Source organism: Budorcas taxicolor, chromosome 2 (genome assembly GCF_023091745.1).
Source record: "Budorcas taxicolor isolate Tak-1 chromosome 2, Takin1.1, whole genome shotgun sequence".
NCBI lineage: Eukaryota > Metazoa > Chordata > Mammalia > Artiodactyla > Bovidae > Budorcas > Budorcas taxicolor.
This window is the reverse complement of record NC_068911.1, coordinates 48,132,267-48,204,355: the sequence shown is the minus strand read 5'-3', so window position 1 is coordinate 48,204,355 and position 72,089 is coordinate 48,132,267.

Here is a 72,089-nt window from a genome sequence, read left to right as displayed (position 1 = left end):
AGGACCATCCTCACTGCCCAGGTGAGATGTTTCTATTTTTGGCTCAGAACGACAGACCACCTGGGTGGGACCACAGCAGACCCACCTGAGCCTGCTTTCCCCAGTGGTCACTCAGCTTTCCCAGCTCATACCTGGGATAATCAGAACACTGCCCTCAGGGACAATGGAAAGCTCCCTCTGGCCTGGATGTCATGCACAGGTCAACAATTTTCCTGCCTTCTTCTGATAGGAGACATTTTCACTTGAGTTGCAATGTTGTTTCAAAATCTGCTTTCTTTGTTCTTTGCTGTCCTCTGGCTCAGCCTGGAGAGAGGCAGTGTGGTGAGATGCAATGAGTCTAGCCCATGGGAGACGGCTGACATAAATTTGAACCCCACCCCAGCAGTCTTTCTCCAGAGCAGTGAGTTTGCATGTTTTGCTCACTTGAGAGCCTCTAGCTCCTTGATCACGTGGTGGGTGCACTGTGCATACCTGCTAAATTCATGAACAGATACATATAAGATATTGGTACCAACAAACAACCCACTCCAGTATTCTTACCTGGAAAACTCCACCGACAGAGGAGCCTGGAAGGCTACAGTCCATGGGGGTCATAAAAAGTTGGACATGACTAAACAGACAGACAGACCAATAAACAAAAGTAACGAAACAAAACCCAAGATAACCCCAAACCTTGTAGCATCTTTTCCATGGGCTCTGCCTAGCCAGCTCTCCCTCACTCTGAATTGAAGTTTGAATTTTCGGGACTTAAATCCAGGCAGTCGGATACCTACGGGGCAGCCTCCTGTGTGTGTGGGGGGCTCCCCTCCTCCTCACTGAGCATAAGTCCCTCCTGCATGGCCCACAGCCAGCCTGCCCAGATTCTTTCTCCCTCTTGGTCTGCACAGCCTGCTATTTGCTCACAGGAGTCCCCTTGGGGGGTCCTTGGCCTGGGTGCACTCTCAGTGCCCAGCAGCTGGGCCTGTCCCCTGTGCCTCAGGAAAGCCTAGCTAATCACACACATGGGCCCTGCTGCTGGCATTCTGATTTGCGTTGTGAGTGTGTCCCTGGTCTCCCGGGGGTCTTGTTCTGGTGCTCTGCCCCCTGTGCTCGTCCTAAGCCGTGTCTGCTCCCCATTATGGCTTGTTATCTTCTGGAAGCTATGAGTTTGGGGCCCTTGGGAGGTGCTTGGGTCATGAGGATGGAACCTTCATGAATGGGATTAGTGCTCTTATAAAGTGTTAGTTGCTCAGTTCTGTCTGACTCTTTACGATCCCATGGACTATAGCTCATCAGGCGCCTCTGTCCATGGAATTCTCCAGGCAAGAATACTGGAGTGGGTAGCCATTCCCTTCTCCAGGGGATCTTCCTGACCCAGGGACTGAACCTGGGTCTCCCACATTGCAGGCAGATTCTTTACCATCTGAGCCACCAGGGAAGCCCACCCTTATAAGAGACCCCACAAAGTTCCCTAGCTCCCTTCTACCAAATGAGGTTCCTAGAAAACTGTGACCCAGAAGAGGGGCTTCATCTGACTGTGCTGGCATCCTGATCTTTGCCTTCTAGCTCTAGAGGTGATACTTGAGCGATACATTTCTGCTTTGTGAGCCACCCAGCCTGTGGTATTTTGTTATAGCAGCCCAGTCTATCTCCCTAACAGCCTGGCCCCTGAAGTCAGCTGCTGTGTCCTGCACTTCTTTGAATTGGACCTTATGTGAGCATGTCCTGCATTTATGTTGAATGAGCTGCGTACAGACAGTTTCAATGACTTGAAATCTAGGACAAATAACTTTTCAGACCTCTGGATAGGAACACTAGCCTTCTAATCTTACTTAGTGTGGCAATATGCAGGGTTTAATTGAGTTATGTTGGGACAGTGTTAATCCAGGCAACTTAATAAATGTCTTAATAAATGTCTGCCTGAGTATAATCTCAGGCAGAGCATTCTCTGTGAGCAATGTTGAACTTTCATGGGGAGGGAGCTAACATAGAATGAGGGTGGGGGTGGTGTCTGGGGCAGGAAAGCGGAGACTCAGCCTTGAGATCCTATTTATTGTTCTAACCGGGCTGGTGTGTATGGACATACTCAAACAGAATGCACACAGAAGAGCTTGGGTCCTTCTTGCTAAAATGAAGTATCGTGGGCATTTTTAACTTGTGTTTGATGATGAATCACTGTGAAGAATCCTAGAACCCACTGATGATGGGTGGTTTCTTCTCTGCACATGGAGGTAAAGGATGAATTTTTTTGACTCAGAACCTCAGGCTTTGCCTAGGGTGGGTAGGAGAGGGGACTCATCCATCAGAAACTGCAGCTTTTCATTGGAACATGCTTCTTAGTGGTCATTCAAGGTGGCCTTCCCTGAGCACCCTGGCATCGCTGTGCCTCCAGGGCTGGATGTCAGTCAGAAGCACCTGGCAGTGTTGTTACCATGCAGATTCTCAGGCCTACTGAACCAGAGCCTTTGGGGGAGGAGCGGGACATTTGTAGCTTCTAGAAGCTTCCCAGGTGTCTCCGAGGCCACTAGCTCAGCTGGCCTGCAGAATGACACTTCGGATCTACTGCCAGGGCAGGAGAAAACCCCAGCACAGTGACACTGGAGGCGATGTGACATCAGTGACGTTTGAAAGTGTTGCCTCACTCCCTACGCTTGTGACCTTTCTGCCGAAAGGTAAAACTTATATTGGCTGAATGCCTACTATGTGCAAAGCTTCTGCAACTCGATGAGTCAGGCACTATCATCATCCCCATTATACAAACAACACTACTGAGGCACAGGGGGCTTGAGTAACTGGCTCGAGAGGTCAGGGTTGGATGGTGGCAGGGCCAGCACTTGAACCCGGTCTGCTGACTTCACACCAGCTCCAACCCCCACTCTGGACTGCCGTCTAGACCCACGTGTCCGGCCAGCCCCAAAAGTGTCTTAGCAAGAGCTGGAGTAGCATTCCAGGCGCTGCTGCTCCTGGCTGGGTGTCGCTGGAAGGCCGCCTGTCCCTCAGGCCCTGGCCCCACTACTCCAGGAAGCACAACTGGCTCACAGAGCCGCCCCTCAGCCTGAGGCTCCCCACTTCCTTCACATCTGGTTTCCTGGTTCCCAGGGGCCTGAGCCATTGTCCAGGTGAAGAGTTGGGGCTGCCTTGACTTCCTTTTCTAATTTAGGCTCCCACCTCTGAAGGGAAACACCTTTCCTGCTTCTTCATTAAAAAAAAAAAAAATTAAAATCAAATTGTATCTGAAACTATGCTCATTTTAGTAAATTTGGAAAATTAAAAGTGTAATGATGCAGAAAATTCACCCTCAGTTTTTCCATTTGTTGTTAGCATTATCACTTTTTATCTTTCCAGTACGTTTAACGCTTATTTTCCTTTTGTTTTCTTCTAGTTTTATTGAGATATAATTAATATACAGCAACACATAAGCTTAAGGTGTACAGCATAATGATTTGTTCTTTTTCTTAAGTTCATACTGTAAATAAAGTTTTGCATTCCTGTTTTGGTTCAGTATTAAATCGAAAACATTTCCTCACATCTTTAAAACTGCTTTTTTGTTAACGTATTTTTCGTAGCTGTATTATGTCCCACCGCTGTGATAATTTATTACTTAACTACTTCCTAGTTTGGGTTACTTTACCATTTCTTGCTTTGATGTGAATGCTTGCCAGACATCTTTATGTATTGGCTTTTATCCACATCTCTGTAAGATTATGTAAAAGCAGTATCTGTGAGTTATTGCAAAGGTTCTTGATACAAACTTGCAAATTGCTTCCATGAATACTTGTGCTAACTCATCTTCCTGGCCATATGAGTTAATACTTGACCTCAAAGAGATGCTATGAGTCCTCAGTTATGAAGTGACCCTCCAAATTAAATTGGAGCAGAAAGGACATGGGAGCAGCCCATTTCTCCATGATGGGGAGCCCCCTGGGACTTTTAGCTTCATGCGAAGGGTTGACTCATTGGAAAAAACTTTGATGGGAGCAGGAGGAGAAGGGGATGACAGAGGATGAGATGGCTGGATGGCATCACCGACTCTATGGACGTGAATCTGAGTGAACTCCGGGACTTGGTGATGGACAGGGAGGCCTGGCGTGCTGCGATTCATGGGGTCGTAAACAGTCGGACACGACTGGGCTGCTGAACTGAACTGAACTGAACTGAACTGAAGGGAGCATGCGGTCTGCTGGAACAGGAAGAACAAAGCTCACCTTTAGGCAGACTAGGTAGGTCTAATTTGCCTGTTAAGCCTGTTATTTGTAATAGATTTCATTTTAGAAGGTCCATTGTCCAGTAACATCCGAGAATTTCACATAGGGATGGCTTTTAGATTTTGACAGTGTTTTTGCTGTCACTTAGAGAAGTCATTATTTCAATCTTTCATTTTAAATGTTCCAACTTTTCATACCCCCTCCCGACGCAACCAGCCCCAGCCCCAGAGCGCTTGGAGGAGGAGCCGAGGACGGAGCACCTCCGGGTGTCCACACCATGCAGGCTCTAAGATGCTTTGGTGCGCATGTGCGAAACCACAGCACAGCTCACAGCCTGGCTCACAGCCTGGGCACTGTCACGGCCCCCTCCCTCCTGTGCCCAGGAGGGATTTAGCCTTTGAGTTTCTATTGGACCTGGGGATCTCTTCAGAACTTTCTCAACACTTTTCTCCAGGAAGTCGTTGTCATTCAAAATAAATTCAAATTACTTTGCGCAGAAAACTGAAGTGCATCTCCGTCAGCATCTGGCACACTTATAGGCTGCTGTTGCCCAGCCAGTCCATCTCTGAGCCTCTTGCAGGAAGAAAATGGAAATGAGAGATGGGACGGCCTCTGGTGGGCTTTGTGTGGCCCTGGGTGATATTTTGAGGTGCAGTGGTCCATGCAGGACTTCTCAGCTCCCACTTCACCAATGGCTGCATCACCTGCTGGTGCCTCAGGCTGTGGTGCTCTTCTTCCTGACCTTGGCTGGAGCTGCTTATAAAGTATCAGCTTTCATGGACTCTATTGCCATATCTCTTCTTTCCTGCCTGTCGTGGGTTTTTTGTTTTTTTTTTTTTTGCTACAGATTCCTCTAAGGAGTCCCTTTTCAAGGGGAAACTTTAGGAAGATGATGGGAGCAGAGGGAACTTTTGAGGTTGTGGAGGCAGGTGGCTCTTGGGGGGTGAAATACCCACACCTTCTCCCTCCTCCTGCCTGCTGTTTGCCAACCTCTGTTCCATGGGGTCCTAAGCCATTAGCAGCAGCAAGTTGGGCTCTGGTTGATGAAGCTTCTTGAGACCCATTGGAGTCTCTCTGGCAAGCACCTAGGCTCCTCATATCCAAGGCCTTTTCCTTGTGTGGACTGTGAAGTCCTCAGGGAGGGGACCACGCCTGACAATGCTGCTTCTTCCCTCAGTGCTGACTCTCTGTAAACTCATAACTGACCATGTTGATTCTTGTTCACCAACAGTTACGGAGCTCCTCTGAGCAGACACTGCTCTGGTGCTAGGCATCTCTTGCTTCCATGAGCCTACATTCTTGGGGGAGGGAGAGGAATTAACAATAAGCACAATGTGTCTCATAATTCATGCACTGTGGTGGAGGTGATTAAGTGTCTGTCACAGAGACAAAGTAGAAAGGTGTCAGTGGTCTGAGGGTGCCAACTGTAACTTACCTAGGTGGCCATGGCAAGCTTCTAGCCTTTCAGCAGGGATTTGAAGAAGGTAAGAGAAGGTGAAGGTGTTGGCCATGCAGATGTCTATGGAAAAGATGTTCCAGACAGAGGGAATAGAGTGCAAAGCCCTAAGGCAGGTGTGAGTCACAGTGAGGGCATGTGGCTGGAGAGTTCCAGGGCACCTGGAGGGAAGGCCTCAGAGAGCTGGAGCCAGGCCCATGGGGCCTGTGAGGCTTTAGTTCAGTTCAGTTCAGTCGCTCAGTCATGTCCGACTCTTTGTGACCCCATGAATTGCAGCACGCCAGGCCTCCCTGTTCATCACCATCTCCCAGAGTTCATTCAGACTCACGTCCATCGAGTCCGTGATGCCATCCAGCCATCTCATCCTCGGTCGTCCCCTTCTCCTCCTGCCCCCAATCCCTCCCAGCATCAGAGTCTTTTCCCAAGAGTCAACTCTTCTCATGAGGTGGCCAAAGTACTGGAGTTTCAGCCTTAGCATCATTCCTTCCAAAGAAATCCCAGGGTTGATCTCCTTCAGAATGGACTGGTTGGATCTCCTTGCAGTCCAAGGGACTCTCAAGAGTCTTCTCCAACACCACAGTTCAAATGCATCAATTCTTCAGTGCTCAGCCTTCTTCACAGTCCAACTCTCACATCCATACATGACCACAGGAAAAACCATAGCCTTGACTAGACGGACCTTAGTCGGCAAAGTAATGTCTCTGCTTTTGAAATATGCTATCTAGGTTGGTCATAACTTTTCTTCCAAGGAGTAAGCGTCTTAATTTCATGGTGGCAGTCACCATCTGCAGTGATTCTGGAGCCCAAAAAAATAAAGTCTGACACTGTTTCCACTGTTTCCCCATCTATTTCTCATGAAGTGATGGGACCAGATGCCATGATCTTCATTTTCTGAATGTTGAGCTTTAAGCCAACTTTTTCGCTCTTCTCTTTCACTTTCATCAAGAGGCTTTTTATCTCCTCTTCACTTTCTGCCATAAGGGTGGTGTCATCTCCATATCTGAGGTTATTGATATTTCTGCCGGCAATCTTGATTCCAGCTTGTGTTTCTTCCAGTCCAGTGTTTCTCATGAGGTACTCTGCATATGAATTAAATAAGCAGGGTGACAATATACAGCCTTGATGTACTCCTTTTCCTATTTGGAACCATTCTGTTGTTCCATGTCCAGTTCTAACTGTTGCTTCCTGACCTGCATACAGATTTCTCAAGAGGCAGGTCAGGTGGTCTGGTATTCCCATCTCTTTCAGAATTTTCCACAGTTTATTGTGATCCACACAGTCAAAGGCTTTGGCATAGTCAATAAAGGAGAAATAGATGTTTTTCTGGAACTCTCTTGCTTTTTCGATGATCCAGTGGATGTTGGCAATTTGATCTCTGGTTTCTCTGCCTTTTCTAGAACCAGCTTGAACGTCAGGGAGTTCACAGTTCACGTACTGCTGAAGCCTGGCTTGGAGAATTTTGAGCATTACTTTACGAGCGTGTGAGATGAGTGCAATTGTGCGGTAGTTAGCACTCCAAATGAGTCAGGAGCCTGGCTGGGATTGTGGGGATGGACTGTGGATGTGCCATTGGAGGACTGGGCAGTGATCTGGATGGATGCTGATGGTGGATGGGACAAAAGTGTGAGCTGTGAAGGGGGTGAGAAGTAGCCAGATGCTGGGTGCATTTTGCAGGTAGGGCTGGCAGGCTTCCCAGCATGGAGGCTTTGGGAGAAAGAGTTAAAAACAATGTCAGGGTTTTCAACCCAGGCAGTTGGGAGCACAGTGTTGCCATCAGTGGGGATGGTAAAGGCTGTAGGTGGCATAGGTTTGGGGACAAAAGGTGGGCACACAGAGCTTGAGGAGGTGCCCACCAGCACCCAGGAAGCCGGAGTGATGGGTTGGAGGTAGGCTGCAGACTAAGGCCAGTGGATAAAGGCAGCCTATGAAAGCTCTCTTCTGTGGCTTCTGTTCCATCCATGCAGCGGGACAGTCATCAGGTGAGGGTGAGGGCGATGAAGGTGTTGGAGCATTTCGGGAGAAACAAGCAAGTGAGGGCACCACCTTGCTGTGCAGAAGAAGGCAGGCTGGGGCACTGTGGTGGGTAAATGGAAGAGAGAAGAAATCTAGAGTGATGAAGAGATCACTGGCACACAAAGGGCAGTCAGCAGGTGCTGGCTGAGGCCAAGGAGACGTGTGTGGAGGGCAGGAACATATATCTATAAAGGCAATGGGGTTTGGGATGGCTGCACATGAGTTCTTTGCTTTATTATGTATTTGTATGCATTTCCCCATTTGTTTTGTATCTCTTGTCCTCTTTTTGCTAATATGAAGCCCAAATGACTGCATCTCAGGAAATGGGACACAGTTCTCCAGAGACAGAACAGTGGGCTTCGCCCCTTTGCTTCTGAGCAGGGCTTGTGTGAAGGGTGGTGCATGGAGAGGCAAAGCTGCATTTGCCCCTATGGGTTGGAGGTAGCCCAGTTGTCTTGTCCATTGCAGACTCTGCGTCTCTCCTGCATTCTTCTCTGCATTACTGCACATGAGGCACCCGGAACTATACTTCCTAGGGTCCCCTTTCTCACGGTCTGGCACAGGCAGCTGAAGGGAGGTCCTGGTGTGAAGCCGGGCAGGTGGAAGAGAAAGAGATCCCATGCCTGGGTGGTGGCAGTGGGTGGAAGCTTCCAAGGTCCAGCTGCTCGGTTGTAGGGGGCACCGGGACAGTTTCTGTGACCTCCTCGACTCTCACCCTCATCGTTTCAGTAGCTGTGAAAGCCTCCTGTTCTCCATTAATAAATGGGATACCTTGAGTGGCTCTGGTGCTCTTCACCAAACCCTTCCTGATGCATTCTGGGCAGCCGCTGTTGCTGGATGCTGGGCCATGTGCCCCGATGGTGCTGGCACGGGCAACACGGTTACTGATAATGCCTGGATGAATGGACACAGGTGCCCAACCAGCCATCTCTGTAGGGAGGGTCACAAGGCCCTGCAGGAGTCTGGGCTCCCTCAGGGAATGTTACAGTGTCTTTGTGCCAGGTTAGTTGGATTTATGGATGGATTTATCTATGTTTAAGATTTCTTCATAAAATTGAAGGGTATTAAGCTGTGAACTGATGATGTTAGTAATAATGCAAGCAGAAGCCATAAGAAGTAGTAGAGGGACTTCCCTGATGGTCCAGTGATTAAGATTCTGAGATCCCAAGGCAGGGGGCATGGGTTCAATCCCTAGTCAGGAAACTAAGATCCTACATGCTGCACAGCGCAGCTGGGAAAAAAAAAGTAGCAGAATGGGCTCTTGTATTCCCAGCAGGGCATACACGATACTACTTGCCATGTGGGATCTTAGCTCCTCAACCAGGGATCAGAACTTTGCACCTGCCCAGGGGGCACAGTGTCTTAACCACTGGTCCTCCAGGGCAGTCCCCAGAAGGGACTTTTTTTCCTTCCACATTATGTAGTGAAAACATTGCTGAGCTGCTTGGATACTATTGATATATATTTGTATCATTAATAAAATTGGAAGAAATTATGCAATTTTAAAATAATTATCTATGTAATGTTTATCTTACCAATCAAGATGATATTCTCAGCGGTTATTGTCCAGTGGGATAGAGGAGAATCCCGTGGTTAACATCCTTGAATGAAAAGGCCCATCTGTGGGGGGTCTGAGGAGTGGGTCATGTGCACGTGGGGGAAGTTAGATGGGGAAAGGGAGTCTTTATCATTTCATCATACTGTCTAACTGGTAGTTTTCCTCCAAAAGCCAATTACCTTTGAATATAATTCTATATTTAGTTACTTAACTAAATTTTCTTACTGTTTAAATAGTTTTTCAATGCATTCTCTTGGTTCTTCCAGATATACAAATAATAATTTTGTTTCCTTCTTCTGAATTTTTATATTGAACCACTAGGCACAGATTGAATTGTGTGTCATCAAAGAATAGAATTTGAATGCATATGTAAGCTATTCCAGAACTTTAAAAAAGGCAACTGCAAAATCATTTTATGGAGCTACCATAAAATTCAGTCCAAAATCTGGTAAAAAGAACGCAGAAGTAAAATTCCATATTGATTGATGCAAACCCTTGAAATAAAGTTTTAGCAAGTGAGATCTCTAAACAAAAATTTAAAATAATGCAGTACAACCCATTGTAAGAATGAAAGAATATTTTACAGGAAATAATTAATTTTCAAAAAAGAATTGAGAAATAATTTTCTGTATTAAAGAGTCTTAAGAAAAATAAAACACCAACTGTGATTATCTCCATTAAAGCCTAAATGGTATTTGATAAAAATGTGCTGTCACACCTAAAATAAGAATTGTAGCAAGAGAGAGAAACTCAAACAAGAAACTAGCTTCCATGGGATGGTACACACCGAAAGCCTGACATTAACGGCAGAAATAAGGTAAAAATGATCATTTTCATTAGATTCTTTGACATTGTCCTGAAAGGCCTAGTTAATAGAGTTAGAAAATGAAAAGGAATACTATATTAAAATTGAGAAGATGGGAGCAAAATTGTCATTATTGTCAAATGATTTAGCTGTGTACCTGAAACAAACAGAAGAATCTACTGTGAACTTTTTTTAAAAGTAAGAGAATTCAGCAAAGTGTCTGATTATGGAATTGATATACAAAATATTTCCCCATAATAATTCCTTTGTTAATTTTTCTGCATTCTGCATATTATTTCCTATATTCAAATTTGGTAACTTATGTTTTCCTGGAAAGTCATTCATTTCTTCCAGGTTTCATAATTTTTGTATGGATTTAAGCAAAATTTGCTTTTATTATGATTTATAATTTGTTTTTGTGGTTATTTCTTATTCTCACTGTTGGGGCATCTTGGTTGGATTCGTGTGCTGTGAGTTCTGTCTTTGCTCCTCCCCCATCTATTTCTCCCCTGCCTTGTTCTGTCTTATCTGGTTCCAGGAGGCCAACCTGTGTGTCTGAGTCACCTGAGCAGCCTTGTCTGTAGGCTGACACCCCGCTAGGTGGGGTTGCAGGAAGAAGGCGGTGTCATGGCCTCTCTAGCCCCAGCACACTGCAGCCCTATGGGCTCTTGATGTCTGGAAGTGCCCGTTTGTAATTGTTTCATGGGCATTGAAAAGGCAGGGATTTTGCTGGGCAGGGCTTGAAACATATAGATTCATTTTGTGACATAGACCAACCCCGCTGAATCTTCTGTCACTGCATTTCTGTGATTGGTTCTGGCAGAGAGTGTGCGCTAAGTTGCTTCAGTCGTGTCTGACTCTATGACCCTAGGGACCGTAGCCTGCCAGGCTCCTCTCTCCATGTGATTCTCAAGGCAATGGAGGGGGTTGCCACGTCCTTCTCCAGGGGATCTTCCCGACCAGTAATCGAACCTGTGTCTCTCAGTCTCCTGCACTGGCAGGCAGGTTCTTCCCGCTAGTGCCGCCTGGGAAGCCCTACAGGCACAGAGAGATGAGCTCAGTCTTTCTGCTGCCGTTATCTCTCTCTCTCTGTATATTTACTATAGTTTTCCCTTTATAGTTTGGTGCCTCATTCATTGGCACATACATTTTCCTGACAGAGCTTTATTACATATTATCCTCGTTATCATTGTAAAGTGTCTTCCTCCCCATAATGCATCCCCTGAATTGTCTTGACTGACGGTGCTCTCACAGCCTCAGTCTTGCCCGCCACGGCTCTGCCCGTGCGTTTCCTCTCTGGCTTCCCAGCGTCTTTGCTTTGGTACAACTCTTTGTCTTTTATTTTTAGCAAGTAGACTTTTCAAATATAATTTTTAGGGTATGAATTTATCCAGTTATACTTATTGGCTTATCTGTCAAGTTTGATTTGGGTTCTATTGTTTTGTTTATGCTACCTTACTGAGTGTTAATGTTTTCTCTGTGTGCATGTGTGTGTAGTTTGAATATTTTCTGACAGTTTATATGTTAGTTTTATATTTATAATAATATTGAAAACTCCATTCCATGATTTATCAAAATTCAGACAGTAGTTGATAACTCATTATGAGACATGAGAAAAAGATTTAGACTTTCTCCCAAATCCCTTTCCTGCCCATACCTTCAAGTTTGATTTGTTTATATCATTCTCATGTGGCTAATTGTAGAATATTGATCTCCTGGAATCATATTTTGGTTCTCTTTAGCCCTGATGCTGTAAGTAATTTGCTTCCAGACCATCTCTAGTTTTTCTACAGGTATCTCCAAGTATGCCATGGTTGGTTGTCTGGCTGTTTTTAGGACTTTTGAGAGAACTTAATGGATGCAATATTTTGGGTACTTGCATATTTGTGGTTGTCTATTGCTCAATTTAGTGTATAATTTTAGGTCACATTTTATTTCCCATCAATGTTGAATACATTCCTTTGCGGCCTTCTGGAATTTAGTGGTGCTGGGAAAAATCTGAAGACAGTGTTATTTTCTTCTTTGTAATGAGTTACTTTATTTTTTCCTTTTTTTTGCCTAGATGTCTGTAGACTTTCTTTTCTATCCTTGATAAAGCTTAGTAGGATATGCTTTAATGTTACTTTCCTGTATCATTTTCTTCTGGAATATAGAATGCCCTTTCAATCTGTAGCTGTATAGTTTCCTTTTTAAAGAAATATTTCCTTCTCATTTACCTTTGAATATTTTTATTTCCATTTGGTAGGTTCTCTATTTTAGGGATATCAATTATCTGTAAGTTGGATACTTGCTTGTGTTTTCATGTCCACTGATTTTTAAAAATTACTTTAATCAATTTGTCTTTTCATTCTGCATTCATTTTGATTATAGTCAGTGTTTCCATTGCCAGAAGTGTGATAATCTACCCAGTATTTCCTTTGGTATTTTAAATGTATTGGTTCTGAAAGGCACTCTATATGTTTCCTTATTTCATTAATCTCTCTTTGTTTTTCTGTTATACTATTTAATCATGTAAACAATCTGCAAATCTTCTATAGTGTACAGAGCCTTCCACATTCATTATCTCATGTAATACTTATGATAATTTTTAAGAGCGGGTATTACCTGTTCCCTTCAACATTTTATCATAAAAAATTTACATATGGAAATGATGACAGAATTTTACAGTGCATCTCCATCTGTCCATGACTAAATCGCATCGACCTTGTCCGATACTTGCTTTATCACTGTTTCTCCAGCCCTCTTCCTTTCCATCCATCAGTCTTTATTTTTGATGCACAACAAAGTTGCAGACATCAAAACACATCCCCTTCCTCTCAGATACCTCAGTAGAGTCTAGTTTTGAGTTCTTGCAGTGCCTTTCATTGTGAACCTGGTCTCTTGCTGTTTCTTCCAGACTGCTGGGCAGAGCTGCACCAGGAGTGCTTCCTCCTGCCTTTGGGGAGGCCCCACCCCAGCACTCAGAACTCCTGCATCTCCTCTCCTTCCCACCTTCCCACCATCCCACCATCCTGCCCCCTGTCTTTTCCTGTGATTATTCAGTTGCTTCCTTAACTAGTAGGAGCTGTGCCATAACACCAGTTCCAGCTCATTTTGCCTGTCTCCTTTTCTTCCTTTGCTTTCTGAAATTTGTGTTATGTATCTGAAATTCATACTAAGTTAAACTAAGTTTTATTCGCTTAGTAGTTATTAGGTGTGATGCAGACACTCCTGGTTGCCACGGTGAGTGAGGCTGGGGTGGCCAGCAAGGTCACTGCTCACTTTGCCTTTCTAGCACTGTGGGACCCCACAGAGCAGATGATGGTCCTCTGTCCCACTATTCCCACAGAGCCAGGGGATGGGGAACCACCCTTGAGATCCAGGGCACAAATCCCGATGGAGCTGTTCTGCTCTGAGAGAATGTCTTTCTTGGCCCATTCAGGAGGCCACTTCAGTTCATGAAGGGGCCTGACAGTGAAAGAAAAGGAGAGGAAGTGCACTCCTTGTCCTCAGCTCAGGTGGGAGTCTCTCATCCAAGGGGAGAGTCACGGGAGACAAAAGCTGAGCAACTCTCGAGAGAGTCACGGGACAGTTCAGTTCAGTTCAGTTCAGGTGCTCAGTCGTGTCCAACTCTTTGCCACCCCATGAATCGCAGCATGCCAGGCCTCCCTGTTCATCATCATTTCCCGGAGTTCACTCAGACTCACGTCCATTGAGTCCGTGATGCTATCCAGCCATCTCATCCTGGGTCGTCCCTTTCTCCTCCTGCCCTCAATCTCTCCCAGCATCAGAGTCTTTCCAATGAGTCAACTCTTCGCATGAGGTGGCCAAAGTACTGGAGCTTCAGCTTTAGCATCATTCCTTCCAAAGAAATCCCAGGGTTGATCTCCTTCAGAATGGACTGGTTGGATCTCCTTGCAGTCCAAGGGACCCTCAAGAGTCTTCACCAACACCACAGTTCAAATGCATCAATTCTTCGGCCCTCAGCCTTCTTCACAGTCCAACTCTCACATACATACATGACCACAGGAAAAACCATAGCCTTGACTAGGCGGACCTTAGTTGGCAAAGTAATGTCTCTGCTTTTGAATATACTATCTACGTTGGTCATAACTCTTCTTCCAAGGAGTAAGCATCTTTTAATTTCATGGCTGCAATCACCATCTGCAGTGATTTTGGAGCCCCCCAAAATAAAGCCTGACACTATTTCCACTGTTTCCCCATCTATTTCTGATGAAGTGATGGGACCAGATGCCATGATCTTCTTTTTCTGAATGTTGAGCTTTAAGCCAACTTTTTCACTCTTCTCTTTCACTTTCATCAAGAGGCTTTTTAGCTCCTCTTCACTTTCTGCCATAAGGGTGGTGTCATCTGCATATCTGAGGTTATTGATATTTCTCCCGGCAATCTTGATTCCAGCTTGTGTTTCTTCGAGCCCCACGTTTCTCATGAGGTACTCTGCATATGAATTAAATAAGCAGGGTGACAATATACAGCCTTGATGTACACCTTTTCCTATTTGGAACCAGTCTGTTCCATGTCCAGTTCTAACTGTTGCTTCCTGACCTGCATACAGATTTCTCAAGAGGCAGGTTAGGTGGTCTTGGATTCCCATCTCTTTCAGAATTTTCCACAGTTTATTGTGATCCACACAGTCAAAGGCTTTGGCATAGTCAATAAAGGAGAAATAGATGTTTTTCTGGAACTCCCTTGCTTTTTTGATGATCCAGCGGATGCTGGCAATTTGATCTCTGGTTCCTCTGCCTTTTCTAAAACCAGCTTGAACATCAGGGAGTTCATGGTTCACGTATTGCTGAAGCCTGGCTTGGAGAATTTTAAGCATTACTTTACTAGCATGTGAGATGAGTGCAATTGTGCAGTAGTCGGAGCATTCTTTGGCATTGCCTTTCTTTGGGATTGGAATGAAAACTGACCTTTTCCAGTCCTGTGGCCACTGCTGAGTTTTCCAAATGTGCTGGCATATTGAATGCAGCACTTTCACAGCATCATCTTTCAGGATTTGAAACAGCTCAACTGGAATTCCATCACCTCCACTAGCTTTGTTCGTAGTGATGCTTTCTAAGGCCCACTTGACTTCACATTCCAAGATGTCTGGCTCCAGATTAGTGATCACATCATCATGATTATCTGGGTCATGAAGATCTTTTTTGTACAGTTCTTCTGTGTATTCTTGCTACCTCTTCTTAATATCTTCTGCTTCTGTTAGGTCCAGACCATTTCTGTCCTTTATCAAGCCCATCTTTGCATGAAATGTTCCCTTGGTATCTCTAATTTTCTTGAAGAGATCTCTAGTCTTTCCCATTCTGTTGTTTTCCTCTGTTTCTTTGCATTGATCGCTGAAGAAGGCTTTCTTATCTCTCCTTGCTATTCTTTGGAACTCTGCATTCAGATGCTTATATCTTAAAGGACAACATTCGTGGGAGTCAACAGGTGCAGAACAGTGCCTGCTTAATGGCCAAGTCTGGAGAGTTGTCACTTAACTCAACCAAGTTGTCACTTAACTCGACCAAGGAGCATGGCTAGAAGGGGCCTACAAGGACCAGAGTGATCAAGGTGGGAGACACAGACTCTTGCTCCCTGCTGGGAAGGCTGAACACTAGCAGAGGCCTTTGAGGGCTGCTGCTGCTGCTGCTAAGTTGCTTCTGTCATGTCCAACTCTGTGCGACCCCATAGATGACAGCCTACCAGGCTCCTCTGTCCCTGGAATTCTCCAGGCAAGAACACTGGAGTGGCTTGCCATTTCCTTCTCCAATACATGCATGCATGCTAAGTTGCTTCAGTCGTGTCCGACTTTGTGCGACCCTATGGATGGCAGCCCACCAGGCTCCTCTGTCCCTGGAATCCTTCAGGCAAGAACACTGGAGTGGGTTGCCATTTCCTTCTCCACCTTTGAGGGCTAGCTGGGCTTCAAACATATAACCCAGAAATTCTTCTGCAAGGCACCCTCCTCAGGGAACTCCTCCATGTGAAGATGAAACAGGACCATGAACCCAGCATTGTTTATAGTAGTGAAAAATCAGAATGCGTACCAGGAAGGAAACGGCTAAATAAATCATGCTATATTCACATGCATGTGTTCTAACAGCAATTGAAATAAATGAGATTGATTTATAGGAATCAACAACAAGAGAGCTTAAAGCTGCAGTATGAATATGCTGAGTGAAGAAAGCATATTTCAGAATTATAAATTCAGTATGACTTTATGTAAACAGTAAAAACAATAAAGCTTTTCTATCCTGTATTTTTGGATGCATGTCTATAAAGCAAAATAGATTTGTCAGGGTGGAAGGAACACACACACTGATTTCAGATGGAGTTTGCTTGTTGGGCCAAGTAAAGGGACTGGGGCTGATGCAAATGAAGTGATAGCTGTATGATTCTCTTATTTTAGAAATCTCTCAAGCACTTACAGAGATGTTCAGTTCAGTTCAGTTCAGTCGCTCAGTCATGTCCGACTCTTTGCGACCCCATGAATCGCAGCACGCCAGGCCTCCCTGTCCATCACAACTCCCGGAGTTCACTCAGACTCACATCCATCGAGAAGGTGATGCCATCATCTGTTAATTGTGGGTAGTGAGTGCACAGGTATAGTCATTCTCTTTGTAATTTTTCTTAGCCTGAAAGTGTTATGCTTTCTCCTCCCTCATTTCCATAAAAAGATCCTGGAGCCCCAGATGTGGAGGGGAATGCGGCCGTGCACAGAGGCTGGGGTGGCGGAGCAGGCCACTGGCTTGCTGGATGGTTGCAAGGGCCCTGGGTTGTAAGCCTGTGCACCCAAGACCAGGGTAATTCATGACTGATCCCCTGGCCTGGCCCCAGGGCAGAAGGGCAGCTCTCTGGGTGATCTTGTTTGAAATGAGCAGAGAGGTGACAGGAGTGGGAGTGCTGTCCTCCTTGCTCCTGTCTGTAGCGGCCACCCTGGGGTCTGGCTCAAGGGGCAACGCGTGTGGCTGTGGAATGGACAGGCCATGAGGCATGGGGTGCGGGGCAGGTCGCCTCCCCATCGAGAAGGGCTTGACAGGGGAAAGAGTGGGCACTAGGCCAGAGAGGGCTCTGGGAGGGGTGCTTTCTTCTCCATCTCCCCCTTGACCTCGCTGGATTTCTGTGACAGACCTTGGAAGGGAGTGGGCCCAGGATCACGAGTCCTCACCTTTCTCCCTACCTCAGAGATGCAGGAACAGAGCTCCAAAATGTTTCAAGTGCCTGCCCTGGGCTTAGACGTGGAAGGAGGTCTGGCAGAATGAACCACCTCCACCACCACAGTATGACCCTTGAACTTTGAGTACAAAATGCTCAGAACTGCAGGATACCTGGTGTCTCCTCCCTCGAGAAGCTGATTGCATCACTTAGCAGAGGGACCAAGAAGGGGTACTTTTGCATAAGTTTGGAAGTACAGTAAGTCCCCTACATGCAAATAAATTCCATTCCAAGAGCACATTCATTAAGTTCGATTTGTTTATAAGTCCAACAAAGTTAGCCTAGGTACCAAATTAACACAATTGGCTATACTGTATAGATTGATAATATTCTTCACACCAATAAAGACATAACAAACAGATACAAAAGGTAAAGAAAACATTTTTAACCCTACAGTACATTACCTTGAAAAGTACAGTAGTACACCACTACTTTTACACTTGCTTCCAAACATCCTGGACTTGAAATAAAGATATGCATACTGTACTTAACATAGATAGCATATTCAAAAGCAGAGACATTACTTTGCCAACAAAGGTCCATCTAGTCAAGGCTATGCTTTTTTTCCAGTAGTCATGTATGGATGTGAGAGTTGGACTGTGAAGAAAGCTGAGCGCCGAAGAATTGATGCTTTTGAACTGTGGTGTTGGACAAGACTCTTGAGAGTCCCTTGGACTGCAAGGAGATCCAACCAGTCCATTTTAAAGGAGATCAGCCCTAGGTGTTCTTTGGAAGGAATGATGCTAAAGCTGAAACTCCAGTACTTTGGCCACCTCACGTGAAGAGTTGATTCATTGGAAAAGACTCTGATTCTGGGAGGGATTGGGGACAGGAGGAGAAGGAGACAGAGGATGAGATGGCTGGATGGCATCACTGACTCGATGGACGTGAGTCTGAGTGAACTCCGGGAGTTGGTGATGAACAGAGAGGCCTGGCGTGCTGCGATTCATGGGGTTGCAAAGAGTCAGACACGACTGAGCGACTGACCTGAACTGATACTGTACTTTATATAAACACTGCACACTTTATATAACTGCACACGGTACTTTATATAACACTTTATATAAACACAAAAGCACAAACACTTGTAGAGGATGCCCGCACATGACGATGTACACCAGATGAATAAACTAAGTTATGTGATTGGACATGTGAGCGTATGTTCGCATCTTTGGAAGTTTGAAACTTGAAAGTTCAAGTGTAGGAGACTTACTGTAAAGGTAATAATGCCTTTACCCTAGGACCCTGGGGAGGGCGTTGGCAAGTATTTGGCCGGGCCGGCTCTGAGTGGCTGGTGAAGCCAGGAAGAGAGCCCAAGTGCACTTTGTTTGTATTTATGGGTTCTGACTTTAAAAATAAATTGTCATTTTTCTTGACTCAATTCATGAAACTGGGCCTCCTGCTGGGAGGGTTGGGAAGAAACACAAGGCTGCCACCCATGTGAAGCTCCCTCTGGGAGCTGGAGGACAGTGTAGGTTAGAAGGGGCTGGATGCAGCCTGCAGGGCGGGGTTTGACGGCAGCCTTAGGAGCAGCCTGTGTGTGAAGAAGGTCAGGGGCTTGAGGAAGTGCAGTGCACTTAGGGAACTGCAGGCTCCACGTGTGTGTGTGTGTGTGTGTGTGTGTGTGTGTGTGTGTGTGAGCACACTGGTGGCCCTTGCCTGGAAGCGTGTGTGCATGTGCTTGCTGTATGATCATGCGTGTGTGTCTAGAAGGACCTTAGTGACCCAGGCAAGGTGGCTGGGCTGGTCTCCTACAGGTGGGGTGATCACTGAGGTTGTGACAGGGTCAGACTGGCTGGGCCAGAGAGGAGAACAATGGCAGAGGGCATGAACTTGGATCAGGCCTGCACATGGCCCTTCATATGGGTCTGGGCTGTGTTGATTGAGACCCATTGCTAGACCAGCCTGGACCTGAGCAGCACAGGCCTTCCAGTTTCTGAGGAGCATGGAGTTGGTTCATTTCTGGAAGCATGACAGAACTGAAGTGTTGAGGGCTGACAAAGAGTGATGGAGGGACTCGCCTAGGACTGTGCTTTGAAAACAGGCTCACCCTTCATGAGGCACCGAAGGGCTGCAGGGCCCCAGAGTTTGGTCCAGAAGGGAAAAACAATTACCACACCAACGAACCAAGTCTCTTGTTAGATCCCTGCTCTGAGGGATACTCATTTATTTTTATTTTTATTTTTTTTAAGCTTTAGTGAGACCTCTCACTTTGAAAAGGGTCAGCTTTAGAAAGGGCCACATAGAAAGTCAGAGGCAATAGGAAAGGCAGGCCAAGAAATGGACGCATGCATGCCCAAGACCAAACACACTTCTCCAGAACGGAGTGAATTCAATGTAGGAAGAGGCTCACTCGAAGTAAATAGATTTGGAGGATAGAAATATAAATCTAGGCCCAAGTGAAGATAATTATGTTAGCTTTTATATGACACAATTTATGTTTACTTAAGAAGATAATGTTGACTTGTTTCTTTGTGGATATTTGTATCTTCATGTGTTTGGGTACCTCTGTCATCTGTAAACCCTCCAAGGCAGTGTGGTGGGGCAGTATAAATGTCAGGAAGGCTCGGACTTATTTTAGTCCTGATGTCTGACCCTGGGTGAACCTCTTTACCTCTCTTAGTCTTTGTTTTCCTTCTGGTAAGATGAGGGGTTGCACTAGATAATCTCCAATGTGTGGCCTGATTCTAACACTCAAGAGGAGGTAGACTACGTGCAGGAAGTACCTGATGTGTGTGGCACAGTATTGGGCTGTGTTGTGCCATAGACTTGACATAACAAACACAAAGATTAGATAAAATAGGAATAGAAAAGTGATACTAAAATGTTTTAATCTCAAAAGTTTGCATCTCCTAAATTTCTAGCTCTTTTTTAAAAAGAAAATTTGCTTTCAAATCCCAACATGATTCACTTTTTGATTTTCCCCTATGCCTGGCTTCAATAGTGTGCTCTGCTTTCTACAAAAGCTCAGAGGCATGAAACAGATTAGCTCTCAGAAAACTGGAAGGTCAGTCTATTTTTCAATTGATTATAAAAGTCATATATTCGAATAGGGAAAATTTTTAAAGGGCAGACAAACCCTAAAAAGAAAACAAAAATTGCCCATAACATTACTATCCAGAGGAAAATATTGTTAACATTTTATGCCCTTCCTTTTAAACTTTTCTACAGCATATAAACTCAAATACAGAAATCTTAAAATACAGAAAACTATAAATACAACAAACACCCACATATCCACCATATCGAATCAACAACTGTCAATATAGATTACATTTATAACATCTTTTTTACTTTCTAAAGAATTAAAACTTATTGTAAATTGGCTTCTCCTTGACCCCTACCACTGCAACAAGTATTGTGATTCCATAAGTATCTTTTCAGTCTGTTTTTGGAGGGCTTGTATATTATATACTAGTATCCATGAGTAATTTACAATATTGTTTCCTATGCTTCAAAAAAATGCATATAAATAATATCATACTAAAAGTTTTATTTTGCAACTCTTTTCATGATTAAACACTATGTTTTTGAGAAATATCAATGGTGATACACAGAGATCTAGTTATATATGTGTTAGATAGCATTTTATTGAATAATCCATGTTTTATTTATCCTTTCTATGAGTGGTTTGAGTTTTTATATATGTATATATGTTATTTTGTTTACATTATGCTTTTTTCAAGAAATATTTCATGATGAAAATTGCCTTGCAACATTGGCAATTCTTAAAAACATCGGTTTTGAATGTTGAATATCATTCCATTTAGTGGATGCAGTAAAGTTTATGTAACCATTAAAGCTGTGGTCTAGTATTGTTCAGTGGACACACCAAACTCTCCAATACCATGAGCCCACAAGAATAAAATTTGAGTTTGATGGAATCCATAGCATCTGTGGGATTCAGGCTGACTTGCAATACATTTCCAGCTTTGTCTCTTACAAACTGGGTGAACTAAGCAAATTCTTTAACTTCTGGGAGCCTCCAAATTCCCACCTGGACCAGAGTGGGGTTGTAATAACATACTCAGTTTCCAGGGGTGCAGGGATAAATCCAGGCATGGTGCCAGGCATATCACCGACCAACACTGCTCATCATAAGCAGAGTTGTTATTGAACAGAGAACTGTTGAGATTAGGTTTCCTGTATGGAAATGGTTTTCTCTTGTGTACCTTGGAGTTATAGGTGCTTTGTTTTGGGGATATAAGCGCAGCCTACTCCAAGCTTTCAAACTACAAGGTGCACAAGCATCTCCTTGGGGGTTCATCGAAATGCAGATTCTGATCAGTAGGTCTGGGGCTCCCAAGAGCCTGCATTTCTAAGCAGCCCCCATATTGGTTGGCACTGCTGAGCTGGTCAGCAGTGAGGTTTTGACCACGTGGGCCTCTTTCACAGGCTCACTCTCCCCTCGGCTCTGGTCTTCATCCACATGTGTGGGTGGTTGCACAGGAGAGGTGGCTGTGGTTGGCTGGAGCCAGCCAAGGGAAGCCTCGCTCCTTCCTTCCCTCCTTTTCTGGTTTCAGGGGGAGTTCTGGGGGCTCTGCTGTGCCTTAGGGCTGCTGAGGAGTGTACATGCTTCCATAGGTATTGTGATAATGAAGTCCACTTTTCTTAGTGCCTTTTCTTTTTCTTTGTTGTATTCCGAAATCCATTCATTGTTGCAATCAGGGATACATGGTGGAAAAAAAAATTTGCCTTTATTAAGTGATGTGTCGTCCTGTTGTCAGTTACTGATAGTCAATTTTAGTTAAACTGGATTGACTCAGTAAACATTATAATATTATTTAATGTTACTATTAAGTAATATTTGATATTATTTGAAATTGTTTTATAACCTAAAGATCTTTGACCACTAATTAAACATAAAAGAACAAAACTAACCTGTAGACCTTGGATTAAGGATGAAGATTGGCTAACAGGATGTTAAAACAACATCCATATAAAAATAAGACAATCAGTCAACGGGAGACCAGCATCCTTGCTGTCTGCATCTGCTGGAGGGAGTGGGGGAGGTAGTTAGCTTCCTCACTTGGTCCCTCTGGCCTTCCATCCAGAGACACACTCTGCCTAATCAGTGCATGGTTGCCAGTTGGCCCGAGGCCGAGAAAAAAGAAATGATTCCTGCTGTCTGCACTCCATTCCCTCCTGTCACTGTTCCTCTGGAGATCCAGGTGTTCAAGACCTTGGGCAGAGCTCTGGCCTTCCTCTATGACCATCTTCCAACATGTCCCCACCCTGTCAGGCCCTGTTCCCGAGCTGTTTCTTGTGGTAACCCTGCAGGTCATCCATCCCCTTTGCTCTCCTTCTTTGCTGTGTTAATTGAGAACTTCCAGGACTCTCCTACATCTTCCAGCCCTTGCCCTCTCCTGCTTCTCCCTGACCACACTCAACCTCATTCCTGCCTCCTGCCTAGAGGATGAGAGCTCCCATCTCCACTCAAGACCACATTTTTCTGTGCCTTGGCCCTCTCCTGATGCTTGTAGGTACTTAACATCTATTCTCTCCATCCCACCCCATTCCACACTCTGAGTTCTGGAAGGTCAGGGACCGATTTCTTACTTTAGGCTTATTCTTGTTCAATAATTTCTTATTCTTATCCTCATGCTCAAAATGGCCTTCAGTAAATGTTTGTTTGATAATTGAGTACTGCTGCTGCTGCTGCTAAGTCACTTCAGTCGTGTCTGACTCTGTGTGACCCCATAGACGGTAGCCCACCAGGCTCCCCTGTCCTTGGGATTCTCCAAACAAGAACACTGGAGTGGGTTGCCATTTCCTTCTCCAGTGCATGAAAGTGAAAAAGTGAAAGTGAAAGTGAAGTCCCTCAGTTGTGTCCAACTCTTTGTGACTCTTCAAATCCATATTGTTAAATCTGGCCTCTTCTTCTTGATGGCTCATATACCAGTTAACATCTGTGACAAGAGCAGCCCAGACTCAAGGTATCCAAAATTGAAGCCATTGTTTTTTTTCAATTGGCATGAGTTTACTGTCCTCATTGCTTGGTGCTCATCATAGAAAGCTGAACTTATGATTGGCCTCTCTCGACCTAACAGGTGTCCATGGGCGTCCAGAGACTCAATCCCACTGCATGTACCACTTGTTCCCTGCTAGAATTCAGTGATGGGTTCCAGACGAGTCTTGAACCCAGAACCTGGTGCATAGAGCCAAGAAATGGCTTTATGTTCCAGCCATAGGACCTCAGGGAAACACAGGGTTAGGGGTCCACCAAAACCCCATATCTCAGTTTGTGTTGCCAAATGAATAGAGAGGGACAGGGGATTCCCACTCCATCATGGTATCCAGATGTCCCCAGTACCAGTCATAATTTGGTAAGTAAAGATTCCGAGGTCACCGTTATTTATGGTGGGAGCCTCATCTATTCTAGACACCTCTGCAAATTGAAACAATAACAGAAAATAATGATCACAAAATTACTACACAAAAGCTGTCTATAAGAGGACGTAAATGGTGTAGTCTTTGAGACAGAGAATCCTCCTATTCTTCAATAACACTCAATAGTGAAGACTATACAATGCTCTAAGGCAGACAAACAAACTCACTCCTTCAAAACTTAAACTCAGTGTGAGGAGTAGCTGGGGAGGGAATCCCAGACTCAACTTCGGGACCATTATCATAAAGAACTTTAGAAATATGAAGAAGAATACTATATTTCTGGCTGAATGGGTCAGCTCAGTTCCCAAATTTAATGAAGATCAAATAAAGCCACTAATAGAACCATTAATCAAGTCCAAGAAAATAGGGTTTAGGGAATCAGCACTCTCTGTTGAGGACAGTTTAACCTCACACCCTTGCTTTCCCAGGAAAAGGCTATAAATAAATGATTGGGGTTGATCGATTCACAAGGCATCTGCTTTTCTCTTTTGCACCTTCTCTCATTGCTGTCCATGGCTCCAGGCTCCCATAAAAGGCCATTTTGTATCTGAGCTGATGAGACAGTGAATCAAGTTATCCTGCTCCACCAGGAACCACACTGTGTTCCACAGGGGTGGAATCTTCTCCCAGAATCTGAACGGCAGGCTCCCTGCATGGGAGGGATGCAGCTTTGGACAAAGCTCGTCTTCCCCAAGGTTCAAACTAGAAGTGAAGGGCCTTCAAAAGTTTGCTGCAGCTGCTGTCATTTGCAAGTTCCTCTGATTTGGCAGGGCCAGGAGGGTACTGCGTGAGGCCAGGCTCCCCTGACTCAAGCTCAGGTTCCGACCTTGGCACCAATTTCCATCTCAGGGGGCACAGAGTGGCCGGGAGCTGCAGCTGCCAAGGTCGGGGGAGCAACTGGAACTTGGGGCTTGGAAGAGTGACCACTGAGAGCCTTCTGGACTGCACTGCGGGCCACTGTGTTTCTTTCTTTGGGCAGTTAGTTCTCTGCTTTTATGGCCACTTCTCCCTTGCCCCGGGTATAAGGAAGAAAATGTTTCCCATCATTTCAGTTCTACAAGGATCAAGTCATCACCTGCTGCTGTCACTCACCCCATGACAGTGAGAACACTCTGTGCTTCGGGTGAATGGGGCTGCCCGCTGTTAGATGCATATCTCAGGAAGAATTTAGATGACTCCAGATCTTACATCTTCCTGTACATAGAAAGGCATGAAAAATCATGAACTTGAGATGTCTGTTCTTTGTGATTAGCAGTAGTCTTTTGTTGCTCAACTGCATGTTTTCCCTAGCAAAAAAAAAATTGTTCAGATATATTCTGACTCTTCCCCTACCTCTTTGGAATAGTCCCTCAGAGTTACTGAGAGGCTGTCTCTCAGGCTGTAATCCTTAGTAAAGTCTCTGAATAAAAGTTAACTCCTTGCTCTCACCTTGTGCATTTTTCTCAGTCGACATGGGGACACCCTGCCCTGCACTCTGAAACTAGGCCACCCCACGCCACTGCCTACTGCCTCTCTTTCTGCCTCAGCATCCGCCCATCACTGACCCCATAAAGCAACACTGCCCAAAGGGCTTCAGTTTGAGTAGACTTTGACTTGTCCTTGAGGACACAGTTTAATGCCACCCGCTGGGACTTCATGACCTACCTCATTTAGTTTAGGCAGTGGTTGTGGCAGCACCACACCTTCCCTTCTGCAATACTTTGCTTTTCCACCTTGCTGTGGCCTGTTGAATTGTCTCCCTTACTGAACCGGTGGCGCTATGAGGTCAGTGACCTGCTCCCAGCGGCGTCGCGGTGGCCGGAGCCCCAGCCTGCTCCCTCGGTTTCCTCTGCCTGTGTGTTACCACATGAGTGGGTTCTGTGGGGCTGGGCCAGTGCTCACCCTCCTGCTCCCTGTGGGGCCCCTGGCTGGCCAGGCCAGGCCCACCAGAGCTATGTGACTCATGTGTGGTTCAAGGAGGTCCCTTGGTCACATGAATACTGAAGACTAGGGGCTCTAGGAAATCAAGTCTCTGGGAGCCTGTGGAGGTGACTCTAAGTTCAGAAGGGAGGAGGGAGTTCGGTTACTGCCCTTGGTCTCTGGGTGGAAAAGTTCATCGTGGTAGAGGGGATGCGGAGGTGTTGGAGCTGCACCTGGATCAGCAACCCATAACCCACTGCCAAAGCCTTCTTCACCATTGCTCAAGGTGGGGCTCTGCCTCTGTTGTGTCCCACTGATGTATTTGTCTGTTTATGACGACACCACAGTGTCTTCAAAGTACTGTTGTTTACAGTGAGTCTTGAAATCAGGGAATGTTGGTTACCTGATTCGGCCTTCTTTTCACAATTATTTTGGATATCTTGAGCCTTTGTTTTTATGTATGAATTTTATAATCAGTTTGTCAATATATACAAAATTTCTATGGCGATTTTGATTGGAATTACATTGGATTAATTTTATGGGGAAACAGTGGAAACAGTGTCAGACTTTATTTTGGGGGGCTCCAAAATCACGGCAGATGGTGATTGCAGCCATGAAATTAAAAGACGCTTACCCCTTGGAAGAAAAGTTATGACCAACCTAGATAGTATATTCAAAAGCAGAGACATTATTTTGCTGACTAAGGTCCGTCTAGTCAAGGCTATGGTTTTTCCTGTGGTCATGTATGGTTGTGAGAGCTGGACTGTGAAGAAGGCTGAGCGCAGAAGAATTGATGCTTTTGAATTGTGGTGTTGGAGAAGACTCTTGAGAGTCCCTTGGACTGCAAGGAGATCCAACCAGTCCATTCTGAAGGAGATTAACCCTGGGATTTCTTTGGAAGGAATGATGCTAAGGCTGAAACTCCAGTACTTTGGCCACCTCATGAGAAGAGTTGACTCATTGGAAAAGACTCTGATGCTGGGAGGGATTGGGGGGCAGGAGGAGAAGGGGACGACAGAGGATGAGTTGGCTGGATGGCATCACGGACTCGATGGATATGAGTCTGAGTGAACTCCGGGAGTTGGTGATGGACAGGGAGGCCTGGCGTGCTGCGATTCATGCAGTCGCGACGAGTCGGACACGACTGAGCGACTGAACTGAACTGAATTTGGAGAGAGCTGATATTTTAATATTGAGCCTTCTGATGCATGAATATGATGCATGTCTCCTTTAAATTCTCTCAACAGTGTTTCATAATTTCCAAATCTTCAGATTTATCCCCAGTGCTTAATATTTTCTAATGCTATTATAAGTAGTATTTTAAAATTTTCAATATATGATTTAATATATGGAAATATGATCAGGTTTTTTTTTGGTATATCAGTCTTGTGTCCTACAAATGTATTAAACTCACATATTCAGTAACTAAAAAAAATCCATTGGATTTTTTACATAGATAATCATGTCATCTGTGAATAGAGAGTTTTACTTCTTCCTTTCGAATCTGTATGCTTTTTTCCCCCACTGGACTGACTTGAACCTGCAGTACAATGTTGATGGGAATAGTGAGAATGAGCATCCTTGTCTTGTTCTTGATTCAGGAGGAATATATTCAGTTATTTATTCTCCATTGAGTATGATGTTATTGTAGTTTTTTTGTGAATATCTTTAATCAGGTTGAAGAAGCTCTCTTCTTTCTATTCATACTTTGCTGAGTGTTTTTTTAAATCAGGAATGGATGTTAGATCTTTTCAAATACATCTATTGAGATGAACTATGGTTTTTCTGTTTCAGTTTATTAATATGGAGATTACATTTGTTGATTTTTGAATGCTATACCAATCTTGCATTCCTGGGATAAACCTCACTTGGTTGTGATATATTATTCTTTTGTGTATTGCAGGATTTGACTTACTAAAATTTTGTTAAGAATTTTTATATGTATAATCACAAGGGATATTGAGCTCTAGGGTTTTTTTTTTTTTTTCTGGTTTTAATAGCAGAGTAATGCTGGCTTTATGGAATTCCCTGGTGGCTCAGTGGTAAAGAATATGCCTGTCAATGCAGGAGACGTGGTTTCAATCCCTGGTCTGGGAAGATCCCCTAGAGAAGGAAATGGCAACCCACTCCAGTATTCTTACCTGGGAAATCCCATGGACAGAGGAGCTGGCAGGCTATGGTCCATGGGGTCTCAAAGAGTCGGACACAACTTAGCGACTGAACAACAGCAGTAACAGCAATGCAGGCTTTATACAATCAGTTGGGAAGTATTCCCTCCTCCGCAGTTTTCTGAAACAATTTGCATAGTACTGGTATTTTTTCCTTGAATTTTTGGCAGACGAAATTAGTATATTCATCTGGGTCTGGAGTTTTCTTTGTAGAAAAACTTTAACCACAATTCTGTTTTCTTAATAGATATAAGGATAAATAAATTATCTATTTCTTTTTGAGTGAGCTTTGGTAGTTTCTTTCAAGAAATTTGCCACTTCATCTAAATATTCAAATTTGTTGGCTAATGTAGAAAACTATTAGTTTCCGAGGGTTTCTGTAACAAATCACCATGGCTTAAAGCAATAAAAATATATTGTCTCATGGTTCTGGAGGGTAGACATCCAAAATCAGGGTGTTGGTAGTGTTGGTCCCTTCTAGAGAGTCTGAGGGAGAATCTGTCCCATGCCTCTCTCTCTGCTTCTAACGTTTGCTGGCAATCCTGGGCATTCCATAACTTATAGATGTTTTCCTCCAATCTGTTCCTCCCATCTATGCATTATCTTCTTCCTGTGTGTCTCTATGTTCAAATCTTCCTCTTAGATGGACACTGATCATTGGATTTAGGGCTCAACCCAATCCAGTATGACCTTATCTTAACCTGATTACATCTGCAAAGACCCTGTTTCCATAAGCTCACATTGGGTGTCAAGCGCCTGTGTGTGTGCTCAGTCACTTCAGTTCTGTCCATCTCTCTGCGACCTCATGGACTGTAGCCCTCCAGGCTCCTCTGTCCATTGGATTCTCCAGGCCAGAATACTGGAGTGGGTTGCCATGCCCTCCTCCTCCAGGGGATCTTCTCCACCCAGGGATCAAATCCATGTCTGTTAGCCTTCTGCATTGGCAGATGGGTTCTTTACCACCAGTGCCAACTGGGCAGCCCAGGTGTCAGGTCGACAGGAACTTTTGAGAACATTATTCAACCTTATCTTACCTTTATTATCTGTAGAATCTATAGAAATGCCTCTTCTTTCACTCATGATTTTGGTAATTTGCAATGTTTTTCTCTTTCTCTTTTTCTGATGAGTTTGATTAGACATTTAATAGTGTTATTGCTATTTTCCCCTAAGGAAATGGCTTAGGTTTCATTCTATTGATTTTCTGCTTTCTTTTTTTATATTTCTATTATTTCCTTTCTTCTACTTACTTTGGGCTTAATTTTCTCTTGTTTTCTAACAGTTCTATCAGTTTTTCATTCATGTAATTTAAAGCTTTGATATTTGGGCCATAAATGCCTACAATTTTTATATCCATGTGAGGAAAGGACTGTTTTATTGTTATGAAAAAGTCATTTTGGAGAATGGTAATTTTTTGTTGTTGTTGTTCTGAAATCTACTTTATCTGACTTTAATTTAGCCCGTCCAACTTTCTTTTGCTTATTGCTTAGTGTTAGCAAGGTTTATCTTTTTTCCATCCTTTTATTTTTGATGTATTTGTCTCTGTATTTAAGATGTATTTCTTATAGGCAGCATGTAAGAGGGGTATGGCTTTTTCATCTAATCTATCAATATCTGCCATTAATTGAGAGGAGAGTGAAAAAGTTGGCTTAAAGCTCAACATTCAGAAAACAAATATCATGGCATCCAGTCCCATCACTTCATGGCAAATAAATGGAGAAACAGTGGAAACAGTGACAGAGTTTATTTTATTATTATTTTAATTTTTTATATTTTTAATTTATTTTAATTGGAGGCTAATTACTTTATGATTGTGGTTTTTGCCATACATTGAGATGAATTAGCCATGGATGTACATGTGTTCCCCATCCTGAACCCTGCTCCCACCTTCCTCCCCATCCCAAACCTCTGAGTCATCCCACTGCACCAGCCCTGAGCACCCTGTCTCATGCATCAAACCTGGACTGGCAATCTGTTTCACATATGATAATATACGTGTTTCAATGCTATTCTCTCAGATCATCCCACCCTTGCCTTCTCCCACAGAGTCCAAAAGACTGTTCTGTACATCTGTGTCTCTTTTGCTATCTCACATATAGGGTTATAGTTACCATCTTTCTAAATTCCATATATATGTGTTAATATACTGTATTGGTGTTTTTCTTTTTGACTTACTTCACTCTGTTTAATAGGCTCCAGTTTCATTCATCTCATTATAACTTATTCAAATGTGTTCTTTTTAATGGCTGAGTAGTATTCCATTGTGTATATGTACCACAACTTCCTTATCCATTCGTCTGCTGATGGACATCTAGGTTGCTTCCATGTCCTAGCTATTATAAACAGTGCTGTGATGAACATTGGGGTACACATGTCTCTTTCAATTCTGTTTTCCTCAGTGTGTATGCCCAGCAGTGGGATTGCTAGGTCATATGGCAGTTCTATTTCCAGTTTTTAAAGGAATCTCCACACTGTTCTCCATAGTGGCTGTACTAGTCTGCATCCCCACCAACAGTATAAGAGGGTTCCCTTTTCTCCACACCCTCTCCAGCATTTATTGTTTGTAGATTTTTGAATAGCAGTCATTCTGACTGGCATGAGATGGTACCTCATTGTGGTTTTGATTTGCATTTCTCCGATAATGAGTGATATTGAGCATCTTTTCATGTGTTTGTTAGCCATCTGCATGTCTTCTTTGGAGAAATGTCTGTTTAGTTCTTTGGCCCAATTTTGATTGGGTCATTTATTTTTCTGGAATTGAGCTACAGGAGTTGCATATTTTTGAGATTAATTCTTTGTCATTTGCTTCATTTGCTATTATTTTCTCCCATTCTGAAGGCTGTCTTTTTACCTTGATTATAGTTTCCTTCATTGTGCAAAAGTTTTTAAGTTTAATTAGGTCCCATTTGTTTATTTTTGCTTTTATTTCCATTACTCTGGGAGGTGGGTCATAGAGGATCTTGCTGTGATTTATGTCAGAGAGTGTTTTGCCTATGTTTTCCTCTAAGAGTTTTATAGTTTCTGGCCTTATGTTTAGATTTTTAATCCATTTTGAGTTTATTTTTGTGTATGGTGTTAGAAAGTGTTCTAGTTTCATTCTTTTACAAATGGTTGACCAGTTTTCCCAGCCCCACTTGTTAAAGAGATTGCCTTTTCTTCATCATATATTCTCATTTCCTTTGTCAAAGATAACTCCATAGTTGCGTGGATTTATCTCTGGACTTTCTATTTTGTTCCATTGATCTGTATTTCTGTCTTTGTGTCAGTACCATACTGTCTTGATGACTGTAGCTTTGTAGTAGAGCCTGAAGTCAGGCAGGTTGATTCCTCAAGTTCCATTCTTCTTTCTCAAGATTGCTTTGGCTATTCAGGTTTTCTGTATTTCCATACAAACTGTGAAATTATTTGTTCTAGTTCTGTGAAAAAATACTGTTGGTAGCTTGATAGGGATTGCACCAAATCTATAGATTGCTTTGGATAGTATACTCATTTTTACTATAGTGATTCTTCCAATCCATGAATATGGTATATTTCTCCATCTATTTGTGTCCTCTTTGATTTATTTCATCAGTGTTTTATAGTTTTCTATATATAGGTCTTCTGCTTCTTTAGGTAGATACATTCCTAAGTATTTTATTCTTTTCATTGCAATGGTGATTGGAATTGTTTCCTTAATGTCTCTTTCTGTTTTCTCATTGTTAGTGTATAGGAATGCAAGGGATTTCTGTGTGTTAATTGTATATCCTTCAACTTTACTATTTTTTTGGCTTCCAAAATCACTGTAGATGGTGACTGCAGCCATGAAATTAAAAGACACTTGCTTCTTGGAAGAAAAGGTATGACCAACCTAGACAGTATATTTAAAAGCAGATTCAATGGACATGAGTTTGAATAAACCCAAGGAGGTGGTATGGACAGGGAGGCCTGGAGTGCTGCAGTTTGAGTAGGACATGATTGAGCAACTGAACTGAACTGAAATCTATCATCTTGCTATTTGTTTTTTGTTTGTCTCATTTGTTCTCTGGTTTTCTTTTTCCTCTTTCTTTGTCTTGTTTGGGATTAATTAAATATTTTAGATATGATTTTATGTTGTCTTCTTTTTTAAGTTCAACAAAGGTCTGTCTAGTCAAGGCTATGGTTTATCCAGTAGTCATGTATGGATGTGAGAGCTGGACTATAAAGAAAGCTGAGCACCAAAGAATTGATGCTTTTGAACTGTGGTGTTGGAGAAGACTCTTGAGAGTCCCTTGGACTGCAAGGAGATCCAACCAGTTCATCCTAAAGGAAATCAGTCTTGAGTATTCATTGGAAGGACTGATGTTGAAGCTGAAACTCCAATACTTTGACCACCTGATGCAAAGAACTGACTCATTTGAAAAGACCCTGATGCTGAGAAAGACTAAAGGTGGGAGGAGAAGGGGATGACAGAGGATTAGATGGTTGGATGGCATCACCGATTCAATGGACATGAGTTTGAATAAACCCAAGGAGGTGGTACGGGCAGGGAGGCCTGGAGTGCTGCAGTCCGAGTAGGACATGATTGAGCAACTGAACTGAACTGAAATCTATCATCTTGCTATTTGTTTTCTGTTGTCTCATTTGTTCTCTGGTTTTCTTTTTCCTCTTTCTTTTTCTTGTTTAGGATTAATTAAATATTTTAGATATGATTTTATGTTGTCTTCTTTTTTAAGTTCATTTTTGTGGTTGTTTTGGGTTTTATAGTGTACATCTCTAACATTTTTTTTTTTTTGAAATTTAAATATTTGTTTACAAGATATATTTCATAGTATATTTTCTTGAGAAATCATTAGATTCAGGCATTAATATGAAAAATAAATTGTTTTTCTTCTACAGTTTCACATGCAATTGTAGGTTATTCATAGATATGAATATACAAGCTAATGTATAATAATATTTTACTCTTCAGTAAAGAGGCTCTGTAGATACAAAGAAAACCTGGTTTATTTTTGCTTTCTGTTGTATTTTTATTGACTTCTGTGATATTTAGCCTGAGCAGTAGTATCATAGGATATTTTATGTGTTTTTTCAATGAGTCATCTAATATTTGCTTTTTTGAAGAATTTCTTGGTGGCCTAGTGGTTAGGATTTCCAGCTTTCACTACTGTGAAGTGAGTTTAATCCCTGGTTGGGGAATTGAGATCCCTCAAGCTGCATCACCCCTGCTTCTCCCCCCCCAAAATAAAATATGCTTTTTGAAGTGAAGTCTTCAAATTTAGAAGCCTATAGATCTATATAAACGAGAGTTCTTTTCCCTAAGTTACAGGATTACAGCTGCATAAGTGTTCAAACCAGTAACTAACAAATCTGGCACAGTAGGGACCATTCATTTAAAAAAAAACAAACATGAAAACAAAACCTAGTAATTGTGCACACAAGACACCTGCTTAGTAGTTCCAACCTGGTTTTCATTAACCATATGCTGCTGTATTCCTCATCAGCCCCTTGGGCCACCAGTGCTGAGAAAGACTCATAGGATACTGCTCAAAAGACTTGGGGAATAGTAGAATAAAACAGGGCCAGTAAAAGGAAGAGGGGCAGAACAAATGTTTCAAGATCTGCAAAGCTCCTCTGTTCATGGAATTCTTTAGGCAAAAACACTGAAATAGTTAGCCATTCCCTTCTCCAGGGGATATTCCTGATCCAGGGATTGAACCTGTGTCTCCTGCATTGCAGGTGGATTCTTTATCATCTGAGCCATCAGGGAAGCTCAAGAATAATAAACTAGAAAAAGATGAAAGACTCACCTAATGAAGTATGCCAAAGAATGACTTTCCAAAGCCAGCCTGACGTCATTTCATAACAAACTTCACACCTACCTAACCAGTCATGTTATGTAATGACTTTCCATGAACTATAACTATAAGCTCTTTCCTCTCCATTCGTTTTTTACACCATATTCCTGAGATGCAGTTTATTTTTTCTTTTAAATTAATATATATATATTTTATTCATGTATAGTTGACAGAATTTATTTGTTTTTATATTTATTTTATTTTTTTGAAGTATGGTTGATGTGGTGGTGGTGGTGGTGGTTTAGTTGCTAAGCTGTGTCTGGCTTTTGTGACCCCATGGACTGTAGCCCACCAGGCACCTCTGTTGATGGAATTTTCCATGCAAGAATACTGGAGTGGGTTGTCATTCCCTTCTCCAGGGGATCTTCCCGATCCAGAGATTGAACCTGCATTGCAGATGGATTCTTTACCACTGAGCCAGGGAAGTTACAAGTGTATAACACAGTGATTCACAATTTTAAAAGATAACACTCCACTTATAATTATTATAAAATATAAGCTATATTCCCCATGTTGTACAATATATCCTTGTAGCTTATTTTATACCCAATGGTTTGTACCTGTTAATCCCCTACCCTTGAATTTCCCTTTTCCCTCTACCCACTGGTGATCATTACTTTGTTCTCTATATCTATGAGTCTTTCCTTTCTCTCATATTCACTAGTTTGTTGTATATTATAGATTCTGCATAGACATTTTAGGAATCAGTGAACTAAAATGCACCAGAATGGGCAAATTAAATTCAGATGATCATTATATTTATTACTGTGGGCAAGAATCCCCTAGAAGAAATGGAGTAGCCATCATGGTCAACAAAATAATCCAAAATAGGGTACTTGGGTGCAAGCTCAAAAATGACAGAATGATCTTTGTTCGTTTCCAAGGCAAATCATTCAATGTCACAGTAATCCAAGTCTATGCCCCAACCACTAATTTCAGAAAAACTGAGGTTGAAGGGTTCTATGAAGACCTACAAGGTCTTGTAGAACTAATACCCCCAAAAGATGTGCTTTTCATCATAGGGGACTGGAATGCAAAAGTAGGAAGTCAAGAGATACCTGGAGTAACAGGCAAGTTTGGCCTTGGAATGCAAAATGAAACTGGGCAAAGGTTACCAGAGTTTTGCCAAGAGAATGCACTGGTCATAACAAACACCCTCTTCCATCAACACAAGAGATGACTCTACACATGGACGTCACCAGATGGTCAATACTGAAATCAATTTGATTATATTCTTTGCAGCTGAAGATGGAGAAACTCTATACAGTGAGCAAAAACAAGACTGGGAGCTGACTGTGGCTCAGATCATGAACTCTGCCAAACAGACTTAAATTGAAGAAAATAGGGAAAACCACTAGGCCATTTAGCTATGGCCTAAATCAAATCCCTTATGATTATACAGTGGAAGTGACAAATAGATTCAAGGGATTAGATCTGATAGACCAAGTGCCCAAAGAACTATGGACGAGGTTCATAACATTGTACAGGAGGCAGTGGTCAAGACCATCCCCAAGAAAAAGAAATGCAAAAAGGCAAAATGGTTATTTGAGGAGGCTTTACAAATAGCTGAGAAAAGAAGAGAAGCAAAGGCAAAGGAGAAAAGGAAAGATACATCCATCTGAATGAAAGTGAAGTCAATTGAAAGTGTCACTCAGTTCTGTCCAAGGAGAGATAGCAAGGAGAGATAAGATAGCCTTCCTAAGTGATCAGTGCAAAGAAATAGAGGAAAACAATAGAATGGGAAAGAATTGAGATCTCTTCAAGAAAATTAGAGATACCAAGGGAACATTTCATGTAAAGATGGGCACAATAAAGGACAGAAATTGTATGGACCTAACAGAAGCAGAAGATATTAAGAAGAGGTGGCAAGAATACACAGAAGAACTATACAGAAAAGATCTTAATGACCCAGATAACCACAGTGGTATGTGATCACTCACCTAGAGCCAGACAGCCTGGAGTGCCAAGTCAAGTGGGCCTTAGGAAAGCATCACTACGAACAAAGCTAGTAGAGGTGATAGAATTCCAGCTGAACTATTTGAAATCCTAAAAGATGATGCTGTCAAAGTGCTGACTCAGTGTGCCAGTAAATTTGTAAAATGCAGCAGTGGCTGCAGGACTGGAAAAAGTCAGTTTTCATTTCAATCCCAAAGAAAGGCAATGCCAAAGAATGTTCAAACTATCGCACAATTGCACTCACCGCATACTCTAGCAAAATAATGCTCAAAATTCTCCATGCTAGGCTTCAACAGTACATGAACCAAAGACTTTCAGATGTTCAAGCTGGATTTAGAAAAGGCAGAAGAACCAGAGATCAAATTGTCAACATTTGTTTGATCAAGCAAAAAGCAAGAGAACTCCAGAAAAGCATCTATTTTTGCTTCATTGACTACACTACATTCTTTGACTGTGTGGATCACAATAAACTGTGGAAAATTCTTAAGAAAATGGATATACGAGACCACCATAACTGCTTCCTGAGAAACCTGTATGCAGATCAAGAAGCAACAGTTAGAACCAGAAATGGAACAATGCACTGGTTCCAAATTGGGAAAGGACTACGTCAAGGCTCTATGTTGTCACCCTGATTATTTAACTTATATGCAGAGTACATTATGCGAAATGCCAGGCTGGATGAAGCAGAGGCCGGAATCAAGATTGCAGGGAGAAATATCAATAACCTCAGATATGTAGATGATGCCACCCTTATGGCAGAAAGTGAATAGAAACTAAAGAACCTCTTGATGAAGATGAAAGAGGAGAGTGAAAAATCTGGCTTAAAACTCAACATTCAAAAATGAAGATCAAGGCATTTGGTCCCATCACTTCATGGTAAATAGATGGGGAAACAATGGAAACAGTGAGCGACTTTATTTTCTTGTGTTGCAAAATCACTACAGATGGTGACTACAGCCATGAAATTAAAAGACACTTGCTCCTTGGAAGAAAAGCTATGACAAACCTAGACAGCATATTAAAAAGCAGAGACATTACTTTGCTAACAAAGGTGTGTATAGTTAAAACTATTGTTTTTCTCATAGTCACGTATGGGTGTGAGAGCTGAACCATAAAGAAAGCTGTGTGCTGAGGAATTGATGCTTTTGAATTGTGGTGCTGGAGAAGACTCTTGAGAATCCCTTGGACTGCAAGAAGTCCAAATCAGTCAACTGTAAAGGAAATCAATCCTAAATATTCATTGGAAGGACTGATTCTGAAACTCCAATACTTTGACCCCCCCTGATGGGAAGAGCTGACTCATTAGAAAAGACCCTGATGCTGGGAAAGATTGAAGGCAGGAGGAGAAGCGGACCACAGAGGACGAGATGGCTGGATGGCATTTCCGATTCAATGGACATGAGTTTGAGCAAGCTCTGGGAGATGGTGAAGGACAGGGAAGTCTGGCATGCTGTTGTCCATGGGGTCGCAAAGAATTGGATGTGACCGCGTGACTGAACAACAATTGATTCTGTATATTAAATGATATCATACACTATTTGTCTTTCTCTGTCTGAGTTAATTTCATTTAGCATGATGCCCTCCAAGTCCACCCATGTTGCTGCAAATGGCAATGTTTTGTTTGTATTGGCTGAGTAATATTCCACTGTATGTACGTGCTGCATCTTCTTTGTCCATTCATCTGTTGATGCACACTTAGTTTGCTTTCATATCTTGGCAATTTTAAATAATACTGTCATGAACAATAGGATGCATGTATTTTTTCAAGTTAATATTTTTGCTTTGGTTTTCCACTTATGTACCCAGGAGTGGAATTGCTGGATCATATGGTAGTCCTATTTTTACTTTTATGAGACTGTAACTTATCTTTGATCCGTACTTGTACAAACCTGAGAGTCGGTTACCCCTGAACTTTTGCTCCTCGTCCTGGCTTTGATTTTTATGTCTTTATCTGCTAATCTATGGAGGAGCCTGCTAGGCGGCAGTCCATGGGGTTGCTAAGAGTTGGACTACTGAGCAACTTCACTTTCACTCTCATGCATTGGAGAAGGAAATGGCAACCCACTCCAGTGTTCTTGCCTGGAGAATCCCAGGGACGGGGGAGCCTGGTGGGCTGCCGCCTATGTGGTTGCAGAGAGTTGGACATGACTGAAGTGACTTAGCAGCAGCAGCAGCTAATTCTAAAATCTGTATCAGTTGTGGGTCTAATTGATTGTCTAATGTTTCTCTTCATTGGCAATTCTATTTTCTTGCTTCTTTTCAAACCTACTAATTTTTTTTTAAAGTAATTAATTAATTAATTTGGCTGAGTCAGATCTTGGTTGCATCATGCAAGACCCTTTCATATGCTGCACCAGCTTTCTAATTGTGGCTCATGGGCTCAGTAGTTGTGGCTTGTGGGCTCCAGAGTGCACATGCTCTGGAGCAGGCATGCTTCGTTAATTGCACCATGCAGGCTCAGTAGCTGTGGCGTGCAGTTTTAGTGTCTCAGTGGCAGGTGGGATCTTAGTTCCCTGTGTGTGTGTGTGTGTGTGTGTGTGTGTGTGTGTGTGTGCATGCGCGCGCTCAGTCTCTCAGTCATGTCTGACTCTGTGATCCCACGGACTGTAACCTGCCAGGCTCCTCTGTCCAGGCAGGAATACTGCAGCGGGTTGCCATTTCCTACTAGGGGACTGTCCTAATCCAGGGATTGAACCTGCACCTCCTGAGCCTCCTGCATTTGCAGGCAAATTCTTTACCATAGTGCCCCCTGGCTAGCCTGTTAATTCCCTGACCAGGGATCAAACCTGCGTTCCCTGTGTCACAAGGTGGATTCTTTACCACTGGGTCACCAGAGAAGTCCCCCTACTATTTTCGGTTGACACTCGACATTGTGAGTTTTACCTTGTTGGGTGCTGGATATTTTTGTACCCTGTTTAATGTTTGTGAGCTTTGTTTTGGGACATAGTTATATACTTGGAGGCAGTCTGATCCTTTTTTGCCTTGCTTTGGAGATTTGTTTTGAAGCAGTGCTCATTCTAGGTCTATTTTATTAATAGACTATTATTGAGACCCCAAGGATCTTGAGGTTTTCAGTGTGGTTTCCAGCTTGTTTTAGTGTTAGGCACCATTACTTCCAACATTTGGGTGGTTCTTTCCTCAGCCTTGAGTAGTGTAATTGTCTCACAAATACGCACTGATTAGTTCTCAGCTGAAAGGTTGAAGCAGGGCTTCTGTAGTTACCAAGAGTTTTTTTCTCAGCAGCTTTCTTCTTTTCAGCACTCTTCTGTGAACTCTAGGGCCTTGGTCCTTGGTCTTCCCAGCTCTGTATCCTCGACTTCAGGTATCTACAAGCTTCCTCAAGAATTTGATGTTCCTATTCTTTGGCCTGGACACTTTCCTAGGAAGATAAACTGGGGCAATTTGAGGGCTCATTTCTCCCCCACCTCTCAGTAGTTGTTACCTTTTGTTGTTGTCTTAAGTACAGTGTCTTGCAGACCTTTGTTTCATGTATTTTGTCAGTTTCTCTTGTCATTTTGTTTCAGGTGGGAGGGTAAATCCAGTATTTGTTATCTCAACTTGGTTGTACACAGAAGTCCCTTCTTACCATGTTAGGCCCAATTTTAAGTGTAAAAATCTGCTTAAAATCTACCTGTAGGAGCTATATGGAGAAGTTCAAAATCACATCCATTTCACCTTGTCTCATCAGAAATAGACTCATGTCTTCCAAAACCCTTGAAACTCTGATTTTGTCACTTGAAAGTCACAGCATAATTCTTTTATTGAGATTTAAATTTTTCTTTTACCTTTGGCGTGATTAATTTGTCAAGTCATGACAAATTCCAACCAATAGTTTTACCACACATGAGTAAACATGATCAGTTTTATAAATGTTTTATTTACACATTGCAAAGTATATTTATCTGCTCACTTTTAGTGCACGCATACACACAAACAATGCATCAGATTTAGGGATGTTGAAAGATAGAATGAAAAGTACATTGGTTTTTGAATAGGGTACATTTGTTTTTTGGAATCCAGCCATGGCAACCAAACTTCCCTTTCCTCTTAACCCCTATTTTGTAAGCATTAAATATGTGAAGTACTAGGTTTCCCCGGTGACTCAGCTATAAAGGATCTGCCAGAAACGCAGGAGATGAGGGAGATGCAGATTCTATCCCTGGGTCGGGCAGATTCCCTGGAGGAGGAAATGGCAACCCACTCCAGTATTCTTGCCTAGAAAATTCCATGGACAGAGGAACCTGGTGGGCTACAGTCCATGGGGTGGCAGAGTCAGACACGACTGAGTGAATGAACACACACAGGAAACACTTAGTAGCTTAGCTGTTAATAACCCCCACTCACCCACCTCTCCCCATCCTCCCTGGAATCCATTTCTTTTCGCTTGTTTTATGCAATTTATTCTAGCTGAAATACATCAAAAACAACAGGGTTATTTCTGAAATATGCTGAGATCACTTCATGGGGTGAATGTTGGGTGAGCAGATTAGCAGTGTCTTGTGCTCAGGTTTTTTGGGCTGCATTTTGCCAGATGGAGTTGTTTTGCTTCAGGGAATATATTTTCCCTAGTGGTGGATCTGAGTCACCAGCACGTTTATGGAGTCATAGCTTCTCAGTGTAGCAAAGATCTCAAGGGAGCCAAGAGATGGTGCAGCTCTGGCTCCCTGATCGAGGGAGGGCTGTGCTGGCAAAGCCTGGGGAGCGAAGGCAACCAGAATGGAGTCACGGCTCTGGTTGTGGGAACATGGATTTAGAGCTCACGTTTCCTGGTTTCTGATACTGTGCTTTTTCTTATATTGTGAAGAGTTCCACCCTTGTAGGGAAATGTTTCACACAAGTGACAGGGATTATTAGAATCATTTGAGGTTCCTTTGTACTGTGACTCAAGTCATGGGGGACTCAAAATGCTTTTAGCATCATCTCAATTTTGTTGGCATCAAAGAGGATAAACAGAATCACCCAGTTATGTCCACTTCCTTCTCATGTGTGAGACAAAGCCTGCCAAGTTAAATTGCGCCCTTCTCTCTGCTGCTATGAATTCATAGTTCAATGTCTCCTTTCCCCTTCATTAAAAAAAACAAAACAAAACACATGTTCTCTATTAACAAAAATGTAAAAGCCAGAGAATTAGAAAGAGGAATTTAAAAAATTCCTGTAGCCCCTCCTACCAAAGAAAATCACTGCTAACATTTTGGGTTATATCCCCCATTAAAAAAATCTAGTTACGATTTTATTACTTCTGGCTTTTTTCACATAGTTGTGACCATATTCCATATAAAATTTCAGATTCTTCAGTTTTTATCCTACATTGTAACAGAAGTCTTTCCCATAATTATTGTAACTTTATGAAAATAATTTTAGCTGCTGCAAAGTATCTTATTCAGGCAATATAGTAGAGTACTTAACTGAACATTTAGTTTTTAATGTAACTGAATTTTAGATCTGAAATTAACAGAAAAATATTTAGAGTATTTGATATTTTCAATCTCAAAACGATACATGGACATTGTAAAAACATGGGAAAAGAGAGGATCAAATCCAAGAGAACAGAAAACAAAAAGCAAAATTCTTCACCTGGCACCTTTCAGCACCCACTCTCTAGCCCATCACCCTCTTCTAACCGCTTAAGATTTTTGTCTTTCTCGAAATTTCTCTTCAACTATAAATAAGGGTTGTCAAACATTCTAAACCTTTTCCTAGTAATTTTAGTCTTACTATTGAGTAACAGCAAAAGTTATGTCCAACTAGCAAAATATCCTGCTAATTGCCCAGTAAGTATTATGCAACCACTAAAATTATTTTTAGAAAGACTTCCTAATAAATCAAGCATGGTCTGTTTTTGTTTTGTTAACTAAAAGCATACATCAAGTCTTCAGTGTTATACTGAGGAATTTAGCTCTCTTCAAGTATCCTTTACTCACGTTTGCCTCCTTTCATTTCTTAATATTTGTATTCATTACGTGAGATCTACTGTTTTTCTGGTAAATTCGATTGATGGGCTTATACCTCTATTTCTCATACACTCTGGGAAGATGACTACTCCCTCATACACGAGGGAAAAGCCTGCACCCTCTGCTTCTTCCCATCTTCTTATCCTCTGTCCCACTCTCAATTTCTTTACTTCTTACATTCCAGGTTGTTAACATTTACATTTTGTTAAGCTTTCTGTGAGGTTACTACTGACTTGAGATTCTTTCTGGAGCTGTAGTGACCACAGTTGCTCTAAAGTGAAAAAATCCAGGAGTCGAATGGCCTATATGACACGTTCAAAGATAAGGTGGGGGACTTCCCTGGTGGTCCAGGGGTTAAGACTCCTTCCTTCCAGGACAAGGGCCCTATGTTGGGGAACTAAGATCTCGAATGTCACATGACTAAGCAAAAAAAGAAGGGATAAATAAAGACAAGGTAGGGCCTAAGCAACCCTACTCCGTGACTGTATCCCCTGAGGCGTGCTTATGCATCACGACTGGTCCAATAGCAGGAAGGGGTAGCTGGGTAGACAGGCCATGTTCCCTGCTGCCTGTCACTTGGAAGTCTCATGCTGGCTGGAGGAAGTGTCACTGGCACCAGGATAAGGAAGACATTGACAGGGGCCCCCTCCCGCTGCCCTCCCTCTCTGCTGGTGCAGAGGGCTCCTCCTTCTCTACACAGAGGGCTGTGTGGGGCTCCCTCTGAGCTGGCTGCACTGTGGTTGGCTGATGTGTGCTCAGGGGAGAGGCTCAGGGACTCAGATCCTCAGCATCCTGATCTAAAGACTGGAAGAATAGCACCTTCTTCTGAGAATGCACACGGGGTATCTGTGTGGACGTGTCCAGGATAAAGTCTGACAAAGAGCTGGGGCTCCTTGCCATGAGTGGAACCTGGCCATCACCAGCCCCGGCTCCCACCAGGCCATGTGGGCATCCAGCCCCGGCCCTACCAGGCCATGCTGGCACCCAAGGTGTCCTTGTTCTGGGCCCTGCCAGTGAACAGAAGAGAAAGATTGCCTCTCCTTCAGGAGCTGAGAGTCCTTAGAGGGAGGCAGATAAGAAGCAAGATCAATACCATCCATCGTGTGGGGTACTGGGGGGTGGTGAGAGTGATGCAGAAAAGTGCACAGAGAAGGGCCGGGCAGGCAGGTGTGGGCCGCCTGCACCCTGCGACTCTCAGGCTCCCTCCCTGCTTTCCCTGACATCCCTCCTTCCCGCGTCCATCTGTGTCTCTCCTATTTCCCAGTGTTGCCAAGCCCTGCACGTGATGCTCCTGGCAGTGTCCTGGGGGGACGATGGGCACACCGTGGCAATGAGAGGTAGAGGAGTGATCACTGAGCCCTCATCAGGTGCCACTGGGCAGGGATAGGGGACCAAAGACAGGAGAACGGACACTGGGCTCCTGCATGAAGACCCTCTGCAGGGTGAAGGCAAACCCTTGGCCTTCAGTAAGGGTCCCTTATGTGTTGGATGAAAGAGGAGGACCCTTTCCTCCCTGGTGGGTGCTGGCCACCAAGGTGGGGGTGAGCTCAGATGGGTTGCACGGGGCTAGGGGCAGGGTGCCCGCTGCCCTGCAGCCCCTCGGCATTGCCTGGAAGCGTCAGCACAAGCACAGACTGGGTTCCAGGCCTCCCCCGCCACTAGCTTTGTCACTTTAGTCCTCAAATAACCCAGCAAGCCTGGTTGATATGACAGAAAATTCTCATTTCTCCCATTGCTGTGTCTGGTGCAAGGCTGCTCAGACACTCAGGAGGCGCCAGCTGAAGGTGCCAGGCCCTATGGTGAGACCCTGTGCTGCACGCCCCCAGCACAGAGGCCCATGATTATAACTGGCCCCCTCATTCCTCACCATTGCAGAGAAGAGAGGCGTGGGTGTGGGCTCTGGGAGGATGCCAGGGAATGATGGGGCAGGGGCACAAAAGCCACCCGGGCAGGGCAGTGTGGTGACGGCCGAGGGGGCACAGTGCAGGACCTGGCACCCAGTCTGATGGGAATCGGGTTATTTCCAGGCCATCTGGGGACGTCTTTTCATTATTCTTTTGCTCAAAATAGAATTATCTTTCAAAATCAATTTTGACAGGCAGCCTAGGCATTTTGCCTGGGCTGTCTGGAGGAGCTGGCTTTCTCGCCTACACATACTTTTTTTTTCCTTCCAAAGGAAGAAGGCAGTAACATTCTGCTGGCTTAGAAGACAGTGGGAGAGGAGGCAGGAGGGCAGTGGGTAAATTGGGGGTGGGCGGAAAAGGGGAGCAGCAGAGGCTGCCGTGAAAGAGAATGGCAGCCAAGCCCAAGGCCAGCACCTCTGCAGCTAGGAAAGCAGACCCTGCTCGTCTGGGTACGCAGGCCACCCTGGCCTCCACGGCTGCCCTGGGCAGTGAGTCTGTGGACCTCCAGGACTCCGTGGGATGCAGCACATAGCACAGGCCCCTGGACCAGGCGTCACTGTGAAAACCAGAGAAGGCTCAGTGTGGAAGCCAGGGGAAGACAGCAAAGGGCAGAGAGAGGAAGGGAGTGATGGATGTTCACAGGAGCAGAAGGGAGGCATGGTTAGAGACAGCAATAGTGGGGTTGCGAGCCAGGCAGCAGAATCCCAGGCCTGGACTGCCAGAACCATCCTCAGCTTTCCTCTCTGAGAGGGGGAGCTGGCACAAACCTTTGCTTGGGGGGTCCAGGCAGTAGAGTGAATGGAGGCTCTGCACAGTCCTTGTCCCTGTCTGTGGCTCTGGACCCTTCCTCTCAGACGAGGACAGGGGTAGTCACCTTCCCTCACTGTTCTCACTGGGGTTGCTCTGGACGAGCCTTCAGGCCAGGGGCTCCTCTGTCTGGGGCTCAAGCTTTGCCTTTATGGAGATGCCCAGAGTGGGCCAAGCCTCTGCCCCAGCAGGGCCTGGAGCTGGGACACATGATGGGGACAAGTTATTTTAGTAAAACAGCAGTGCCACCTTGCTGAGTCTTAAAGCTAAAACGGGGAAAACTCTGCCAAAGTGTGCACTCAGTTGTGTCCGACTCTTTGCGACCCCATGGACTGTAGCCTGCCAGGCTCCTCTGTCCATGAAATTCTCCAGGCAAGAATACTGGAGTAGGTTGCCATTTCCTCCTCCAGGGGATCTTCCTGACCCAGAAACCAAACACTTGTCTCTTGTCTCTCCTTCATGGTTAGGCAAGTTCTTTAATAGCTGAGCTATCTCTAATGAAAACAGCTCACTAAGCACTGAGTACAGGGTGGGCTTTCCAAGGGGAGAGCTCATGCCCCAATGATTGGGAGCTGCCATGTGTTGGGGCTGGCAGACCTCCACTCCTCTGTTACAGAGGCCTGAGTGGAGAACAGGCTGGGGATTGGCTTCTCTGGAGGCACGTCCAACCCTCATCTGCCTGCTGGCCTGGCCTCTGGCTCCCACTGTCCTGCAGTCACCTGTGCTCAACAAGAGCATCCATGCCTCACTCTCTGGACACACTAGCCAGCCACTGAGCTCAGCTGCACAGGTCTGTGCCTGGAGAAGGGTGGCTTTGGGGTGGAGGGGGCAAAGACCACATGGGGGCCAACGGTTGGGCAGAATGAAGCACAAGGGCCTGTAGAGGCAGATAGGAGAATGTTCAGGTGTGCAAGGCAGAGCCAGACATGAAAGAAAGGGGGCAGTCAGGGGCAGGGGACACCGGAGCAGCAGGTACAGAGGTTGGAGGCAGGACGACCGCACGAGGCAGAGCTTCACAATTGTAGGGCCTGGGGAGAGGATGGACGAGCAGAGAAGGTGAGGCTCACATCCCAAAGGCAGAGCCTTGGGGGTGAACGAGCCTGGGGGTCTGTGTGGCCGGGCTTGGTGGGGAGTGTGCCTGGACAGACGGCATTGGACCTGCCCTGTCCTGGCCCAGTGTCTGGGCTCCTCCAGGTGCCCATCTGTGCCATCCCTCCCCCAGGCTGTGTATCCTTCTGAATCCCACCCCCCAACCTGACTTGAGGGCTATAGCACCTCTGTGTGCTGAATGGATCAGCGCAGCAATTAAAAACTAAAAACTAAAGGAAACCTTTCTCAAGGTCAGGGAGGGGCTTCTTTTTGAGCAAGGAAAATGGAACATGAGCAGCATTCTGTCCCCTATCAAAATTTCATTTAAAAGACAGCAAATGAGTGAAAAAGCCCAAATTCCCAAGAACAAGAAGAGGCCAGGAGGAATGTGTCATTAGACAAGAGAAGTTTGGAACACTTTGGAAGCCTGCATGCCGACAGAGAAGGGGCTAGTGGCTTTGCAGACCAGAGGAGGCTGAAAGCTGACCACCTGTTATTGATGCAAATCCCTTGCAATTCTCTAGGGTCAAAGGAGGGGCATCGAGGAGGGACTGGAAACCAGAGACTTGGATGAACATTTGAGGAAAGCCATCCCCATCCGAGGCCTGACAGTGGCCCCTTGACCAGCTCTTGGCCCGTGTCTGCACTGCTCCCACCCCAGAGGGATGGGGTGCGGTTTCTGTGCCCGTGGAGGTTCAGGATGTAAGGCTGAGCCCCTGAGAACTCCTTGGGCACTGAAGCGACTGCTGGTTAAGACCTGCACTTTTTCTGGATCATGGATGGCTTCATCCAGGGAGTGAGACATGGGAGAGACCACTTACCTTTTATCTCTGCACACAGCAGATTGCCAGAGGTTTCAGCTGCCCTGACCTGGCTGTAGTGTGCTAAGCTGATTATGGAAAAGTGCAGAACACTAACAGTCTTGTAGGATTTTCAGTAGAGATAAGGGTTTGCCGAGACTGACTGTGATGTGGACCCAGCATTCTCTCAGCTTTACCGTGGCTATGGCCCTCAGACTCCATCAGTCCCTGGTTCTACCAGACAGAACCTGGGTCTGCAAAGCATCATCTCAGGTAAGACAACAAAATGGGCAAGGTCGGGCTGGCAAGAAAAAGAATACCTTGCAGGTTCTTCAAAACTCACCTGACCAGCTGCCCAGAATGGGAGGCTCAGATGCAAACGTGGTTTTCCTGCTGCCAAGGCCAGGTGAGCTCGGTGGGTGGGGGAGGGTAATACACCTGTCTGGGTCATGCCTCACAGGATGGATGCAGTGGCTCTGGGCTGGCCTGGCTCGCAGTGTCCAGCCAGGGCCCCCTACACATGCATATGACCCCTGGGACAGTGTCTGGGGAGAAGAGACAGGATCTCTCAGGTGTCAGCAGTGGATCAGAGAGAACCGATTCCATCTTTCTAACTGCTCAGGTCAGAATTCTCGAGTCACCTTGCCCCCTCTTCTTGATTTCCCACGTCAACAAATAGATCCAGAATCAGGCCTCTCCTCCTACCGCCCCTGTTCGCCCTGGCCCACGCCCGGCCACTGCGGTCGAGGTGACGCCCAGCTGGCTGTGCAGCTTTCACTGTGCTCCCTGCCAGCTGAACCTGGCACAGCAGCGGGAGCGATGCTGCCACACCCGAGTCACATTGGAGCCCTCCTCTGCTCCCATTTCCAGAGCCAGACCCAAGGCCCTCAAACAGGTGAATGCAGCCCTACAGGCTCCTCCAGAGCCCACTGCCAGCTGCAGGCCTGCCTGGCTGCATGGGCGCCCTGTTCTCCATGTCCCAGGGCCTCTGCACAGGTGTCCCTGCACCGGGGCGTCCACACGCTTGCTTCCTGCTTCCTTCAAGTCTCAGGGGCGCCAGGGGCTTTCTCTGCCTCCCAACTGTGCAGTTGCCCACACTCCCCATCGCCCACCCTGTGTGTTTTTCTCTGCTGTACTTGTTTCTAGCTGACCCAGCTTATGTTCATGTGCTTGTTGGCATTTTTGAGCCTCCCTGCACAGGAGTGGAAACAGCAGACAAACAAGGACTTGATTTGTTCAGTCAGCTACCCTACACCCAGCGCCTGGGCTGGGAGTCCTCGCTGAGCACTCGCTGTGGGCTGCTGTGTGTGCTTCCATGCTAGTCCATGCAGCAGCCCTGTGAGGTCGCCTACAGCCTGCAGTCTACAGTCTAGGCAGGAAGGAGTCCCAGCCATGGGGCCAGTAAGGCAGACCCAGCTCCTCACCCCCCACCACCAGCCGTTCCTGATTCAAGCCTGGGTTCTGGTTCCTTGGTCAAGTTTCTTAAACTCTCTTGGCCTCAGTGTTCTCATCTGTAAAATGGGGCAGATAACACACCTCCCTCAGTGACAGCAATGGTGATGTGTAGTCTCCAGAGTGGATGAGGCAGCCGGACCAGTGTTCCTTCCTCAATCCGCAAGGCCACTGCCTGAAGGGGCTTCTCTTTAGGATTCTGGGTGAGCATTTCTCTGAGCTCTGGGTGCTAGGTTGTTTAACATTCTGCCTTGTAAGCAACCCCGAACATACTTTTTCATGAATTCAGAAGTGGGTACCTTGTGCAAGATCTGTTTCTTAATGGTTCAGAGCTGACTTGTGCCACCTTCCCAGCTCACGCCTGGCAGGGAAGAGGGAGTGAGGGGCTGATAACTCCATCACCAGCCTCTGTGAGGCTGGCTGGCTCCTCCACTTGCCACTTTGGTTTGACCCACAGACCAGGGACTGGTGCCAGGTCCTCCACCCTCCCCTTTTATTTGCTGGGAAGCTGGGATTCAGGCCCCACTGCCTTCTGGGGGTGGGCTGCCTTCCTTTTCCTGCTCGGTGGGGAGGGTCAGACCCATAGCACTTCTCTTAGGAGATGACCCCCATCCTGGGGCATGGAGAGGTCTGGCTCTTTCAGGAATGTCTGTCCTTCCCAAGCCTCACTGCGTTTGCAGGCCTTCCTGTCTCTGAGGGGATGGTGAGAACGGAGAACTCCTGAGCTTCTGCTGACTCAGCTGTCAGCTTGGGTCCAGAGCATCTGCCTGAGAAGACAGGGGCCTCCATGTTCCTCTGTCAGTCTGTAGGAGCACCCCAAAGACCTCTCTATGCTGGCTGGGCTCTACTGCTCCCTAACACAGCATGCTCCACCTGCCGCCCATGTGGCGGGTGCTCCACAGCCAGACAGAGCAAGGGTGGCTGTGTGCATTCTCAAAGGTGGGCTGCCCACCTCCTGCTCATGACGGAAGGGACCCCTGTTCTGTCTGTGGGATGAATGCAGCCCTGACCTCTGAGCTTGGTGGTCTGAACTTCATATAGTTTGTTCTGGGTCATGTGGCTCTGATAAGAGGGTCCTTTTGGCTCATTTGTCCAGAACAAAAGGCTATTGATTAGAATGCTGCAGGGACTTGAAATCTGCTACATGAAAATGGTTGAAGATGCTTCCTGTGTCATCCCATTAAACATCCAACTACTGTCAGCCCATGGACTCTGCTTTTTAGAACCTTGTGACACCCCAGTGCATCTCCCAAAGATTCAGGACATCACAGGTGTGTTTCACGAAGACTACGTTAGTTGCTTCAGTTGTGTCCAACTCTTTGTGACCCCATGGACTGTAGCCTGCAAGGCTCCTCTGTCCATGGAATTCTCCAGGCAGAAATAGCAAGAATACTGGAGTGTGTAGCCATTACCTTCTCAAGAATACTGGGAAGACCTCTAGGATATCTTCACAACCCAGGGATCAAACCCAGGGATCAAACCCAGGTCTCCTGCATTGCACATAAATTCTTTACAATCTGAGCCACCTGGGAAGCCCAATATTTCAAACAGAGAGGGGCACTGTAGAAGTTCAAGTTGGGCATGATAAGGTCAGATTTGAATCTGACATAGTGAGGGGGTGGAGAATGGCTGGAGGATGTGGCAGCAATTTCAGCCAGGTGGGATAAAGTCTTTGATTGGACACTGAAGGCAAGCCAAAGGAAGGAGACTTTTGCAGCAGCCATGGGAATAAAGGACACTGGACGTGTCCCAGCTGAGCCTTCCTGGGGGAATATTTTGCTGGGAGGATCTTCCTTGGTGGGGCCCCATGTAGTTGGGCGGGTAGCCAGAGGCTCTGGGGCTATCAGCAAAGAGCATTCCCATGATGCATGTCTGGCAGGCAAAATGCTTAAATACTTATTACAAACAGAAATTGATGTTGGAGAACTAAATTCTCAGAGAGGAAATTGAAAGGGAAGGGAGGGTGGGGCCTCTAAATCCCAATTTGTAGTGCCCAGTCTCTGCATATTTCATTAACTCCTCAGAGTGCTAAGGGACCAGATGTTCAGGATGCAAGGAGGTTCAGCTATTCACACTGATGCTCCTTGTGGCAGCAGCTCACTATTCTGTGGCTGAGTGAGGTAGGTCAGATGCAAAGATACTTGGAAAAAGAAAGAGTGAATGAAATTATGATGGATGGGGGAGGACTTGTGTTGAGCTGCTGAAGGAAAAATAGATATGAAAAGTGAGCTGAGAATTGACGTGAACATCAGGAAAAGGTGATGGGGTATTTGGAAAGAGCACTGACATTGGACTCAGCCAGATTTTCATCTTTTTACAAGCTCTAAGAACTTGATTTAAATGTCTTAATGTCTTTGGACTCTAGTGAAGCACAAATAATATGATCTACAATCACCATCACTATCATCATTATTACCACTACTATCGTCATTCCCATCATCATCATCATCACCAGCACCATCATCATAACACAATCACCATCACTGCCATCATCATCACCATCATTATTGCTGTCATCACCACCACCCTCCTCCTCACTTTCATTATCACCATTATCAACGCTTTCATCATTACCACATCCTCAGGACTGCCACCATCCTCATCACCCCATTATTATCACCATAATTATCATTCTCATCATCACTATCACTGTCACCATCAGCATCGCCACTGTCATCATCACCACCACCATCATTACGGCCAACCCCATCCTCATCATCATCACCATCATGACCATTATCTTCATCATCACTATCAACACCATCATCGTTACCATCACCATCACCACTACCATCCTCATCACTGTTACTAGAATCACCACCACTGCCAGAATCACCATCACATTCCCTGGTGGCTCAGATGGTGAAGCATCTGCCTGCTATGTGGGAGACCCGGGTTTAATCCCTGCGTCGGGAAGATCTCCTGGGGAAGGAAATGGCAGCCCACTCCAGCACTCTTGCCTGGAAAATCCCATGGAGAGAGGAGCCTCTTAGGCTGCAGTCCATGGGGTCGCAAAGAGTCGAACACGACTGAGCGACCTCACTTTCACCTTTACCATTATCCCCATCATCAACATTGTCATCACTACCAGCATCACCATCGTGACCACCATCATCACCCCATTTTCATCATGATAATCATTACTTTCAACATTATTTTTCCCGTCACTATCGTCACTGTCACCATTACCATTATCATCATTATTACCATTACCGTCCCCATCATCGCTACCGTCATTATCCTCATCACTGTCCCCATCATCATCATGACCAGCACCATTACCATGCTTAACCATGATTGTCACCACCATCACTACAATTTTCAGCATGTTGACCACTTACTGTGTGCCCCACACATGAACCCATCTATTGCTCAAAACAAGCATATTACTATAGATGGTTGTCTGTGTGTCCCATTGCACAGTGAGGAAACTGAGGCATAATAAATTAGGTTTAAGTTGACCAAGAGCCAGTAAGTGGCAATGCAGTTCTGTCTGGCAGCACAAGCGTCGTCTGGGTTGAGTGTTGCTGTGAGTGTTAAGTATGGTGATGTTTGTATGTTGCTGGTGCAGAGTGGGTCCCATCATCCGGGCCTCCTGTTGCATGCATCTTCATTGATGATGAGCAGCTGGGCCATGTCCTTGTCCAGGAGTGCTGTGAGTCAGATTGAGCCCTGGTAAGGATCAACAAAATTCAAAGACATTTGGGGAACCCTTGTATGTGCTGGGCAATGTGCTAGGAAACACTGGTCTCTGTGACCCTTGAGGCACACACCAAGATGAACATCTGCAGCCTAGCCAAAATCATGCTTAATCTGGGTGAGGGGCACACACTGGCGGGGTCTGGAGACTCCTACTGCCTGCTGCCCCGTGAACCACTGCCCAGTGTCTGCTGTGTCACCTTCCAGAGACAGGGAAGGAGAGGGAAGACCTTGGTCAGAGACAGCGGTGTGGCCTGTGAGGGCCACAGGCCTTGTGTGTCCTGCTCAGGTGCTCAGATGCTCAGATGGGTGCTCAGCAGCCGTACCAGACCCCAGAGGGCCAGCAGAAATGGCTGGAATTGGAAAACTGGTCTCTGACATTTTGAGAGCAACTGGCTAATGAATTTGAATAAATTTTGATTACTTTAATAAAGCAGACTCTATAGAATGCATTTTCAGGGCAGAAGGAAGGAGCGAAGGGCCTTGCAATCAATCTAGCCCACTGCGTAATTTATTTCTTACGCTATGGAGCACCTCAGCCGGCATAGGAGTTATCTACCCTGTTTTTGTCACGGTAGGGGACGCAGGCACAAAAGGGAGAGTTTTCTTCTCTTTGGGTTAGTCCTGCTGCTGCCGCTGCTAAGTCGCTTCAGTCGTGTCCGACTCTGTGCGACCCCATAGACGGCAGCCCACCAGGCTCCCCCATCCCTGGGATTCTCCCAGCAAGAACACTGGAGTGGGTTGCCATTTCCTTCTCCGATGCATGAAAGTGAAAAGTGAAAGTGAAGTCGCTCAGTTGTGTCCGACTCTTCGCGACCCCATGGACTGCAGCCCACCAGGCTCCTCCATCCATGGGATTTTTCTAGGCAAGAGTACTGGAGTGGGGTGCCATTGCCTTCTCCAGGGTTAGTCATAGCCACCTTTAAAGGATCTAAGTTTATTTTAAAAACCCAAGTCAGGGGACTTCCCTGGGGACACAGTAGATAAGAATCCACCTGCCAATGCAGGGGACACAGGTTTGATCCTTGGTTTGGGAAGGTTCCACATGCTAAGGAACAACTAAGCCTGCAAGCTGCAACTACTGAAGCCCGTGAACCTGGAGCCTATGCTCCACAACGAGAGGAGACATAGCAATGAGAAGCCTATGCTTCGCAATGAATCGTAGCCCATGCTTGCCACAGCTAGACAAAGCCAGTGCAAAGCTGTGAGGACCCAGTGGAGCCAAAAACAAACAAACAAACCCAAAAAACCCAAGTCAGAGTCTTACAACCCAAAGAGGAAACTTTTGCTCATAATTTGTAAATATATCCTTCTAGTCTTTTCCTCAATACTTTTATTTAAAAGAGAAAGGGAATAAAAAGAAACAATTTAGGGTTAAGAAGTGTCTGGGGGAAGGAGAAGCCCTCGAGGGACTGCAGGGTTTTGTGGTGTTCAGTAAAGTGGGTCGTTCTGTAGTCAGGGAAAGGCAGGTTAGGGCTGCACCCGTGGCCCCTTGGCCTGTAACTTTGGCAGCTACAGGGAGTCTCTGTGCTTCAGTCTCCTCATCTTCAAGGCAGAAATCAGGGCATCCCCTTGTCAGGGCCTGGGTGAAGGGAGGTGCGCTGCAGGAAGCGCTAGGCAAGGACCCCAGCAGAGGCTGTCCTGCTGCTGCTGGGTGCCTGGGTGCTCTGGGCCACACGGAGGGGTGTGCTGGGTTTGATGAAGGGCCTGGGATCAAGTCACTGCCCAGCAAGGATGATGGACTGTTTGCATGAACATGTGTACACACACACAGACACATGCACACATACACAGACACACACGCACACAGACACACACGCACACACACATGCGCGCGCACACACACACACACGCATACACACACACAGACACACACAGAGTGGAGCTGGGACACAGCTAAGCAGGATGGGAGGATCCACCAAGGGGCCAGGAAGCCTTCAAAAGGCCGTGAGGGCTTTGAAGCCAGCACAGTGCGTGGCCCTCCGTTGGCTGCTGAACTGTTTGCCGAGGTATCCAGACCTTCCTGTCCTGCACTCCTCCTTCTAGAAGCTCCTGTGAGGGAAGGCTCCACACTGTCACATGTCCCCTAGGTCATGGGGCAAAGGCCCCGTGAGGCTCTGAGACAACTCCTGCAGTATGGGAGTTGGGTATGTGGTAGGGCCAAGCGCCCTGGCCCAGGGAGATGTTGGGAACAGAACGGTAGCCTCACCTGGAGCAGACCAGAGAGTGTTCTGGGCACAGCGCTCATGGCTCCCAGGGGCCCTGGTGCTGGAGAGGAGATGTCAGGCCTGAAGACTTGTCTGAGATGAAGCTGGGCCAGCATCTCCTGAGAGGCGGGCTCCCTTGGGATGTGCTTCTTCATCCCATTGGCCTTTTAAAAGTAGTTTATTTATGATTATTTTTGGCTGCAATGGGTCTTTGTTGCTGCATATGGGCTTTCTCTAGTTGCTGACGGTGGGGGCTACTCTAGTTGGGGTGCTCGGGCTTCTCATTGTGGCAGCTTCTCTTGTTGCAGAGCACAGGGTCTAGGCACATGGGCTCCAGTAGTTGCAACACAGGGGCTCATTAGCTGTGGTTTGAGGGCCCTGGAGTATGCAGGCGTCAGTAGTTGTGGCTCACAGGCTCTAGGACACGGGTTCAATAGTTGTGGAACATGGACTTAGTTGCTCCGAGGCATGTGGGGTATTCCAGGACCAGGGATTGAACCTGTGTCCCCTGCATTGGCAGGCAGATTCTTATCAACTGCACCACCAGCGAAGTCCCCCCATTTGTGTTTTTGGAAGCCTACCCTTGGGGTGCCTGCCATCATCAGCTCCCCTTTAATCTGGGCTGGCTTGTGGTGGCTCAGACCGATTGAGAGCAGGAAAATTCAGCCTGGTGAGAGCTAGAGAGAGTTCACAAGGGGATAAGGGCTCCGTGCTCTCCCCTCCGAGGTGCTGGCTCTTCCACCATGACACACTTGTGGGCGCCGTGGGGGGCTGCACCCAGTGCTAGCCCGAGAGCAGTACCTTCCGCGGTGCTGCTGCTGCTGCCCAGTTTGTAAGCTAAGAAACAAGGAGGCGAGGTGAAATCTGTAGCGCCCACCCTGGAGCCTATATGGCACAAAGCCATCCTTTATTCCACCCTAAGTTGTAAAAATGTGGCAAGTAGGGATTTAAAATTTTAAAAAAGTCTGGACAGGTGTGTACAAAGGGTGAGCTGTGAGAGTGGACTGCACCACGTCTTAGGGAGCCAAGTTGCTGGCATGAGGTGGTGGGAGTTGCTGTGATGAAGGCCGGGAGCGTCCAGTTCCACTTGGCCACCTTCCTGCAGTGCTTTGGCAAGCCCAGCTGCAGTTGTCAGGGGTTCCACAGTGCGAGAGCGTGAGTGTGTGTGTGTGCCTGTGACTGTGTGTGAGTGTGTGCCTGTGAGTGTGGGTTGGGGGGAGGGTGCAAGGGGCACCAGGCACTCAGGGCAAGCCCACCCCATGTTCTTGGTGTGGACACTCTCCTCCATGGTTGGCATGGGGCTGGCTTGGGGACAGGTCTTGAGCTTGTGCTATGAGGATGCAGCTATTCTGTGTTAGGGGTAAGGTGGCCCAGGTGGAAGACAGGTTCCAACCCCAGAAGGTGCCTGGTCAGACATCAGTCAAGGACAGCAGGGTGCAGGCAGCGACTGCCTGGTGGAAAGTGCAGGGGTGCACCAGCCCTGGGAGCAGGAACCCTGATGCCATTAGACCCAGATGTGGGTGCATCCTCAGGTCAGGGAGGACCTCAGGAGCAGGCGCTTGCAGGAGTCGGTGCTGCTAGGGACAGAGGGGACACAAAGACCAGAGGCAGGTCTCTGGGGACTTAAAGACCCGGCTCTTCTCCTGGGGTCCCAGCAGGGGCCAAGGGCAGACAGGGGGTGGATCAGCACTGGGGTTTGGCAGAACTGGAAGAGGTGCCCTGTGCCTGGAGCCAGAGTCAGAACAGTGGCCGGTGGGTGAGAGGACTGAAGAGACTAATAACTGGAAGACTGCATTTCAGCAACTGGGGACTGAGCGGGTGTGGGGGCCGGAGCAGGACCCAAGATGCCAGCAGAGGCTGACACCAGGCATGGAGAAAGGGTGTGCGTGGGCCCCCGGGGCAGTGTGGGCCCTTCTCGCCCCCTGAGCACCTCCAGAGCCGTGAGTGGATGGAGCGCAGTTACTCACTGGTCTTGTGTGTGTCTGACGTGGGCTGAGTGTGCCAGAGGGCAAGCGGGAAAGTGGGGGTGGGGGGTGCACAGCCTGGCCTTTGCCAGAAGCAGGCTGCCTGTGCCCTGTGTGCCTGCAGCTGCACACTGATCCTCTGAACAGCTGGGTGGAATTCCCCGCCTTTGGTGCCGGCCCCTCAGGACCAGCAGTGAACTGGGTGGATTTTTCCCAAGGGGAGCTCACCTCAGTCCATCTCTGGAGCATGGAGGTGGTGATGGAAAGGAGAAAGCCCCAGGAATGGTTGGCTTGTTCCTTAATGGCAGGGAGACCGCAGGTTGTTGTTGACAGACATTTCTTGGACACCTACTGTCTGTCAGTTCCTTGTAGGAAAGGTCCTGTTCCTGAGGTTTCCTGACTGCCCATGAATTGCAGAGACACTGGGAGGTCTGTGGAGGCTCTGGCAGCCCTGCTCTGGCAGGAGGCTCTGCAATGTGCTGCCCCAGCCCTGCTTCACGGAGCCGTTCTTCACCCCTGGGGGACCAAGCCTGCTGGGAGCTTCAGGGCTGGCACAGTCAGGGCAGGCTTCGGTACCTCGATCTCCTGTGTCTACTTCTGGAAGCTCCAAGGAGGGGTGCTGGGTCGAGTCTCTGTGGGGAGCCCCCACGCTCTCTTCTGGTCCTTCTGGAGGCTCCAGGGCAGAATCCCTTTCCTCACCCTTCCACTCAGGAGGCTCAGGCAGCCCTGAGCTTGCAGCCTTTCCCCCATCTTCACAGCTCATCACCCTGACCTCCGCTTCTGTCAGCACGCCACCTTCCCTCTGACTCCTCCTGTGTCCCTCTGATAGGGACCCTGTGGTTACACCAGGCTACCTCCATAATCGGAATACTTTTCCCATCTCGATCCCAACTTTACCACATTGACATGCTCCCTTTGTCCACAGAAGGTAATGTTCTCGGGTTCTGGGGACTGGGGCCGTTATGCAGCTTCCCACAATGGCTGTGACTGTTGAAGTCCTCCTCCCCAGGGTTAGGGTACTCTCCTGACTGCGTAGACACTGGCTTCACGGAAGCTGGGGAAGGACAGAAGCCATTGCACTGACGAAAGAGTCCAAAGGGAGGGTGGGCCGCACCCCATCCTCTTCCTCCAGCCCAGATGCCATTCAGACCCCGTCTCCCTCTGCTCCAACCCTCCAGGGGCTCCCATCTCTCTCAGAAGGTCCCCAGGCCCTGGCTCATGCCTGCCTTTGCCCCACGTGTGGTTTCCTGAACATCCCGAGGACACTCCTGCCCAGGGCGTTTGCATGTGTGGCTCCCTCTGCTGGAGAGACCGGCGCCCAGACCTCCTGTGTGTCTTTCCAGTTCATGTTTATGTGATGGAGGGTCCTCTCTGACTAAGCTCTCCACAGTGGTTCCTACCCCTCTCTTACTCCGATTGATTTCTCTTCTTGACATTTTGGTGCAACTGACATACATTTATTTGGTGGCTAGTTTTGCTTCTGTCACCCCAGGGGTAGGTGAGTTGCCCAGGATGGGGACTTTGTGTTCCCAGTACCTGAAGTGGTGCAAGGCTTGGTAAATAGCAAACGAATGAATGTCTGGGGCAACACTCCCAGAACAGGAAGTCCAACATCAGCGAGCTGGAAAAGAAGGTTCTGGATTGGGATTCTGGCTTCAAGTTGTTGGGCTGCTTTCCCTCCGTTTCAAGCTCAGAGCTTCCTGAGCTCCTGGGAAAGCCGCCACGTGACCCCTCCTCCAGGGGTAAGGGCTGTGGCCACCCCTGGAAGTAGAGGAGGCTTTACGAAAAGCCAGGTGGCCTCAGCGCATCCAGGCCAGGGCTCTTCAGGCATCTGAAGCTTCTTACGGACAGATATTGAAGGAGAAAAGATGCTTCATAAATATGCTCTCTCAGACTGAAATTAAATTCTATGTTTTCCTGAGCTCATGGGAATTGACACTACCATTAGTCTGTAATTTGTTTCTCAAAATTTTTCTATTTTGAGAAATTAAGCAGGAGGAGAAGAGGGTGAAGAACAAAAGCAGGGGGCCAGGAGGAAATGAGGACACTCCAAAGGCAGACAGAGTGGGAGGGGGGTGCGGGACGGTGGGGAGGGGAGGGACAGGGGAGGTGTGAGACAGCCTGTAGCCTGAGCTCTCATCTTTTTCTTCCCTCTGGTCGCTGCAGCTCCTTCTCAGCTGAGAATGACTGTGTGGAGGGTCTGATGAAAGCAAGGTGTGTGCGGCTGCTTTGGAAGCAAGGGTGTCTCTTGGTGAGGCATGGAGTCCCAGGCTCCCGTCGGCACTCAGGGTGTAGTGATCAGCCTGACTTGGCTGGCAACTTCAGTCTCTGGGAGGTTAGACAGAGCATCCTTCCCACCAGACTCTGCTCAAACAAAAGTGAATTTTCAGGAAACCCTGGTGCCCTCTGAGTTGGAGGATGCTTGTCAGAGAGGCATTGCTGGGCCCTCTGTGAGCACACACACTGCAGCTCTTCAAATGAATGGGTGGTACTGGGTCCTTGGAGCGCTGGGGCCTGGCTTTCCGGGTGAGTATGGACACACCCAGGTGTGAATGCTCCCACATTTTGTCACAGAATTTGATCCACTAATTTCAAGCAACCTTAGAATCAATGCCATTAAAGAAAATCATCAGGATCAATCAGAGCTGGTGCCTACTTCTGGATGGGTGATACATTCCCAGCTGAGGGAGGTGGAAATGAACCTTGAGGGGTGTATTTGAGCTGAGTGATGTCTGGGAAAGCAAGTGCAAAACCTGAGGCCTGAGCCTGTGCTGGCTTGTTTGAGGAGCATCGGGCAGTCCAGAGGGAATGAAGGCTGGGGAAAACAGAGGGTGTGCTTAGAGGCCATAACTTTGTGGGCTTTGTCATTTCTCTGAGTGAGGTGGTCTGAACTGCGCTGTAGAAGGATCCCTCTGGCTGCTGCTTTGTGGGGAGGCTGTAAGGGATGAGGGTTTAAGTGTGGAAATGTGTTAGGAGGCCTGAGATGAGGGTGGGCTTGGATAGGATGGAGAGCAGACTCAGATAAGAGGTTGGTCTGGGTAGACAGTATTCCAAGGACAGATCTATCCAGATTTACTGATGGACCAGATGGCGACTGGGAGAGGAACGTGGCCATCAAGTCTGATTCCTGGGTTATGTGGAGGACAGCTCGGGTTTGAGAGGTGACAGACATGGGTGACAAGGCATGTGATGGAGAAGGCGTGTCCAGGCCGGGCAGTGATGGTGGGTAAATTGGAGGCACTGCAAATGTGTCTGCCTGAGTCTCTGGAGAGGAGGGCCAAGCCTGTGATGAGGACCACACTGAGCCCCCATTTCTGGCTGATTTTAGTCCAGAAATGGGTTCTAAGCTGAGAACAAATGCCCGACTTTGCCTCCCTTTTACTCTGCCACCCGGGGTGCAGGCTGGAGTTCTCCTGCTTCCTGATCATGTCAGGACCCTCTACGGCTCTGCTCAAGGAGGTCCCCTCTGCTCCCTAATGTCTCAGGCCATGTGAGTTTTATTTATTTTATTTTTTAATTTTTTTTCCATGTGAGTTTTAGTTGGGTTCATATATGTACTACCATGCCTTTCAGCTGAGATGTTTATTCTTGTAGCTTCTTTTATTATTCTTATTGTGTTGTCATTTTTAGCTTTTTCATTACGTGTTTTACCCCAAGATTTCCCAAGACTTGTATGGGTTCTCCAGCATTTCTGTAATTGGTACCTGGAGGGTAGGACAGGGGAGAGATTGACTGTTTGAGCCTTGCAGCACAGCTGTTCTCCTGGGTCATTTTTACCTTTCTCTGGGTTGGAACCTTAATTTCTCTTTTTTTCTTGGTTTTCATTTTCACTTTGTTGGAAAAAACTGCTTAAGAAAGTAAATTTTAGAGTGAATTTTTTAAAGCATTGTGGTTCTAAAAATCTATTTATTTTTCCCTCACATTTTCTGATAGTTTGTCTAGGTAAAGACTTGTACAGCTGCATATTTCTACTTAGAACCTCATAGGAACCCTCCACTGCTTTCCAGGATCCTGCGTTTCAAGTGCCTGATGTCGCTGAGATGTTTGAATCTTTCTGGATGATGTATCCTTTTGTCCAGAAGAATTGTATCTTCCTTTGACTCCAGAAAATTTCTCTGTATTACTTTCTGGATAATCTTTCTTCCCTTTATTTTATTTGCTCTACCTTTTTGGAAAGTGAAAGTGAAGTCACTCAGTCAAGTCTGACTCTTTGAGACTGTATGGACTGTAAACTACTAGGCTTCTCTGTCCACGGGATTTTCCAGGCAAGGGTACCTGAGTGGGTTGCCATTTCCTTCTCCAGGGGATCTTCCCAACCCAGGGGTCGAACCTGGGTCTCCCGCATTGCAGGCAGACACTTTACCTCTGAGCCACCAGGGACCTAACAGAAGCAGAATTTATTAAGAAGAGGTGGCAAGAATACACAGAAGAACTGTACAAAAGAAGATCTTCACGATCCAGATAATCATGAGGTGTCATCATCAAATTAGAGCCAGACATCCTGGAATGTGAAGTCAAGTGGGCCTTGGGAAGCGTCACTACAAACAAAGCTAGTGGAGGTGATGGAATTGCAGTTGAGCTATTTCAAATCCTAAAAGATGATGCTGTGAAAGTGCTGCACTCAATATGCCAGCAAATTTGGAAATCTCAGCAGTGGCCACAGGACTGGAAAAGGTCAGTTTTCATTCCAATCCCAAAGAAAGGCAATGCCAAAGAATGCTCAAACTACTGCACAATTGCACGCATCTCATATGCTAGTCAAGTAATGCTCAAAACTCTCCAAGCCAGGCTTCAACAGTACATGAATCATGAACTCCCAGATGTTCAAGCTGGATTTAGAAAGGGCAGACGAACCAGAGATCAAATTGCCAACATCCATTGTATCATTGAAAAAGCAAGAGAGTTCCAGAAAAACCTCTACTCCTGCTTTATTGACTATGCCAAAGCCTTTGACTGTGTGGATCACAACAAACTGGAAAATTCTGAAAGAGATGGGAATACCAGACCACCTGACCTGACTCTTGAGAAATCTGTATGCAGGTCAGGAAGCAACAGTTAGAACTGAACATGGAACAACAGACTGGTTCCAAATAGGAAAAGGAGTACCACAAGGCTGTATATTGTCACCTTGCTTATTTAATTTATATGCAGAGTACATCACGAGATTATTTAATTTATATCAGAGTACATCACGAGAAATGCTGGGCTGGATGAAGCACAAGCTGGTATCAAGATTTCTGAGAGAAATATCAATAACCTAATATATGCAGATGACACCACCCTTATAGCAGAAAGCAAAGAAGAACTAAAGAGCCTCTTGATAAACGTGAAAGACGAGAGTGAAAAAGTTGGCTTAAAGCTCAACATTCAGAAAACTAAGATCATGGCATCCAGTCCCATCACTCCATGGGAAATAGATGGGGAAACAGTGGGGCTGTTTATTTTTTGGGGCTCCCAATCACTGCAGATGGTGAGTGCAGCCATGAAATTAAAAGACGCTTACTCCTTGGAAGCAAAGTTATGACCAACCTAGATAGTATATTCAAAAGCAGAGACATTACTTTGTCAACAAAAGTCTGTCTAGTCAAGGCTATGGTTTTTCCAGTAGTAATGTATGGATGTGAAAGTTGGACTATAAAGAAAGCTGAGTGCCAAAGAATTGATGCTTTTGAACTGTGGTGTTGGAGAAGACTCTTGAGAATCCCTTGGTCTGCAAGGAGATCCAACTAGTCCATTCTAAAGAAATCAGTCCTGAATATTCATTGGAAGGACTGATGCTGAAGCTGAAACTACAATACTTTGGCCACCTGATGCAAAGAACTGACTCATTTTAAAAGACCCTGTTGTTGGGAAAGATTGAAGGCAGGAGGAGAAAGGGGTGACAGAGGATGAGATGATTGGATGGCATCACCAACTCAATGGACATGAGTGTGAGTAACCTCTGGGAGTTGGTGATGGACTGGGAGGCCTGGCTGCTGAAATCCATGGGCTTGCAAAGAGCTGGACATAACTGTATGACTGAACTGAACCTTTTTGGAAAGTTTATTGGTCAGTTGTCGGAATCTCTAGGTTGATCCTCTCTATGATTTATCTTTATTTTGCTAATGTTTCTGTCTACAATTTTGGAAATTTTTTTTTGTATTTGTCTTTCTATTCAATTATTTATTTTGGCATAGTGTGTGTAGCATTCAAGAGTATTTTCTTGGTCCCTGATTTTTTTTTTTTTAATGGCAGCCTATTCTAGGAATGCTGTCCTTATCTTTTCAGATCTCCCCAGAATACTAATTGGATGTCTCTCTTCTTAAAGTTACATGTAAGATCTGTTTATTAAATTCCAGTTCTTTTGTTTGAGACTGTCTTGCTTTTTCGGTTGGCCTTTCTCTTCTTCTAGGCTTTCTTCATGAGTGGTGGTCCTGGGATCACTCATATTGGAGAATAAGATAGATGCATAGATACCCTGGAAACTCAGGTTTCTGGGAAGTGCAGTCCATGGTCAGGAAACCTGAAAAGGTGACAGGGGCTGTTATCCTGAGCCTTGTGGGAGATGAGGACTGTCATGGGTGCCAGCCTGATGCCTGGGTTCTCAGCAGCATGTGAGACAGCTAGAGCTGGTCATTCCCCAGTCACTGTCCTTTCCACTCTCTGCCCCCCTCCATGACCACCCTTTACTGTCTTTTCTCTTGTTCTCTCGTCATCTTCCTTAAGTCAGACATGTGGAGGCCTGAGGCTGTGTCCTGGTCCTTTTCTCTCCTCCATCTTCACTCACATTCACTCCAGGGCTTCATTTGAGCTTGTAGTTTGGAGACACAAGTGTCCCTCCAGCCTGGAGCTCTCTCCTGAGCCCAGGACTCAGCACCTAACTGCCTGTCTCATCTCTGTCTGGATGTCTAGTGGCCATCTCCGGTTTGACCCGCCTTCATCCTCTTTCTCCCAGCTCAGTAAGGGGCAAGCCTTCTTACTGCTGGTCAGGGAGAATGCTGAGGATTTCTCTGGACACCGCCTCTTTCTCTCTCCGCTCTTTCTCTCCAGGTCTCTCTCTCTTTCATACTTGGCATCCAACCCATCAGCAAAGCCTGTTAGGCTCTTTTCACCCAGAATTTCACATCCTCTCTCGCCTTCATTCCTACGTCTACCATCACAACTTACCTGGACTGAAGTAACCTCTTAACTAGCTCTAACAAGTCCTTGCTTCCTTGTTTATGTGGGGACTTCTGAGCATCTTCTGTGGCCCTCTCTAGCCCCTCAGCTATGTATTTGCTCTGCATGGCCTCAAGCTATGGCCAGGACTAGATCTTGCTCATAAAGTGTCTTCAGCCCTGAGATCCAAGACCCATGGAGACGCCACAGGTCATATGTATTCAGTGAATGGCTGTTGAGTCTTTGATTTCAGATGCTGGCTGGCTGCACCACAGCCATTTTTCCTTTACAAGCACTCCTGTTTTGTTCAGATATCAGCTCCGGCAATGTGCTTAGGAGATGGTGGGCCCCCAGACTGATGAGTGCATCACAGTTGGTTCAAATCAATCACAATAATCTCACTCGTCAGTTCGGGGCTATTTAAGTGGTAATGGGGATGTGGGGCCATGTAACTCAGTTCTGGAGGAGGGGGCCTGAAGGACTCACTTGGGGATCCCTGGGAAAATGTTTTCTTCTCTCATAAAGCCATTGAGGGCTTCCCTGATGGCTCAGTTCTGTTCAGTTGCTCAGTCGTGTCTGACTCTTTGCGACCTCATGAATCGCAGCACGCCAGGCCTCCCTGTCCATCACCATCTCCTGGAGTTCACTCACACTCATGTCCATCGAGTCATCCCCTGGCCATCATCTCATCCTCGGTCATCCCCTTCTCCTCCTGCCCCCAATCCCTCCCAGCATCAGAGTTTTTTCCAATGAGTCAACTCTTCTCATGAGGTGGCCAAAGTATTGGAGTTTCAGCTTTAGCATCATTCCTTCCAAAGAAATCCCAGGGTTGATCTCCTTCAGAATGGACTGGTTGGATCTCCTTGCAGTCCAAGGGACTCTCAAGAGTCTTCTCCAACACCACACTTCAAAAGCATCAATTCTTCAGTGCTCAGCCTTCTTCACAGTCCAACTCTCACATCCATACATGATCACAGGAAAAACCATAGCCTTGACTAGACGGACCTTAGTCGGCAAAGTAATGTGTCTGCTTTTGAATATACTACCTATGTTGGTCATAACTTTTCCTCCAAGGAGTAATCGTCTTTTAATTTCATGGCTGCAATCACCATCTGCAGTGATTTTGGAGCCCCCCAAAATAAAGTCTGCCACTGTTTCCACTGTTTCCCCATCTATTTCCCATGGAGTGATGGGACCAGATGCCATGATCTTCGTTTTCTGAATGTTGAGCTTTAAGCCAACTTTCTCACTCTCCTCTTTCACTTTCATCAAGAGGCTTTTTAGTTCCTCTTCACTTTCTGCCATAAGAGTGGTGTCATCTGCATATCTGAGGTTATTGATATTTCTGCCGGCAATCTTGATTCCAGCTTGTGTGTCTTCCAGCCCAGCATTTCTCATGATGTACTCTGCATATAAGTTAAATAAACAGGGTGACGGTATACAGCCTTGACGTACTCCTTTTCCTATTTGGAACCAGTCTGTTGTTCCATGTCCAGTTCTAACTGTTGCTTCCTGACCTGCATACAGATTTCTCAAGAGGCAGGTCAGGTGGTCTGGTATTCCCATCTCTTTCAGAATTTTCCACAGTTTATTGTGATCCACACAATCAAAGGCTTTGGCATAGTCAATAAAGCAGAAATAGATGTTTTTCTGGAATTCTCTTGCTTTTCCCATGATTCAGCGGATGTTGGCAATTTGATCTCTGGTTCCTCTGCCTTTTCTAAAACCAGCTTGAACATCAGGGAGTTCACGGTTCATGTACTGTTGAAGCCTGGCTTGGAGAATTTTGAGCATTACTTTACTAGCATGTGAGATGGCTCAGTGGTAAAGAATCTGTCTGCAATGCAGGAGATGTGGTTCGATCCCTGGGTCAGGATGATCCCCTGGAGAAGGTAATGGCAACCCATTCGAGTGTTCTTGCCTGGGAAATCCCATGGACAGAGGAACCTGGCAGCCTACAGTTCATGGGTTTACAAACGAGTGGGACATGACTTAGTGAATAAACAACAACAAAACCATTGAGCCTCACGGGAAGAAGGCTCTTTCTGTCACTGTCTGCCTTTCTTCCTGATTTCTGTTATGTGAGGGTATAATGAGCCATTCTGTTCTCACGAGGAAAAGGCCAAGTGGCCCAAAGCTCTGATGTGTTGAAGTCACAGAATGGGTCTCCGAACAACTCAATTGAAAACTTCTAGCCCTAAACACAATAAACATTTTAAACTATGATTATCACTGTTTTGTTTCTTGTACCCAGGTGTACTGTAGTTGTTCCACCCCATCCCCCATGCCAGATGCGGAAAGGGACTCAGGTGTCCTGAGTCAGTCCCTGGATGAGCGTAGAAGGCCGTGTGGGAGATGGCAGAGAAGAAGGCTTTGCAGAAGCCCTTTTGCTCTGCCTTTGTCTCCTGAGGGGTGGAGGCAGCGGATAGACTGGAGGGAAGAGTTTCAGCCTGGCATGGCCTGGTTGAAAGACTTCAATCCAAGAGTAGATACTATGTTGTGGCAAGGGGTTTTGTACAGTCATGAGGGTCTGACTGTTTTCCCAGACTGACAAAAAGCCTGTCGCCCAGAGGGCCTATGTTTGGTGGTAATGTGCTCACTGGGGTGTGTCTAGATCAAGGGAAGGGGCTGAGTTTGGTATTTATCATTACAGAGTGATGACCGTGGACAGCTATAAAACTCAGAATTGAGAAATCCCAGAGATAAGAAAAAGAATTCAGTGGGAGGAGGTGGGCAAAGCTCTTGAGGATTAGGAATGAGAAAGCTCCTTAGAGTTTCCTGAAATATTGAGGGCTTTAGATCTTCAGCAGAGCTTGCAGGGTCAGGCCAGTCTTCTGCAGACTTAAGCATTAGGGAGACCATAGCTGGTGTGGTACCTGCCCCTGGCATCCCCTTCTATTCACCCAGATCATTATTAGCTGGTGACAGAGTGGCAGACAGAATAATGCCCCTCCCCCACAAGTTCTCACTTGAATTCCAGGGGTCTATGAGTATGTTCCTTCACATGTCAAAGGGATTTTTGTGGATGTGGTTAAATGAAGGAGTTTGCAATGGAGAGATTATCCTGGATTATCCAGGTGGGTCCAGTCTAATCTTGTGAGTCCTTAAAAAAGTGAAGACAGAGGAGGAAGGTCAGAGAGACACAATATGAAAAGGACTCAACGTGGTGTCATTGGTTCGAAGATAGGGGTTTGAGATTGGTTTGAAGAAGGAGCCGAAAATCAAGGGATATGGGCAGTCTCTAGAAGTTGTAGCTAGCAAAACAAACCAAAACCAAATGAAACCAAAAACAAGTGTTTCAGTCCTACAATCACAGGAATCAGATCCTCCCTTGGAGCCTCCAATAAGGAGCCAGCCTTGCCAATACCTTGACTTTAGTCCTGTGATACCAGGCCAGGGGGATGTCTGATCTCCAGAACTACAGGATAATGACTTTGAGTTATTTTAAACCACTAAAGCTGTGGAGATTTGTTATGGCAGCATATGGTAAAGAATTCTCTCTGCACTCCCAGGTTGTCCAAACCCTGCACTTTCCAAAGGGCTTCATGACTTGCACTTGCCCAGATCCTGGGAGATAACTTCTGAGTTCTTGGAATATCCTGTCTGCTAAGAGGAGCTATCTGAGACTTTGAGCCAGTTTATGTCAACAATGCGATTTAAGGCTGTCTCAGTCTGCTAGGGCTTATATAACCATATAAACCACCCAAAGGTTGTGTGGCCGAAACAACTGAAAGGCAACATCTCACATTCTGGAGGCTGGAAGTCCAAGATCAGGATGTTGGCAAGTCTGGTTTCTCCTGAGGCCTCTCTCCTTGAAATTACAGATGGCTGCTTTCTCACTGTGTCCTCTTGGGGTCTCTATGTGTCCCAATTTTTTCTTCTTATAAGGACACTGGTCATATAGGATTAGGGCTCACACTACCAGACTCATTTTAACCTAATCATATCTTTAAAGTCTGTATCTTCCAATACAGTCACATTCTAGGTACTGGTGTTAAAATTTCAACATATGAATTTGGGAGGGGACACAATTCAGCCCGTGACAATGAGGACTGTCTGTCTTTCTTTGCCTAGACCCCTGGCAATACTATATGTAGTTTGACTTCTTGGGCAGGGGGATGGGCTGGAAACTGAGCAGCTAATGTCAGCCATGTGGGCTCTCCATGTCTGTCTGACTGGCTTCCACGAACACCCTGGATGGCCAAACTCCACACATGTGGTCACACATCTTAGCTGGGAAAATTAACTGCTGTGAATTTGGGAGTGGACACCTGGAAGCTTGTGACTGGTCTCTCCCAGACTTGTCCTATATAACATTTTTCCTTTGTTGATTTTAATCTGCATTTTTTTCACTGTGATAAACCATAGCCATACTAATAGCTTTTCAGAGTTCTGTGAGTCCTTATAGTGAGTCAACTGAGGGAAGTCCTGAGAATTCCTCAACAGAAGCAGCAATAGAAAGCCAATACATGTTGCAAAGAAAGACAAACTCTGAAGGGGATCAAGCTGGTTAATCAGTTAAGATGTTACCTTCCCTGGAGGCCCTTGATATGGATGTCGGCTAGGCCTTCACTGGCGTGAGTGAATGAAGGGGCTGACTAATAGGATCTGAGCATCAGGGCAGAGTTGGCAGGTGTTTCCCTCCTGGTGGAAAGCACTGTTACATCTCCCAGGACCAGCTAATTTTTCTTTCAGAGAAATGTGTTCTAAAATCACTCAATCCAACTTGATGCTTTTGAATTGTGGTGCTGGAGAAGACTCTTGAGAGTCCCTTGGGCAGCAAAGACATCAAACCAGTCAATCCTAAAGGAAATCAATATTCATTGGCAGTGCTGATACTGAAGCTGAAGCTCCAATACTTTGGCCACCTGATGGGAAGAGCTGACTCATTGGAAAAGACCCTGATGCTGGGAAAGATTGAGGTTAGGAGGAGAAGGGGATGACAGAGGATGAGATGGTTGGATGGCATCACTGACTCAATGGACATAAGTTTGAGCAAACTCTGGGAGGTAGTAAAGGACAGGGAAGTTTGGTGTGCTGCAGTCCATGGGGTCACAAAGAGGTGGACATGACGGAGTGGCTGAAAAACAATCCAACTCAGTGAGAAGACCTATTTCCCTCTTCCTGAGTGCAATGGCATCAAAGTTGTAATCTGTTTAGTCAGTCCCAGAAAGAGAACTAGGGTCTGCAGCCCTGACCCTGCTGCCTCCCAGCAGCTCTTGGGAACATCAGGAGCAGCGCTCTGCCCCCACTAATCCTGTGGGGCTGGCCAGGTGAGCTATGTGCGAGTGAGGTGTTTCTTTGCTAGGAGCTCATGAATGGCAGCGGATGACCCCGGGAGACTCCCCTGTGGCTTCTCAGCCTTGTGCCTTCAGGACTGATGGCCCTTCCTGCTTGGGGCCTTCTGCCCTGTGTGCCTTTTCTCTCTTTCCTTCTTCCCATCAGCTTCCGCACCCCTCTCTGCTCTGTGTTCAGGAACTGTAGCTCTGATTCATCCCTGACTACAGCACCACTGCATTTTCCACAGGCAAGCAGCTGGGATGTTAAAACAGTTAAGTCAAAATGAACACCCCAAGATGTCATAGGGTGACGGAGGTCATTGGACGACACTTCCAGATGCCTATCTGTGGGCAAAGACGTGTCTCAGACAACAGCACTGAGATGGGAGAAACATGGGGCAATTCGCCTTGCTAGAAACAGTGCCAAGGGCACTAGGGTATGTGAGGGGGGTGTGGGATTGTGGGGCCGCCTTCCTCGGCAGGAGGGCCAAGAATGAGCCCGTGGAAATGTGCCTCTCATTAGGAACACACAGCCCGGCTGACCACACACCAGGCTGCTCTCTCTGGAGGTGGAGAGATGGCTGGAGTCATCTCTCTCCTTGACAGCCCTGAGCTCTGCTGATCAGGGCTTCCCAGCTGGTGCCCTGCCCCATGAGGCTGTGACCCTGAGGTCCTGGCAGATTCCTACCCCTCAGGTAGGACCTGCTGGGCTGCCAATTTTCTCATCCCTTCTCCAACTTCTCTGGTTTTCAGCAAGATAAGGGAGTGCTAGTCAGGCTCTGTAAAAGTTACTTGGCATAACTGTCTTTTCCAGTCTTGGCAAGGCGGTACCACCACCTTTACTGATAAGTTCTGAGGCTCAGAGAGGCTAGGGCAACCCAGCCAGGAGGGACTCTGGTTTCCTCCTCCAAAGTGCCCTCCCTAAGTGTTCTGATCTGGTCTAAGGGGCCGCTGCTGACCCTTCCAGGTCCTGGGAACTGTCTTTGGAGGGTAAGAGCTACCTGCTGGGGATCTGGAGGCTGCAGACCTCCCTACCTGGGCTCCCCACTGGTCCTCTCTGGGGGTCCTCTGGGCACTGAGCACCCTCCATCCATGGGAGTGCTGTGTCACCTGGGCCCAGGCACCCAGCCTTCTCTCTGGCTCTGGAGTGGCGGGTAGTAGCTGTACAGGCTCTCTGGGCTCTGGTTCCTGTGCCTGCCCTGGAGAGCATAGAAGGGGGCCCCCTGGACCCTGCATCTCCTTCTTTCTTCTCCCCAGCTACCATGTCTGGACACTGGGCCACGAGGATCCAGGCAGAAAACCCCAAGTACTGCCCTCTCGGGCCCCTCTGTGTTCCCCTTCTGTTGTGGTCCTTCCAGGCTTGGGTCCCTGGCTGTTCTTGTGTAAGAGTGGCATCTCTCCCACCTCTGTACCTGAGGCAGTCACTCGTGTTGTATCACAGGCCTCCCAAACTGAGTGGCATATGACCCCCATCAGTAAGCCTCATGATTCTGTGGGTCAGGAATCCAGACAGGATACAGTGGGGAGGGCATGTCTGGGGTCTCCTTAGGAAGACTTGAAGGCTGGGGCTTAAATCATCTGAAGGCTCAAGTGCTTGGCGTTTGATGCAGGCTCTGAGTGGTGTCTTGGCTAGGGCTGCTAGTGGTCACCTTGGCATGTGGGCTCTCCCAGTGGCTGGTCTGGTCTTCCTCACAGTGTGGCGGCTGGGTTCCCAGGGAACCAGATGGACATTGTATTGACTTTTATGACTTAGCCTTGGAAATCCTGTGGTATCACCTCCCTGTAGTCACAGACCTTCCCAGGTTCAAGGCAATGGAAACACAGACTCGACCTTCTCAGTGCCAAAGTCACACTAGGGGAAGAGAATGTGGGCTGGGAGAGACGGTACTGACACTTGAAAATGCACTCTACTCCCACCCACAGATGGCAGAAGTTCATGCAGTCATTCATTTGCATTGTCCAAGCTCCTCGTGTGTGCTAGATGCTTGCCAGCCTCTAGGGCAGCAGAGAGAACACTACAACAGAGTCTTAAACCCTGAAGCATGCAGCCTAGTGGGAAAGACTGAGATAAAACAGGGCAAAGCTCAAGGTTCATGTGGACTAGCATCTCCCCCTCATAGAACATTGTTAAAAATCCACCAGTTCCAAAGGCTCTGGTCAGTATGCTTCAAATCCATGAAATGGGACCTGACCAGGGATTTCAACATGCTTTTTTTCTCTCTCTCTCTTTTGTGCTAGCTGGTTATTACACTAGCAGAACCTCAAAGAATGGGCCTAGGCTCTCCTTCTGTAGAAGACCTGACCTCTCTCACAGAGCAGGTGAAAGCTTTGATGACCCCTTCTCTCTTTCTCTCTTTAGCCTATACCCACTCACGAATTCCTTCAGCACACATTCATTAGCCATTGCCAGTGCTGTCAGGGTAAGTCCACAGAAGTTACCAGCTGATGGAGATCAGATCTTGCCTGGATCCTCTGGCTAAGAATCCTTAGCAAGACCCTCAGGCTACCTTAGCCACTCATGCAGCCTACACACTTCCTGGCTTTGAGAACGGATATGGTCCATGTGAGTCCTTGGGGGAAGCAGAGAGGTGCCTGGGGAGCAGATGAGTGGATGGTCCCAGAGGAGGAGAGAGAAGGGACCCACAGGTGAGTCCTGCATTCCAGAAGCTTCTGTAGGTGCAGGTGGGTTGGCCTTGGGGTTAGGGAGAGCTGGATCTGTGTCCCTGCCCCATGCAGGTGGGGAGGCTCCATTTGCTCTTATCTTATTGGAGAAACACATCAAGCAGATAGAATAAAGCAAGGGTAAGCTGGGCTCCGTGTACTCTGTGAGGTTTTTAAGTACCTTTGGCGGTTTGCTGAAACCTATAACCCCTCTTCTCAAAATAATGGTTTAAATGCATTAAACAAAAGCCATAGGGTTATAGAGAAAGCTAATTATATTGAAATATAGTTATCAAAACACTTAAAAAGCAAGTTTGAGATTCAGTAGCATATGTGTTTCTTCATTAACACATTTTACAGCAAGCTCTACTGACAAGCAAGTTCCAATGACTACCATAATTTCAAAGTAGTGAGAGGGTAAAGGATATTCTGAGATGTCTGCCACACCTGTGATGTCAGAGAAAATACCCGAGATCTTTTAAAGCGACAGTCACAGAACTGCTAAGCCTACTTGGGTTTGTTGCTCATATTCATCATGGAAGCTAATTTCAGCTTAAAGTTAGTGAAAACAAAGATGTGACGCTTTTCCTCCCACGTTTGAGGGCTCCCCTGCATCCTATCCTTAGCTTCCCTGTGACGGTGATGAGGGTGACTCAGTAAACTTTTTGCAGCCTACCCCGCTCCAGCTGCCCTGGGTCCTTCCCGTGGTGGGGATCCCCACTGAACTGTGAACCTCTCTATTTGGTCTGAGCAGAGGTGGAACAGCCCCCAGAGATCCATTTTTCTCCTGTTCTCAGCAGACACTTCTCAGATTACACTGACATTTGGGGCTTGGGTTTCAGCCACATTTTTAAAAATTTCTCTTCATTTGTACAGAAACCTGAGAAGCCTCTGAGGTCTGATTGCATCATTAATCATTGTGGGAGTTCTGTGCTTGTGTCCCCATGTGGGAAATCTGTTCTTTGTTTCCTTTTTCTCCTTGGATTTTTGCTCCCTGCCTCTGAATGAGGATTAGACAAGTCATTGCTTCTCTGTTCTGTGCCTGTTCTCACCAGGTCACCAGGCTCCCCTTTCCCCTCCCTAATCATCCCGATTTCTCCCCATTCTCAGAAGTGGAGTCCAGCAGTGGTTGAGTCAATTTGCATCCCCCCTGTGGTCCAAGGAAGGGGGAGGGAAACACACACACACAGTTTCTTTGTTCTTTGCTAAGAGCTGCTTAGCTTACTGCAAAAGTGCTAATTAATTAGGGCAAGATTCAATCAGGGAAAATTATACAATGGAGATAAATGGTTTTGAGAAGGAAAATGTCAGACTTGCTCTGTATTTTCCCCCTTTTTTTGTCCACTGAAATTTTTAACGAAGAGTATACGGAGGTGTCTTAGCCTTCAAAAGCTGTTCTGGCTTGACTCCAAAAAGCCTCATCACCCTGCCTTAGGGATCTCTGCCCACTAGAGCCCAAGGCAAACGAACCTTCTCTTAGAGAGGAGCAGACCTGCCCTGTGCTCATCTTCGCAGACACACATTCTGGCCCCATTCTCCTCCCAAAGGAGAGAGGGGAGGGGCCTTGTCTTCTTGTTAATGATGCCCCCTTCCCCCCTCTTCCTGCCTCTTTGGTCCCAACACCCTAAAGAAGCAGAGACATCTGGCCAGGTGTCCCTGTCCCTTTGTGTGGGTGGTCCTCCATCATGAATAGGAGCACTCTG